Genomic DNA, 72089 nt, shown 5'->3' with positions numbered 1-72089 from the left:
CAGGTGGTCAGTATGCAGTGTATAATAAACACCTGGAAACCCTGTGGAAGTGACAACTCTTTGGCCAGGGATCAATGGACAGCCACAATACTGTTGTATAAGGATCCCTGTCAACTATACCATAACCTATTGTTTGCACTAATAAAAGCTACATTTATTGGTATAGCCCTAAGTCGCTGCTGGCATTTGCTATACTAGGCAAAATATCTTTAAAAGTGCTGCTGGGTCTCTACATTGCATTGGTCCTCTAACAGAACATGGAAATCCTTTCTGAGGAGGATTCCCGTTGGTCTGTTAAAGCAGATCCGAGATGAAAAACTAACTATAACAAGTAACTTGTTTATATATCTTATCTAAAGTTTAGATAGTTTACACAGCAAATCTAGCTACAAACAGCTTCAACAATTTATGATTATTTCTTCCTGTGATACAATGAGAGCTGCCATGTTCTGCTTGTTGTTACACACAGGCAAGCTGATCTGCTTCTCCAGCCCGCATCATGTGAAAACGTCACTCCTCTCTCCTTCTCCCTCCTCCCCTCTGCTTCTGAAATCTTTGCCTCCTCCTCCTGCCCAGCCTGAGCTCCCATAAGCAGCTACATCCAAAAAGCGAAAATGGTTTAAAAAAAATTGCAAAACTCTACTTACTAATGATACTTTGGCTTTTGTCACTACCTTAGAATTATGCAGATACTACCTTAGCAGTAATATCTTGCTGCTGAATTATGCAGAGACATATCTACATCATTTAGCCAAGGATAAGTATCTTAACTGGACAAGATCTGCATTGGTTTGCAGCCAAGCTATGCTGAAACATTTGTGTTTTTTGGCCTGTACTGCACCTGCAGAGTTTGCTGTGGGCATGATCACACCCTTAAAGCAGGATTGCCACCATAAAAATCAAATTTCAACAGCAACTGGTCTGATTGTATTAAGTGATAAAGATGCTAATCCTGCAAAAAAAACTTTCAAAACTTTTTCTGTTGGTATGATTTGGAGTTATCACTTACCTTAGGAGCACTGGCCCTTTAATTGCCATTGCCAAACAGTTGCTGCTGGGGCGTCTTTTTATCTATAATATATTCCTCCTCTTCCCGTTATTTTCCCCTCCTTCTAATGACATAAGACTCACAGGTATCATAACGTGGACAGTGCATTACATCTGTTATGTAAGTAGAACTAGTATTTATCTACCTATATACTGTATATTCTGGCGTATAAGACTACTTTTTAACCCAGCAAAATCTTCTCAAAAGTCGGGGGTTATAGGGGGGGTGCTGGAACTTTCGAGTCAGACTGGAGAATCTGCGATTACTGCATACGTTGGGGGGAGCTCAAAACTCCACCCTATGCAGCGACCGTATGAAATCAGCAGGAACGGTAGGCAGAGAAGGAGGTATGGTAATAGAATACCAGGGCGGGCCAGACGGGTGAAAGGCATGTTTGCACTACCGCTCTGATAGTTTGGAGACAGGGATAGCTGACCAATCCAAGCATGCTTTGTGTACAACAACCAGCCAATTTTCGGTAAGGTACATCACTTGCCGTGATTGGTTGGTTGTTGTATACTAGGTACCACATACAGTACAGCACAGGATCTGTACCTGTTTATACATTATAGCACCAGTACATACAGTACAGTATACAAATGTCCAAGAGTCAAGAGGGGTAGTCTTATACGGCGAGTATATCCCAAAATGTATATTTTAACTGGAAAAGTTGGGGATCGTCTTATACGCCCAGTCGTCTTATACTCTGGAATATACGGTATGTGTGTTTTATTTCTAGGTTAGCATGGGTGTCACTTGTTCTTTAAATCCAAGCCATCGCTGCAAATCATACGCTCATCTTCTTGTAGAATATATACTTGCCTCTGCTATTTATATGCTATTCAAATTTGATCAGCTGCCAATATTTTTCTTCCTGGTAACGTCTTGTGTACAGTACATTTGGTAATATAAACCCTGCAGGCATTTGCTTATGAAACGATAGAATGTCATATCCTTATAGTGTCCTCCTCACAGTGAACATGCTGTATATCATTCCTAGGCACCAACAATGCAAGAAAACTCAGTTACCAAGCTTTCTCAAACCACACTTCTCCTGTCGTTGATCTACTAAAACAACGTTTCCCCCAAAATAAATTTCACGCAGGAATGACACAGACACGGTTCCCTACCTAAAGAACCATGCGTTCTTTCCTTTCCTTTATGGCTTGGGGGTACATTATCTAGTACTGTGGATTGTGGCCCCTGGTGCTCCACTGATATTCCAGCACTGAAGGTTGATTATTCTGATGATGATGATGATAATGATTATTATTATTATGATGGTTGATAAATCTGCAAATGTTGCATAATTGAGAAACATTGTTTTACAACTGTCACTAAAGGTGCGTACACACAATTGATGGGTTTTCGCCCATTGGGGATCGGGATCTGATCCCCTTGGGTGACATTGCTGGGAAGGCCTGTACCGACACGTGTCAGCTGTGTAGCTAACAACACGTTCTGTTGCTATGCAGGAGCGGGGGGTGGAGAGATGAAGGAGTGCTGCTTACGTGAAATCACACAATGGGGGAGCCACATGAATAAAGAAGTTGGCCGCTGTTCGGTCAGGCAGATCAATTGTGGAGTGGTGGTCAGGGACCACTGTGCACACCTGACTATGCGGATTGATGCTGATTGATCTAAAACATTTACCTGGAAGGAGCTCAAACAACGTGTTCCCAGGGTCAGTGTTGTCCTTGATAATGTTTTTGGCCCTTCACATACAGAGAGTCTTATACAAGAGTAGAAATTGGCCAAAGTATTCACTAGGCGAATACTTTGCACCGAAGATGGGGTATTTGGCATTCGCCTGTTCAGGCGAATACATGATGGATTCGATCCAACCCCAATATATCATCATTGGGCTAAACGTGGTCAGCACGGTGGCGTAGTGGGCAGTACGATGGCGTAGTGGATAGCACTCTTGCCTTACAACGCTGGGTCCCTGGTTTGAATCCAAGCCAGGTCAACATCTGCAAGGAGTTTGTATGTTCTACCCGTGTCTGTGTCAGTTTCCTCTGGGTACTCCGGTTTCCTCCCATATCCCAAAAACATACAGGTAAGTTAACTGGCTTCCCCCAAAATTGGCCCTAGACTATGATGCATACAATATAGACATAGGACTATGGTAGGGATTAGATTGTGAGTCCCTCAAAGGGACAGTTAAGTGACAAGGCAATATACTCTGTACAGCGCTGTGGAAGAATTTGGTGCTGTATAAATACTAAAAAAATAATAAAATAATCCTACTAATATAATAAATGGGAAAGTTTGGATATCTTGCAAAAATGGCTGAACGGATTTGAATGAAATTTGGCACACACATCGTACATTACCTGGAATAAAGTATAGGATACTTTTTATTCCCATAACCAAAAAGGGGGCGGAGACAAATACAAATTTCACTGGAAAATGTAAACTGCAGCCATTCTTACACTGTTAATGGCAGGGTTCTCAAACTTTGCACAGTTGGTCATTGGGTGACTAGGATTAATATTCAGAAAGGTGGGTGGAGTCTATAAAAGCCGATCAAAATTAACCTATTGATTTTCAAGGGGAATATTTACATTGCTGCCATTCTTGCACTGTTAATGGCACAAGCCTCAAACCTGGTACAGTTGATCATTGGGTGACTGGGGTTCAATTTCAGAAAGGGGGTGGAACCACAAACAGCCAATTAGATTTGTTTCATTCCAATGCAAATTATTGATGCCAAACACCGCAAAGGTCACAAACTTGGTAATAGATTAATTGTGCGTTAGGGTTAGAAAAGTGGGCACAGCCAACACCAGCCAAATACATAAGTGGGCAATGCCGGGTCATAAGTGGGTGGAGACAAATGCAAATTTCACTGAGAAAATGTAAACTGCAGCCATTCTTACAGTTTGAATGGCAGGGTTCTCAAACTTTGCACAATTGGTCACTGGGTGACTGGGATTAATATTCAGAGAAGTGGGTGGAGCCTACAAAAGCCAATCAAAATTCACCTATTGATTTTCATGGGGAATATGTAATTGCTGCCATTCTTGCACTGTCAATCACCTGTACCTGGTACAGTTGGCCATTGGGTGATTGGGGTTCAAATTCAGAAAAGGGGTGGAGCCACATCCAATCAGATTAATTTTATTTAATTGCAAATTATTGATGCCAAAGACCGCAAAGCTGACATACTTGGTCATTAAGTAATTGTGTGTTAGGGTTAGGAAAAGTGGGCAGAGCCAACACCAGCCAAATACATACCCGGGCAACGCCGGGCGTCCAGCTAGTAATAAATCAACTTTGACCCTTAACATCACAGTCAGCAGACACATGGCAGCCAATCAGCTAGCACCGCCTCCTGGCCCCCCACCCCCTTTAAACATGCAGTGGCCATGTTGGATTCATTCTGTGGCTGTTTTTAGTAAAAGAAAGGTCAGAACATTGCTGCACATAGGGTAGGTGGTAGCTAGGTTTATATTCTGTGTCAGCACTGCCTTGCTAGCTATTTATACAGTGTCCAGAGTATCTCTAGCACAAAGTGTTGGGGCAAGGGTCCATCTGACCACTGATACCTGGTCTGCAAAGCACAGTCAGGGCAGGTATATTACCTATACCGTAAATTTGGTTAACCTGATGACTACTGGTAAGCATGGAATGTGTAGCTCTGCAGTGGAGATGGTGACACCACCACAAATGGCAGGCAGGCCTGCTGCCACCTCCTCTTCTCCTCCTCCTCCTCCTTTCTCTTTGCTATCATACTTGGCTGAGTCCTCCTCTGCTGCTGCTGTGCTCTCCTCTACAACTGCTCACCCCAAGCTCCCATGGGCCTTTTCCACATCCCAGTGGAGCTACAGTGCTGCAACAATAGCATTTTATTTTATAAATAACATTAACATTTTTTTTTCTAAATAACAAAAACATTTTCATCTAAAATTAAATTTGTAAGTGTAAACCTGCACATTCACCAGGTATGCACCAAACATTGTTTGTTTGTTTGTTTGTTTTTCTTGTAAAATGTATAGACCATGACATTGCCTGGCCTCTGCTACAGTGGCTGCAACAAAACTATTTTTTTTTCTCAAATTAAATTTGTATGTAAACCTGCACCATCCTGTATAGAGCAAAGTCCCTGCATCTGTAGTAAGTGACACCAGGACTGAAACAGTAAAAAACAAAGAAACAAAAAAAACCATTGTATGTAAAAATGTATATCCATGACATCCATTCCAGACCTGTTAAGGTAGCCATACACTGGTTGATTTGCCATTAGATCGACCAACTGACAGATCCCTATCTGATCGAATCTGATCAGAGAGGGATCGTATGGCTGCCTTTACTGCAAACAGATTGTGAATCGATTTCAGCCTGAAGCCGATCACAATCTGTGCAGCCGCCGCTGCCGCCTGTCCCCCCCCCCCCCTGCATACATTACCTGAAGCTGGCTCCGGGTCCTCTTCTCCGCGCTGCATCCGGCTCCGCATCCCAGCGTACACTGTGTCACTCCTTGACCAGGAAGTTCAAATAGAGTGCCCTCTATTTGAACTTCCTGGTCACTGGAGTGACACAGGAAGTTAATGTACGCTGGGATGGAGCAGGAACAGAGCGGTGCAGCGCGGAGAAGATGCCGGGAGCCAGCGTCAGGTAATGTATACCTGTATCGAAACGGCCACCGCTAGCGACGCGCTCCCTACCCGCGGACGATCGACGGTAATTTCCCACACGGTGCTATCGACGGACCGATCCGATTTCGGGAGGAAATCGGATCGGCGGGTGCGTTTAGCGCGAACAATTGGCAGCAGATTCAATCCCAGTGAGCGAATCTGCTGTCGAGCGGCGGCAAATCGGGCCAGTGTATGGCCAGCTTTAGTGCTCAATCTCGAGCGGCTGTATGGTAGCGTAACTAGTTAGCATGGAGGAGTTCACAAATAAGCTAAAACACAAAAAATAGCATGTACACTGAACCAGTCTGCTTGGTACCATTATAAAGTTCCACTAACAACTTCTTATCCTAAAACATGGCCTCTGCTACACGCCCACACTCGTCTGTTCAGTTGAGCGCACATGCAGCTGATCCACATGTACACACTTCAAACATTTTAAAGCAGCACTTTATTTCTCTAATGTAGGAATGTACTGTGATTTCTGCTGTTTAATGATTAAAACTAGGGATGGTCAGAAATGCCAATTTCCGATTCCACGGTAAATCCACATTCCGCCATTGCCAATTACTGCTACTGCTACTGATTCTGCTTTCCGCTACCAATTTCCGCATTCCGATGCGGATTTCCGCCAGAAATCGCGGAAATTTCTGCCAACTTTAACATCGATTTACTCAAAAACTATAAGGTGTTTTAGAAAACTTTTTTTGCATCTTGTTCACTAATTCACTAATTGGTTTATTCATTCCGAGTCTTCTGATTGGCTTAAAATTACCGCATATCGGCTAATGCAGATTTTCTGCATTTTACATTACAGTAAAAATCCGCCGACTTTAGTGGTTAATAGCAAAGTCCCCGTAAGTCCTAGAAACAGAAAATTTTCAGTGTTTATTAAACTGAATCTTGTGAACAAGATGAAAAAAAGTTTTCAAAAAGACCTTATAGTTTTTGAGAAAATCGATGTTAAAGTCGGTGGAAATTTCCGCGATTTCCGGCGGAAATCCGCCTACCGCACTTGTATTACTGATTTCCGCATTTCGATGCGGAAATGCAATTTCTGATCGGCATTTTCGCGGAATCCGAATGAGCATCCCTAATTAAAACACGACTCTGCATGAACTATGTTATTTTTGGTGGGACTTTTGCCATGTATCCCCCTCTTGCATGCCACAGTCCAGGTGTTAGGCCTCTTGACACAACTTTACCATTACTTTTGTAGCCAGAAATAGTCCCTGTAGGTTTAAGGGCCCATTTCCATTAGGTGCGTTGCGATGCGGTTACGTATCCGTTTTTCACCACGGGTGTCCTGATCCCATTGCACGGCAATGGAACCGTTTCCGTTCCTTGCATTGCGTGTGGAGCGATCCGAGAGCGATCTCTCGGTCTCCGAGAGCGATCTTGCACAGCTACATCCGCCCGCCTACCCCACCATACACTGTTGCATTGGGAGATGCGGAAGTAATGCAGCCAGCAGTGGAAGTGATGCCATGCGGCGAGTTAGCCACATTCCCATCACTATCCCAGTGGAAAAGGGCCCTTAGAATTTGCCTGCCCATTGAAGTCTAGGGCGGTTTGTGCAGTTCACCTGTTTGCAAATTTTTGTGGAAGTTTGAGTACGAAGTTTGTGAACCGAAAATTTGTTGTTCGGCCCATCTCTAATCCTACCATAGTTATAGTCTAATATTTTCCCTATATGATTGTTTTGGTAGAAAACTAGTTGCCTTATTAGTATGTTTTTGGGATGTAGGAGATTATGAAGTGTCTGAATAAAATCTGGGGAAGATAGAAACTCCATGCTGATATTTAAACCAAAGACTCAGCACTGTAATTGATAGTGCTATCCAGTATGCCTCTAATCTGCTCATCCATGTGTCAGGGAACGCGGAAGAGCCGCCGCCATGAGTCAGCGGCAGGTGGCTCTTCCCGCACATAGCGTTGCCGAGCACGGAGAGGCAGCCGTCTCCACTCAGTCTGAGGCGGCTGTCCCCGTGCAGGGCATGGCGGAGCGCGGAAAAACCGCCGCGTTGGACGCGGCGGTTAGCGCGCATGGCCCCATTGTGGAGGCACCGCTGAGCGGTGCTGGTATGGCTGGGACACATAGTCCCTCTAGGTTTAGAGTGACGCGCGCACTCAGGCAGGGATTATATGACAGCCAGAAGTAGTCAGCTGACCAGGCTGGTCAGCTGACACTGGCTTCATCTGTCATTGGTCCAGCACTGTGGGAGGTGCTGGGCAGTCCTTATGTGCATATATACTGCTGGCTGTTCAGTTGCTGGTTGTCTGGCGTTGCGAACACATACGTGGGAGCACTCAGACCTGTAGTCAGATCCTTAAGTGTGCCGGGACCAGCTGGAGCTGTAATCCTACACTTAGCTAGATTCTGTTGATAGCTTAAAGTACTAGTTTGATTGTGATTATCTGTTATGACCCTTTGCCTGCCTGACTATCCTCCTGTACTCTGATCTTGTACCTTGCCTTTCTGATACTCTGTTGCCGAACCCCGGCTCGTCCTTAGACTCTGCTTCTGCCTCCTGATTTTGTACCTCGATATATCTGATACCCTGTTGCCGAACTCTGCCTGTACCTTAGACTCCGCCTCTGCCTTCTGAATCTGTACTTTATCAGTCCGTGTGGTTACGACCTGGCTTGTCCGACTTCGAGAACCGACCTTACTATTGAAGGCGGTTCCTCGTCCTGTTAGTGACACTTCCTCCAGAGTGTCACTTTCAGACAATCCTTCCTACTCTCAGCCTGACTCCTCCCGTCTTGGAGAGTTCAGGTCTTCGGAAGGAATCTGTGCAATACTCCTTACTGCGCTGAGGCCTAATCCTCTAAGTGTTACTGTTGCACCTAACACTACACTCTACTCAGGTGAACAGAGGTTAGCTGGTATATCGGATTATCGGTGATACTGCAGATCACTTATAATCTGGTATATATCTGTATTCCCAGTGATACTGCAGATCACCGGTAATCAGATCCTCTCTGTGCTTCACCGATCGTTACAGAACCCCAGACCAAAAGACCGATGGACGCACGCGCTGACCCTCTGGGTGTGCTTGTCACTTCGGTGGATAACATCCATCAAGCACTGGGCCATCACAAATCTTTAATTGATGCCCTATCAGGGTCTGTACAAACCCTCCAGACGTCAGTTGATGAGGTGCGATCCCCTCTCAGTGGTGATATCCGTATGCCCGTACCTGAAAATTTTTCCGGCCACAAATCTGATTTCCGGAATTTTAAGAGTAGAGTGTTATCTTATTTCGAGTTGAGACCCCGATCCTCGGGGACTGAGACCCAATGGGTCATCTTTATTAAAACTTTGTTAACTGGTGACTCCCAGACCTGGGCGTACAATTTGCCCGCCGGTGACTTAGCCCTTACCTCGGTAGAGGAATTCTTTAAAGCCATGGCAGTAATCTACGACGACCCAGACCTTGCTGCGACCTCTGAGCGGAAGCTTAAGCTCTTACGGCAAGGCAAGGGTCCAGTCGAAGATTATGCTGCCGAATTTCATAGGTGGTCAGTTACGGCCAGGTTTGACACCTATGCCCTGTTGGATTACTTCCTGTCTGGGTTGTCGGATGAGGTCTCCGACCTAATGTTAAGTCAACCCGAGCCCAAGACAGTCGATGAGGCCATCTCATCGGCCATTCGAATCGACCGTAGGCTACGCCATCAGAGACAGACTAGGGGCAGTCATCGTGTCAGGTTGACTTCATACGCAGTGCCTCCCGCTGAACCCCTAATAACTCCATCTCCTTCTGTCTCATCGTCTCCGGTCTTGCCTCCACCTGAGCCGATGCAGATCAGTCGGTTTAAACTGACACAAGTGGAGAGAAGACGGAGAATGTCGGAACAGTTATGTTTGTACTGTGGTGGAGGGGGGCATAGGGTACGAGACTGTCCCATTAAGCCGAATAAGAATAAGCCGGGAAACGCTACCGCCTAGGAGTTGTAAGGGGTGACATCCTAGGCGCCCAACTCACACCCCTAAAAGAAAAACGTTTGCTCCTTCCTTGTACGATTACATGGGGGGACAAATCTGAAGCCACGGAGGCCTTTGTTGATTCAGGCTCCGCGGCTAATTTTATGAGTTCAGAGTTTGCAGAGAAGTTGGGTGTTCCACTCACCCCAGTAAAACCACCTATCCAGGTTACTGCCGTGGACGACTCCCCGCTACAAAGGGACCATCCGCTGTCTCAGACACCAGAGGTGGAAGTCATTATTGGGGTACTGCATAAAGAAGGTTTAAGTTTCTTTGTTTTACACATGACTACCTCCACAATTGTCCTAGGTATGCCTTGGCTGCAGCTCCATTCGCCACTGATTAATTGGGCTGCAGGACAATTAACCAATTGGTCAGACTTCTGTTCCCAACAGTGTCTAGGGAAAGTGACATTAGGTCAGACCAAGATTCATGTGGAGGGTGTTCCCGAGCAATATTCTGAATTCTCGGATGTATTCTGTCCCAAGGCTGCTGATAAGTTACCTCCTCATCGCCCTTTCGATTGCCCCATCGATCTGCGTGCCGGTTGTATGCCCCCGAGGGGTCACCTGTATAATTTGTCTGGTCCAGAAAAAGTGGCTATGCAGGAGTACATCCGTGACAATCTCGTCAAAGGGTTCATTCGCCCCTCCCGGTCGCCTGCGGGGTATGGTTTCTTTTTTGTTAAGAAAAAAGACGGAGGTCTCCGACCTTGCATCGATTACCGTGGCCTGAATAAAATCATGGTAAAGAATCGTTATCCGTTACCATTGATAGACGATTTATTCACGCAGGTCACAGACGCTAAGATCTTTTCAAAATTAGATCTAAGGGGTGCATACAACCTGATCCGCATTAGAAAGGGCGATGAATGGAAGACGGCCTTCAACACACTCGACGGGCATTACGAGTACTTAGTGATGCCCTTCGGGTTGTGTAATGCACCAGCCGTCTTCCAGGAGTTAATCAACGAGGTATTCAGAGAGGTGTTGGGTAGATTTGTGCTGGTATACCTTGACGATATACTAATCTACTCCAACAACCTCTCCGAGCACAGGGTCCACGTTAAATTTGTATTGGAAAAATTGAGACGAAATATGCTTTATGCCAAGGTGGAGAAGTGTATTTTTGAGGTGACCACTGTCACGTTCCTAGGGTATGTAATTTCCACCTCGGGCCTGTCAATGGATCCTGCCAAGGTCACAGCTGTCTTAGAATGGCCACAGCCAGTGGGGTTGAAAGCCCTGCAGAGATTTTTGGGTTTTGCGAACTACTATAGGAGGTTCATAAAGGGGTACTCCACGATAATTGCCCCCCTTACCAGTCTCACAAAAAAGGGGGCAGATACCAACCACTGGTCCCCTGAGGCTGTGGCAGCCTTTTCGCACCTGAAAAAATTGGTTTGCTCAGCGCCTATTTTGAGGCATGTAGACACGTCCTTTCCCTTTATTGTGGAGGTCGATGCCTCGGAGGTTGGGGTGGGGGCGGTGCTGTCTCAACGGTCAGGGTTGCAGGGCAGATTACATCCATGCGCCTATTTTTCCCGTAGGTTTTCACCGGCAGAAAGAAACTACGACATAGGCAACTGGGAACTTCTGGCCATTAAATTGGCATTTGAAGAATGGCGCCATTGGTTAGAAGGGGCAGAACAGACGATCACGGTTTACACTGATCATAAGAATTTGGAATACATCGAGGGGGCTAAGAGACTAAGCCCCCGTCAGGCCCGTTTGTCTTTATTTTTTACGAGGTTTAGATTTATAATCACGTACACTCCAGGTAGCAAAAACATCAAGGCAGATGCCCTGTCCAGATGTTTCGAACAAGAGACAGCGCAGCCCCCCGCTCCTGAGTCCATCATCCCGCAGAGGTTAGTGTTAGCGGCCACAGAGACCTGGGAAGATTGGGCAAAGGTTCTGGGTCCCTTTCAGCAGGATGTTCCTGAGGGAAAACCTGAGGGGGTTTTGTTTATCCCACTGCCATTTCGCCTACAGGCTCAACAAATGTTCCACGCCCATAAGAATGCTGGTCACCCTGGGGCTTCCAGAACCCAGGATCTGATTGCCAGGTGTGCTTGGTGGCCTTCTATGGCAACAGACTGCAATTAATATATCAGGGAATGTGCGGTATGTGCTAAGAGTAAACCCTCCCGGCTGGCACCTGTTGGAAGGTTACAGCCTTTGCCCACCCCGAGTGAGCCATGGACCCACCTGTCCATGGATTTTGTGGGAGAATTGCCCAGGTCTGAAGGCATGTCGGTCATTTGGGTGGTAGTCGACCGCTTTAGCAAAATGGCCCATTTTGTGCCCCTGAAAGGACTCCCCTCGGCTCAGGAACTGGCCGAATTGTTCATCGTTCACATCTTCCGGTTGCATGGCATTCCGGAAGACATTGTGTCAGATAGGGGCGTCCAATTTGTGTCTGGATTTTGGAGGGCATTTTGTCATCAAATGGGCATGAAGCTGTCATTTTCGTCGGGCTACCACCCACAGACCAATGGGCAAACGGAGAGGGTCAATCAGGCTTTGGAACAATTCTTGAGGTGTTATGTTGCTGAGGCACAGAACGATTGGGTCAAGTTCTTGCCTTTTGCGGAGTTTGCACACAATAACTTAAAAAGTTCCTCCTCGGGGTTCCCTCCGTTTCAAATAGTAAACGGGAGGTTGCCTAAATTCTCCCCATTGCCAGTGGCCTCCAATCCGTTTCCAGCACTGGAGGATTGGCAGAGGTCACTCAAGGACAATTGGGGAATGGTTAGAGAGAATTTGCAGAAAGCATTTCAAAGTCAAATGGAATGGAAGTTTCAGCCAGGGGATTTAGTCTGGGGGTCCACTCGTCACTTGACCCTGAAGCAGCCATCTGCCAAATTGGGCCCCAGGTTTGTGGGTCCATTTTCTGTGACTAAGAGAATCAACAACGTAACTTATGCCATCGATCTCCCTGCCAGCATGCGTGGGGTGAGATCATTTCACGTGTCCCTGCTCAAGCCGGCAGTTCATGTGGGCCCTACTCCTCCTCCTCCTGTGATGATAGATGACCAACCTGAGTACGAGGTAGAAAAGATATTAGATTCACGCATTGTACAAAATTCAGTACAATATTTGGTGCATTGGAAAGGGTATGGCATTGAGGAGAGACAATGGGTACCGGGGAGTTGCATGCATGCGGACAAATTGAGGAAGGAGTTTCATGCCTTACATCCGGAAAAGCCTGGAAGGAGCTGTCCAGAGTCCACTCCTCGGGAGGGGGGGGTTCTGTCAGGGAACGCGGAAGAGCCGCCGCCATGAGTCAGCGGCAGGCACATAGCGTTGCCGAGCACGGAGAGGCAGCCGCCTCCACTCAGTCTGAGGCGGCTGTCCCCGTGCAGGGCATGGCGGAGCGCGGAAAAACCCGCATGGCCCCATTGTGGAGGCACCGCTGAGCGGTGCTGGTATGGCTGGGACACATAGTCCCTCTAGGTTTAGAGTGACGCGTGCGCACTCAGGCAGGGATTATATGACAGCCAGAAGTAGTCAGCTGACCAGGCTGGTCAGCTGACACTGGCTTCATCTGTCATTGGTCCAGCACTGTGGGAGGTGCTGGGCAGTCCTTATGTGCATATATACTGCTGGCTGTTCAGTTGCTGGTTGTCTGGCGTTGCGAACACATACGTGGGAGCACTCAGACCTGTAGTCAGATCCTTAAGTGTGTTGGGACCGGCTGGAGCTGTAATCCTACACTTAGCTAGATTCTGTTGATAGCTTAAAGTACTAGTTTGATTGTGATTATCTGTTATGACCCTTTGCCTGCCTGACTATCCTCCTGTACTCTGATCTTGTACCTTGCCTTTCTGATACTCTGTTGCCGAACCCCGGCTCGTCCTTAGACTCTGCTTCTGCCTCCTGATTTTGTACCTCGATATATCTGATACCCTGTTGCCGAAATCTGCCTGTACCTTAGACTCCGCCTCTGCCTTCTGAATCTGTACTTTATCTGTCCGTGTGGTTACGACCTGGCTTGTCCGACTTCGAGAACCGACCTTACTATTGAAGGCGGTTCCTTGTCCTGTTAGTGACACTTCCTCCAGAGTGTCACTTTCAGACAATCCTTCCTACTCTCAGCCTGACTCCTCCCGTCTTGGAGAGTTCAGGTCTTCGGAAGGAATCCGTGCAGTACTCCTTACTACGCTGAGGCCTAGTCCTCTAAGTGTTACTGTTGCACCTAACACTACACTCTACTCAGGTGAACAGAGGTTAGCTGGTATATCGGATTATCGGTGATACTGCAGATCACTTATAATCTGGTATATATCTGTATTCCCAGTGATACTGCAGATCACCGGTAATCAGATCCTCTCTGTGCTTCACCGATCGTTACACCATGTCATCAATCCTGACCCTCTACTACCCCTCCACTCTCCATTCTACTATGTTGTCCCATCTCACTATGTCAGCCCTTCAGTGTCATTCCCACTCCAGTCCTATCCTAACAGGTGATAACATTTTTGCATATCCCATAATGTTTGTGAAAAAGTATTCTGAAATGAAGGCTGTCTTGCCTGATAGACTAATTTTGCAATGTGAAAGACATGATACCTTAAATTGTTCTGTGGGGGTATAATGTCAATACTTGTAGTGTGGTCAGGGCAGGGCCGAGGCAGTGGCAAGAGAGGCTCCAGCCTCAGGGCACAGTGTAGGAGGGGGGCGCACAACTCACTCATCTATCATTCCCCTATTGTGTTTGAAGCAGAGATAAATAAAAATACGTGGCAGTGACTGCAAGCCAGATAACAAAAAATTAAGAGGTTGGGGCTTGGAGGCCCTGGGGCACCTCTTAGTCTAATAGCAATCAGTGTGTGACAACTGGGGTGGGTGGGAGGGATGGAGAGTCACACTTTGGTGCCCTTAGCCTTTGGTGCTGGAGGACCTTGTTCCAGCTCTGAGTGTGGTGCTGTTTTTTGGGGGGGTGGATAGTGGCAGCAGGTGCTGTATGAGATACAGAACTGGATCATTCACAAGGCAAACCTAGGCAGTTGCCTAGGGTCTGGAGAGAGTCTAAGGGCTTGGTGTATGCAAGCCCCCACCAAATCTAACTAAATAAGCCAGGTGAGCATCAGTGGAGGAATATGGTTTTCTTGCCTGGAGTGACAATACAGAGTAAAGCTATCACTATTGGTCCCGCATACATGCAAAAAGGGTGTCAGGGAAAAAAACGGTGCCTGGTGTAAACGTGAATCTGAAATATTATTTATAAAAAGTTATATTTTAATATTGCGTTTACAATAATGTTTTATAGATTCAAACCATTAAAGCGGAATAAAACCCAGCATTTCTTCTTTGCTCTAAAAAATGATTTACAGCATAGTATATACAACCAGCATTTTTTTTCACTAGACCAGCATTCAAAGGGTTACACACAGGACTGGAAAGTTCTGTGCAGATAAATGTGGACACAACTGAACTTTAGATAATGTTATCTTGTGTTTACTTAATTGTATCAAGTGAGGAATGTGAGACATTCTCTGACTGTGCAGAAGCTTCTGGACACAGACAGACATTCAAAGCATTTCTGAATTCAATATATAATGAATAAAACCAGTTATTAAAAAAAAAAAAAAAAACAAAGTCAGCTCCCAAAGCAAAAAAAGGAACGTATAATTTCTAAATGAATAATAATACTTATGCACAAATGCAAATATGATAACCATATGGCATATAAAAAGAAGGAAAACATGTTTTTATTGAATATTATGTCAGGGTTTTATACCACTTTAAATAATGTATATGAAATATAGAGATGGCCCAAATCTACGGAATTGTTTTTTCAATCCGGCGGAATTCTGAAAATGCCTGTGAAATTCTGCAGGTATCTGTTGATGGTTTTAAGCTGAAAATTCAGTTCAATGGCATCAAGTGAGAGAGAGAGAGAGAGAGTAGAGAGTAGAGAGCTCATTTTTCTCTTGGGTATATTACAATGGTACATGCTAGGCTGGCTTCAGCATGTAGCGTTGTGTTGGTGGTATAATTGTTAGGATAGCAGCCTACCATGCGGTAGGCCTGGTTTTGATTCCAGGCCAATGTATGTGAGTTGGCTTTTTACATCCTACAAATCCCTAAGCAAGCTCATTTTTCTTTTGGATATATCATAATGGTACAAGCTAGGCTGGCTCCAGCGTGTAGTGTCGGTGGTGGTATAGTGGTGAGGAGAGCTGCCTACCAAGCACTAGACCTGGGTTCGATTCCCGGCTAATGAATGTAAGCTGGCTTTTTTTGAGATCCTACAATTCCCTGGAAGACAAGACCCATCATAATGGTACATGCTAGGCTGGCTTCAGCATGTAGCATGGTAGTGTGCTGTGTTGGTGGTATAATGGTTAGGATAGAAGCCTACCATGCGGTAGGCCTGGGTTCAATTCCTGGCCAATGTATGTGAGTTGGCTTTTGACATCCTACAAATGCCGGTATCCGTTGATGGTTTTAAGCTAAAAATTCAGTTCAATGGCATCAAGTCCTAGAGAGAGAGCTAGTTTTTCTCTTGGGTATATCACAATGGTACATATTTATGGGGATGTATGTGTGTCTTTTGGAGGAAGGACGTAAGTCTGCTCCAAGGAGTTTCAACATGTAGTGTTGGTGCGAAAGGAGAGAGAACCGAGAGCCCAATATGGTGTAGTAAGTTTTGGCAATTAGTATAATATAAAAGAGTAAAATTATACTCACAAACCAGGGTTACCTCCAGGTAACCACTGTAAAAGCAGGTGAGGAGTTTGACCTGTCCCCACTCAGGATTAAAAAGTCGCTCTCTGTAGATGAGAAAAAGGGTATCCCCCTCCACCAAGGGTGGATGTAAAGTGCAATGTAAGCTGAACAGAGGCGCCAACAGGATAAAAACAGTAATTAAAAAATTAAAAGTTCGCTGAGGAGGCTAGGGTGGCTCCGCCCCCTCCAAGCAGACACAAAAAACTGTGTAATATAAACAGAATAAATTTATTGGTACACTCCAGGGTATAGATATACAACGCGTTTCGCGGGTATGAGCCCGCTTCCTCAGGTAGTAGAAGTAGGAGTACACAGCAATCTGTCAGCAACACACTTTGGCGCCAGGTGTGTTGCTGACAGATTGCTGTGTACTCCTACTTCTACTACCTGAGGAAGCGGGCTCATACCCGCGAAACGCGTTGTATATCTATACCCTGGAGTGTACCAATAAATTTATTCTGTTTATATTACACAGTTTTTTGTGTCTGCTTGGAGGGGGCGGAGCCACCCTAGCCTCCTCAGTGAACTTTTAATTTTTTAATTACTGTTTTTATCCTGTTGGCGCCTCTGTTCAGCTTACATTGCATGTAGTGTTGGTGGTATAATGGTGTGGATAGCAGCCTACCAAGCAGTAGGCCTGGGTTCGATACCTGGCCAATGTATGTGAGTTGGTTTTTTACATCCTACAAATCCCTAAGCAAGCTCATTTTTCTCTTGGATATATCATAATGGTACATGCTGGGCTGGGTTCAGCATGTAGCATTGTAGTGTGTTGTGTTGGTGGTATAATGGTTAGGATAGCAGCCTACCAAGCGGTAGGCCTGGGTTTGATTCCTGGCCAATGTATGTGAGTTGGCTTTTGACATCCCTAAGCAAGCTCATTTTTCTCTTGGATATATCATAATGGTACATGCTAGGCTGGCTCCAGCATGTAGTGTTGGTGGTGGTATAGTGGTGAGGAGAGCTGCCTACCAAGCACTAGACCTGGGTTCGATTCCCAGCTAATGTAGGTAAGCTGGCTTTTGAAATCCTACAATTCCCTGGAAAACAAAACCCTCCTCCCCCTCCGGAGGAGGGAGTGAGGGAGTTGCAATATAAGGGATAACAATCATCCCTAACCCCTAGACCCCCCCTGGTAATGACTAACCCTAAGACCCCTCTGGTGGTGGCTATCCTTAAGACCCCCCCCCCCCCCCGGTGGTGCCTAATCCTAAATCTCACCTGGTGTTGCCTAACCATAAGACCCCCCCCTGGTGGTGCCTAACCCTAAATCCCCCCTGGTGGTGCCTAACCCTAAATCTCACCTGGTGTTGCCTAACCATAAGACCCCCCCTGGTGGTGCCTAACCCTAAATCCCCCCTGGTGGTGCCTAACCCTAAATCCAACCTTAGTGATTGCTCTATTGTGTGAATAATAATGTTTTACAAATAGTGACTGTAAAAGATATATTACAATGTACTTACTGATCGCTTTATTATGTATATAATAATGTTTTACAAAGAGTAAGTAATAACATTTTAAATAATGTTTTAGTTAAAGTGGTCTAACACCCAGCATTTCAACTTTGCTTTAAAAGATTGCTTACAGCTTATAAACTATTATGCCAGATTTTTTTTTTAGCAGAAATTCACTGAATGGATTAAACATGACATTTTAGTGCTGCATTTAGCTAGAAATGCTCCTCGTGCTTGCTTGTTTAGTTACAAATGTATCTATCTACAATGTAACAAACAAACACTGCTCTGAGAGAACAAAGAGGGCTTCCCCAGCAGGCTTTTCAAAGGTCTATTTGTATTACAAATAAAGATACATTTTGTAACTAAAGATAAGAACGGATGCGGATTCCTAGTTATATCCAACACTAAAATGTCATGTTTAACCCATTCAGTGAATTTCTGCTTAAAAAAAATCTGGCATAATAGTTTGTAAGCTGTAAGCAATCTTTTAAAGCAAAGTTGTAATGCTGGGTGTTAAACCGCTTTAACCACTTAACGACCGCCCCCAGCCGATGGGCGGCGGCAAAGTCCGGGCCCAAACGACCGCAATACGCCCATCGGCGGGGGCGGCTGCGGGAGTGGCTATGCGGCGATCGCGTCATTCGTGACGCGATCAGCCGCCGGGGACTGGCTCCGCCCCCCGTTCGCCGTAACCCGCCGGCCGTTCGGAAGCGCCGGCGGGTTACTGGCATCCGGATCGCCGCTGCAACAGTGTATAATAGGCTTTGTAATGTATACAAAGCCTATTATACTGGCTGCCTCCTGCCCTGGTGGTCCCAGTGTCCGAGGGACCACCAGGGCAGGCTGCAGCCACCCTAGTCTGCACCAAACACACTGATTTCCCCCCCCCCTGCCCCCTGATCGCCCACAGCACCCCTCAGACCCCCCCCTGCCCACCCCCCAGACCACTGTTTGCACCCAGTCACCCTCCTAATCACCCATCAATCACTCCCTGTCACTATCTGTCAACGCTATTTTTTTTTTAAGTCCCTAATCTGCCCCCTACTCCCTCCTGATCACCCCCCCACCCCTCAGATTCTCCCCAGACCCCCCCCCAGACCCCCCCCCCGTGTACTGTATGCATCTATCCCCCCTGATCACCTGTCAATCACCTGTCAATCACCTGTCAATCACCCGTCAATCACCCCCTGTCACTGCCACCCATCAATCAGCCCCTGATCTGCCCCTTGCGGGCAATCTGATCACCCCCCCACACCAATAGATCGCCCGCAGATCCGACATCAGATCACCTCCCAAATCCATTGTTTACATCTATTCTCTCCTCTAAACACCCACTAATTACCCATCAATCACCCCCTATCACCACCTGTCACTGTTACCCATCAGATTAGACCCTAATCTGCCCCTTGCGGGCACCCAATCACCTGCCCACACGCTCAGATTGCCCTCAGACCCCCCCCTTATCAATTCGCCCGTGCAATATTTACATCTGTTATTCCGGGTAATAACCCACTGATCACCTGTCAATCACCCATCAATCACCCCCTGTCACTGCCACCCATCAATCACCCCCTGTCACTGCCACCCATCAATCAGCCCCTAACCTGCCCCTTGCGGGCAATCTGATCACCCCCCCACACCAATAGATCGCCCGCAGATCCGACATCAGATCACCTCCCAAATCCATTGTTTACATCTATTCTCTCCTCTAAACACCCACTAATTACCCATCAATCACCCCCTATCACCACCTGTCACTGTTACCCATCAGATTAGACCCTAATCTGCCCCTTGCGGGCACCCAATCACCTGCCCACACGCTCAGATTGCCCTCAGACCCCCCCCTTATCAATTCGCCCGTGCAATATTTACATCTGTTATTCCGGGTAATAACCCACTGATCACCTGTCAATCACCCATCAATCACCCCCTGTCACTGCCACCCATCAATCACCCCCAGTCACTGCCACCCATCAATCAGCCCCTAACCTGCCCCTTGCGGGCAATCTGATCACCCACCCACACCAATAGATCGCCCGCAGATCCGACATCAGATCACCTCCCAAATCCATTGTTTACATCTATTCTCTCCTCTAAACACCCACTAATTACCCATCAATCACCCCCTATCACCACCTGTCACTGTTACCCATCATATTAGACCCTAATCTGCCCCTTGCGGGCACCCAATCACCCGCCCACACGCTCAGATTGCCCTCAGACCCCCCCCCCTTATCAATTTGCCCGTGCAATATTTACATCTGTTATTCCGGGTAATAACCCACTGATCACCTGTCAATCACCCATCAATCACCCCCTGTCACTGCCACCCATCAATCACCCCCTGTCACTGCCACCCATCAATCAGCCCCTAACCTGCCCCTTGCGGGCAATCTGATCACCCACCCACACCAATAGATCGCCCGCAGATCCGACATCAGATCACCTCCCAAATCCATTGTTTACATCTATTCTCTCCTCTAAACACCCACTAATTACCCATCAATCACCCCCTATCACCACCTGTCACTGTTACCCATCAGATTAGACCCTAATCTGCCCCTTGCGGGCACCCAATCACCCGCCCACACCTCAGAACGCCCTCAGACCCCAGCCCTGATCACCTCGCCAGTGCATTGCTTGCATCTATTTCCCCCCTCTAATCACACCTTGAGACACCCATCAATCACCTCCTGTCACCCCCTAGCACACCTACCCATCAGATCAGGCCCTAATTTGCCCCGTGTGGGCTCCTGATCACTCGGCCAAACCCTCAGATCCCCCTCAGACCCCCTTCCGATCACCTCCCCAGTGCATTGATTGCATCTATTTTCCCCTCTAACCGCCCCCTGAGACACCCATCAATCACCTCCTGTCACCCCCCTAGCACTCCTATCCATCAGATCAGGCCCAATACATCCTGTCATCTAAGAGGCCACCCTGCTTATGACCGATTCCACAAAATTTGCCCCCTCATAGACCACCTGTCATCAAAATTTGCAGATGCTTATACCCCTGAACAGTCATTTTGAGAAATTTGGTTTCCAGACTACTCACAGTTTTGGGCCCGTAAAATGCCAGGGCAGTATAGGAACCCCACAAGTGACCCCATTTTAGAAAGAAGACACCCCAAGGTATTCTGTTAGGTGTATGATGGGTTCATAGAATATTTTATTTTTTGTCAAAAGTTAGCGGAAATTGGATTGTTATTGTTTTTTTCACAAAGTGTCATTTTTCACTAACTTGTGAGAAAAAATAAAATCTTCTATGAACTCACCATACCCCTAACGGAATACCTTGGGGTGTCTTCTTTCTAAAATGGGGTCACTTGTGGGGTTCCTATACTGCCCTGGCATTTTAGGGGCCCTAAACCGTGAGGAGTAGTCTAGAAAACAAATGCCTCAAAATGACCTGTGAATAGGACGTTGGGCCCCTTAGCGCACCTAGGCTGCAAAAAAGTGTCACACATGTGGTATCGCCATACTCAGGAGAAGTAGTATAATGTGTTTTGTGGTGTATTTTTACACATACCCATGCTGGGTGGGAGAAATCTCTCTGTAAATGGACAATTGTGTGTAAAACAAATAAAAAAATGTGTCATTTACAGAGATATTTCTCCCACCCAGCATGGTTATATGTAAAAATACACCACAAAACACATTATACTACTTCTTCTGAGTACGGCGATACCACATGTGTGACACTTTTTTGCAGCCTAACTGTGCTAAGGGGCCCAAAGTCCAATGAGTACCTTTAGGATTTCACAGGTCATTTTGAGACATTTGGGTTCAAGACTACTCCTCACGGTTTAGGGCCCCTAAAATGCCAGGGCAGTATAGGAACCCCACAAGTGACCCCATTTTAGAAAGAAGACACCCCAAGGTATTCTTTTAGGTGTATGATGAGTTCATAGAAGATTTTATTTTTTGTCACAAGTTAGCGGAAATTGATATGTATTGTTTTTTTTTTCACAAAGTGTCATTTTCCGCTAACTTGTGACAAAAAAAAAATCTTCTATGAACTCACCATACTCCTAACAGAATACCTTGGGGTGTCTTCTTTCTAAAATGGGGTCACTTGTGGGGTTCCTATACTGCCCTGGCATTTTAGGGGCCCTAAACCGTGAGGAGTAGTCTAGAATCCAAATGCCTCAAAATGACCTGTGAATAGGACGTTAGGCCCCTTAGCGCACCTAGGTTGCAAAAAAGTGTCACACATGTGGTATCGCCGTACTCAGAAGAAGTAGTATAATGTGTTTTGGGGTGTATTTTTATACATACCCATGCTGGGTGGGAGAAATCTCTCTGTAAATGGACAATTGTGTGTAAAAAAAATCAAATAATTGTCATTTACAGAGATATTTCTCCCACCCAGCATGGGTATGTGTAAAAATACACCCCAAAACACATTATACTACTTCTCCTGAGTACGGCGGTACCACATGTGTGGCACTTTTTTGCACCCTAAGTGCGCTAAGGGGCCCAAAGTCCAATGAGTACCTTTAGGATTTCACAGGTCATTTTGCCACATTTGGTTTCAAGACTACTCCTCACGGTTTAGGGCCCCTAAAATACCAGGGCAGTATAGGAACCCCACAAATGACTCCATTTTAGAAAGAAGACACCCCAAGGTATTCCGTTAGGAGAATGGCGAGTTCATAGAAGATTTTATTTTTTGTCACAAGTTAGCGGAAAATGACACTTTGTGAAAAAAAACAATTAAAATCAATTTCCGCTAACTTGTGACAAAAAAAAAAAATCTTCTATGAACTCACCATACATCTAACGGAATACCTTGGGGTGTCTTCTTTCTAAAATGGGGTAATTTGTGGGGTTCCTATACTGTCCTGGCATTTTAGGGGCCCTAAACCGTGAGGAGTAGTCTTGAAACGAAATTTCTCAAAATGACCTGTGAAATCCTAAAGGTACTCATTGGACTTTGGGCCCCTTAGCGCAGTTAGGGTGCAAAAAAGTGCCACACATGTGGTATCGCCGTACTCAGGAGAAGTAGTATAATGTGTTTTGGGGTGTATTTTTCCACATACCCATGCTGAGTGGGAGAAATATCTCTATAAATAGACAATTGTGTGTAAAAAAAATAAAAAAATTGTCATTTACGGAGATATTTCTCCCACCCAGCATGTGTATGTGTAAAAATACACCCCAAAACACATTATACTACTTTTCCTGAGTACGGCAATACCACATGTGTGGCACTTTTTTGCGGCCTAACTGCGCTAAGGGGCCCACAGTCCAATGAGCATCTTTAGGCTTTACAGGGGTGCTTACAATTAGGCACCCCCCAAATGCCAGGACAGTAAACACACCCCACAAATGACCCCATTCTGGAAAGTAGACACTTCAAGGTATTCAGAGAGGAGCATAGTGAGTCTGTGGCAGATTTCATTTTTTTTTGTCGCAAGTTAGAAGAAATGGAAACTTTTTTTTTTTTTTTTTTTTGTCACAAACTGTCATTTTCCGCTAACTTGTGACAAAAAATAAAATCTTCTATGAACTCACCATGCCTCTCACTGAATACTTTGGGATGTCTTCTTTCCAAAATGGGGTCATTTGGGGGGTATTTGTACTATCCTGGAATTTTAGCCCCTCATGAAACATGACAGGTGCGCAGAAAAGTCAGAGATGCTTGAAAATGGGAAAATTCACTTTTGGCACCATAGTTTGTAAACGCTATAACTTTTACCCAATCCAATAAATATACACTGAATGTTTTTTTTTTTATCAAAGACATGTAGCAGAATAACTTTCGCGCTCAAATGTATAGGAAATTTTACTTTATTTGAAAAATGTCAGCACAGAAAGTTAAAAAAGTCATTTTTTTGACAAAATTCATGTCTTTTTTGATGAATATAATAAAAAGTAAAACTCGCAGCAGCAATCAAATAGCATCAAAAGAAAGCTGTATTAGTGACAAGAAAAGGAGGTAAAATTCATTTAGGTGGTAGGTTGTATGACCGAGCAATAAACCGTGAAAGCTGCAGTGGTCTGAATGGAGAAAAAGGCTCTGGTCCTTAAGGGGCGAAAAGACTGTGGTCCTGAAGTGGTTAAATACAATAGATATGTTTAGTATGTTTGTAAGCGTTATTCGTCAGATTGAGCTACTGCTCAGTTTATCAGATGGATAATAGTGTTTTATAAGTATTAAAGCGGACCTGAACTCAGAATTTGAAAACAGGGCATAGCAAACCATGTAAAAAAACTGTAGGCAAAAACAGTGCAATTACTGTACAAAAATATGTAAAAAAGACTCTATAATTACAATAAATCGATAAACCCCACCCCCTGTAACATAGCTGTCGGCAATGCTCGGCAAGCTCAGCTGCAAAGGTCTCTGGGAGACCTCCTTCTGCTGTCTGAAAATCCGCCTACCAAGACACTGCGTCATCAGGAGGCGCCTCCAGTGCCGATAAACATGACAGCCTCAGCACAGACAGCTGAGGGAGGTGAGAGCCAGCAGAACAGTGGAGAGAAGGGAACAAGGGATATCGGACAATGGAGGAAGCAAGAGAGGTACAGCCAGCTGGGGAGGAGAGATGAGTCAGCAGCAGTGAGGGGCCAGCGATGTCATCACTTCAGCGGAACAGCAGCACTACACAGTAGCCTGGGGAGGCATGTGCCCCCCCTCACAGCAAGAAGCCTCTCAGGACGCAGAACACAAAGCTATATAGTCACAGTGAGCACACAGCACCACGCTCTGCTGTGTGAATGGGTGTGCTGCCCTCCCCCCTCTCTCCCCTAGCAGAGTGCAGTCCATCTGAAAAGGGTCTCTGACACATTTCCCCAGCCAACATTCTCCACAGTTCACCGATCAGCAGCCAGCAGGAGAGGGGGAACTGCTGTAACATCTGCTGAGTGAGAAGATTAGGACCTCTGAACTAATGTGAGTCCTGCACATTCCCACTGCTCCTCAGTGCTCTCATTCTGTCACTGCATGCTTCTTGCAGCCTCATCTGTGTCCTGGACGTCTAATCGCTACATGATATGCTGATCATAATTACTGATTAGTAGTGCAAGGGCAGTCAGTTGTTGTGGAGTCTGGCATATGGATGAGAATAATAGCTTTATGCTTTACAATGACATGACTGTCCTCAAAGGAGCTCACAATCTAATCCTACCATAATCCTAGTGTAATGTCCTGCCATATTATTATGTATTTATATAGTACTGACATCTTCTGCAGCACATTACAGAGTACATAGTCATGTCACTGACTGTCCTCAGCGGAGCTCACAATCTAATCCTACCATAGTCATAGTCTAATGTCCTACCATATTATTATTATGTATTTATATAGCACTGACATCTCCTGCAGCACATTACAGAGTACATAGTCATGTCACTGACTGTCCTCAGAGGAGCTCACAATCTAATCCTACCATAGTCATAGTGTAATGTCCTACCATATTATTATTATGTATTTATATAGCACTGACATCTTCTGCAGCACATTACAGAGTACATAGTCATGTTACTGACTGTCCTCAGAGGAGCTCACACTCTAATCCTACCACATACATAGTCTAATGTCCTACCATATTATTATTATGTATTTATATAGCACTGGCATCTCCTGCAGCACATTACAGAGTACATAGTCATGTCACTGACTGTCCTCAGAGGAGCTCACAATCTAATCCTACCATAGTCATAGTCTAATGTCCTACCATATTATTATTATGTATTTATATAGCACTGGCATCTCCTGCAGCACATTACAGAGTACATAGTCATGTCACTGACTGTCCTCAGAGGAGCTCACACTCTAATCCTACCATAGTCATAGTCTAATGTCCTACCATATTATTATTATGTATTTATATAGCACTGGCATCTCCTGCAGCACATTACAGAGTACATAGTCATGTCACTGACTGTCCTCAGAGGAGCTCACAATCTAATCCTGCCATAGTCATAGTCTGAGGGAAGCTCCACTCAAGTCTTCTTGCTGGCCAGTTCTCCAAACAGCTGTGACCTCTGTAGCCGCAGCAAGTTCTCTACTTCACGAAATATAGACCATGCTGTGTCTACACAGGTCACATTGGTTTGAGAGATTGAAGAAAAGGAGCCTCTGGTAATGGGTGCAGCAGGGGTGCAGAGCTGGGAACTCAGGTACACAGAGATCTCACCACCTGAGCCCCTGAGAGATAGAATAATCCAGCAGGGGGAGGGGAGCCTCTGGTAATAGCTGCAGCAGGGGTGCAGAGCTGGGAACTCGGATGCACAGAGATCTCACCACCCGAGCCCCTGAGAGATAGAAGAATCCAGGAGGGGGAGGGGAGCCACTGGTAATGGGTGCAGAGCTGGAAACTCAGGTGCACAGAGATCTCACCATCAGAGCTTCTGAGAGATAGAGGAATCCAGCAGGGGGAGGAGCCTCTGGTAATAGGTGCAGCAGGTGAGCAGAGCTGGGAACTCAGATGCAGAGAGATCTCACCACCAGAGACCCTGAGAGATAGAAGAATCCAGCAGGGGAGGAGCCTCTGGTAATGGGTGCAGCAGGTGTGCAGAGCTGGGAACTCAGGTGCACAGAGATCTCACCACCAGAGCCCTGAGAGATAGAGGAATCCAGCAGGGGGAGGGGCCTCTGGTAATGGGTGCAGCAGGGGTGCAGAGCTGGGAACTCAGGTGCACAGAGATCCCACCACCAGAGCCCTGAGAGATAGGAATCCAGCAGGAGGAGGGGAGCCACTGGTAATGGGTGCAGCAGGGGTGCAGAGCTGGGAACTCGGGTGCACAGAGATCTCACCACCAGAGACCCTGAGAGATTGAAGAATCCAGGAGGGGGAGGGGAGCCACTGGTAATGGGTGCAGCAGGGGTGCATAGCTGGGAACTCGGGTGCACAGAGATCTCACCACTAGAGACCCTGAGAGATTAAGAGGTTTGGCACTTCACAGTGTAAAAAAGACTGAACAGGTTTTTTCTAAAAAAAAAAAATCATAAATATGTTTCACTGTTAATGCTTCACTCTTTATAAAACTGACCAAATGTCCACTAAAAAAATATGACAGGCACGCATATGCTTCACTGATATTACTTCACTCTTGCCAATTTCAGGAAAAATGTTTTTTTGCCAAAAAGCAACCATTTTAGATACACAATCGCCCCCTCTCGTTATCAGTTCACATACACACTAAGGCTCCCTGCACACTGCAAATCCGCTTTCCGATTCCATTTCAAATTCCGATTTTCCCTGAATACATTCAACAGAATAAACGGATCAAAAAACGCAGCATGCAGTACAGATTAAAAATCGGAATCGGATGTAAAAACTGATTAAAAATCGGAATCGCATGCAGTGTTCAGGGAGCCTAAGAGAGGTTTGGTGCTTCACAGTGTAAAAAGGACTGAACAAGTTTTTCCCCCAAAAAAACATGAATATATATGCTTCACTGTTAATGCTTCACTCTATATAAAACTAAACAAATGTCCACTAAAAACATGTAACAGTCCTTTTTACACTGTGAAGCGCCAAACCTCTTTTAGTGTGTATGTGAACTGATAACTAAAGGGGGCATTTGTGTATCTAAAAGGGTTGCTTTTCAGCAAAAAACGATTTTCCTGAAATTAGTAATTGAAGTAATATCAGTGAAGCATATGCGTGCCGGTCATATTTTTTTAGTGGACATTTGGTCAGTTTTATATAGAGTGAAGCATTGACAGTGAAGCATATATATTTATGATTTTTTGGGGGAAAAACCTGTTCAGTCTTTTTTATACTGTGAAGTGCCAAACCTCTCTTAGTGTGTATGAGAGCTCGGATGATCCCCAACCTGAATCACAAATGATTCAAATGAGGCTTAATTAGTCCATGCGCTATGTACTGGTAGGAGAGGGGGGGCTTGCAGGGGGTGGTGAAATAAGAGGGGATTCCATCTGTCAAGCTACCTACAGGGGACAACAAGGGCGGCTGGATGATGTAAGAGAGGATTCCCCCTGCGTGACACCTACGAGGAGGAGAAGGAGGGTTGGGGGTGTTTGACATAGGAGCGGATTCCCTCTGCAACGTGACCCCCCCCCCACCTCTGACGGACAGGATACGAAAGGGGAGAGCTGCGTGACTACAGGACATGATATGGGATCTGGCACAAAACGAATGGGAAGAGCTGCAGGACTACAGGATGACAACACAAGATCTCACACTGCAGGAGGCATAGTTAGAGAAAAAATAATACTTTATCAAGGTGTGTGCCAGTACAGTGCAGGGCAGCAGCAGAAGCCACAGCTGTCACTTTCCTGTAACAGGGCGACTGATGATGACCTCATGACATTGGGCTGTAAATCTCATTCTGTGGGCGTGAATGGGCATGTCTAACTCCAACTGTAACACCGCCCACAGAATCAGACTCTGCATCTCCCATGGAGTGAGAGCTGCAAAATGGAGGGATAGAGCTCTAAGATGGAGCCTGCCATTCTCTTTTATTCATAGTTATATTGCACAAATATATCTACTTTTATATTGCCCTTCACAAGCGTTTTGTGTCTAACCATTCATTTCAAAGGGATAAGGAGGCTCAATTTAGTGACTTTTTTTCAGTTCAGTTCCTCTTTAAGTGTGAAAAACAATATATTATGATTTTGTTGTTGCACAGTTTATTTGGTGGATAATAATGTTTCACAGAGTGTTAATAAAGAAAAAGTATGTTATGATTTATTTGTTGTATCATCCTGATTCAAAACTTCTTGCTTTTACTCATGGCTAACACGGTACAACACTCTACTGCTTCTACTATGATTTATTTGTTGACGGCTTTATATGTTGAAAGTAATGATTTATCAAAAGTGATTATTTAAATATTACATTACAATTTAACTGAAAACTATAAATAAGTATTATTTTATGTGTAAACCTTACTGGTCGCCAGCGAAGTTGGGAAATACAAATGATCACGGATGCAGTTTGAAAACATAAATTATCACGGGTGCCCTTTTTTCCTGTTCGGCACCCGTCAAACGATCCTTGGCGGTTCATTTTTTTTTTCCTTATTAAAAAAATCCTTTTTTTTTTTTTGTTTCATGTAAAGCTACCAGAGTGGTAGCTACATGAAACACCATTAGAGGGCGCATGTGGCCCTCTAGTCCGATCGTCGCCGGCATCTATAGCAAACAGGGGAACGCGTATATAACGCGTTCCCCTGTTTGACTTCTCCTGTCGCCATGGCGACGATCGGGATGACGTCATGGGCTCTGGCGGGGGCCCTCTTCAGCCGCTGCGTGCGGCCGATCGCCGCAGAGCGGCGGCGATCAAGCTGTGCGCGCGGCTAGCAAAGTGCTGGCTGCGCGCACAGCAATTTACAGCACATAAATAGCCCCACCAGGGGCTGAGATCTCCCCCTGCGCGGCATAGCCCGAGCTCAGCTCGGGCTTACCGCCAGGGAGGTTAAAGAGTAACTGCCAGGCTGCAAAAGCTAATTTAAACCTCTATTCTCCTGTGTTAAACAGTTTAGAAGGAAGCCAAAAAGGCAATACTGAAGTGAAAAATCTCTCTTACTTTGATGTTTGCTGAATAGCAAGCCTCTATACTCCCAAGCTCCTAAGGAGGCTGGCAGGCCGCATAACAGATACTGCAAAGCATTCTGGGGCTGCTTCTTCTCCCCACTGCACTCCCTTGGTCCTCCCCTTCATTTCCCTATCCAGCCCTAAGGCTGCTTTTACAGTGAGAAGTTACAGGCTCATGTTACAGCAGCTTGTATCTTGCAGTCCAGCTCACAACACTGAGTATACTGCATGAGTCCGCTATTGTTCCTAGCCACATGGCTAATTAATATTCACTGCACAGTAGTGTTGTCGGGATCATGAACCATTAGGATCTTTTATCCTGATCTTTTTTATGAGTCGAATCATCAGGAAGCAAGGTAAGGGAGGATATTACATCTAAATTGGCTTCATACAAGACAGACAAACATGGAACCTGCCATGAGCTGTCAGGAGCATCAATCTCGGCAAATACTATATAAAAATTCTGTGAAATCCAAACGTGGACAGTGAAATGCATATGTAATGTAAGTACAGCCAATATTTAGTTACTGATATATGTGTTTTTTTTCTCTGAGACCCTATACCTAACAGCTCCTCTTTAATATGAGAGTCCATGGCAGCACCCTTTTTATCCACCTGCCTCATGCACCCAAATTTCCTGTCACCATTGCTCCCTCCCTGCCTACTCTGCTCCAGCACTGCACCCCACTTGCCAATGCAGGATTTATCACATAACCTTAATCTCAGCACCTTAGAATGGGCATAACAATCATCCCTGCGACCCCTGCCATAGCAGTGGGGCCTGGAGGCTTTCGGGGCTCCTCCTCCTCCCCAACTGCAAGTTTAGCCAGTTAGCAAAAAATCTCCTCCTGCGATACATAGTAGTGGGAGGGTCTGTAGTTTTGTTCCTGCTTCCAGATGCTGCTTCACAGCAGAACACTCTTTGCTGCTATTCGCCGTCTCCCGATCATATTCCCCTCATGAGGTTCTGGGACCGAGGGGGCCCCATGCTATCCTTTTTGTAGAGGGGCCATAATAAGTCTAGTTATGCCCCTGCTCCTTGGTTGATTCTTTGAAATCCCTTAATACTCTATCATTCTTTACTTACCCTAAGACAGCACCCACTCACTTTTCTAACATAGTGATCAGATGCCCCCTTTACCTCACCAACATTCACCCCACTGCATCAACAGACAACCCTGGCTGATTAAACCCATTAAGCAACTGAAAAGACATTCCAGGGTGGCATAAAGGTGCCAGAGGAATAGTGATGGGTCAAATATCACATTTTGGGTTTGCAAATTTCGAATCCGAATCTCTGCAAACATTTGCAAATCTGGTAAATCTGAGAATCTCCATAGACTTCAATTTGCCCCGAATAGCCACCGACTTTAGCTGTTAATAGCAAAGTCCCCTCACCTGCTAGAAACACCAAATGTTCTCAGTTTTCTCCTGTTAATAGACCAAAGGTGAGCCTTGGAGCCAAAATTCAAAGATTCTTTTGCCCAGCTATACAGAGTATAGCTAGAGCTGTGCGGCTAGTGTCTGTGTGAAGCGGCGGGTGCGCAGACTTCTTCTATCAATGTAACAGAAGATCACATAAGAGAATATTGGTGTGGGAATTTTTTTTTTAAAGATACAGGTAAGTATTTCTGGTTAATTTAGAATAATGAAGGACATTTTGTGTTATTGTGTTTTTATTTCACTTAACCCTTTTTTTTTTTTGGAAATGGGTAAGTGGTACTATGTATCCCTGTACCCATTTCTCCTAGGAAGGTGGGCATCTGGAGGTCCCCTTTTTAAAGGGGACTCCCAGATGCAAACCATGAACCCCTCCAGGGAGTTGTTGCCCCCACCTCCTCTTGGGGCACTGGAGGTGGGGAAGAGCCCCTTGTCCATGAATTGGACATGGGATCTGGGGTTTGGGGGAAACTTGGCTGCTCCTCCCCCCAGAGCCCCCCCATACCATGGACTATGCGGGCTGCTCAGGTTCCGAAGCCCCAGTCATCCGGGGTTCCGCATCCTGGCTATCCCAGTCTGCATGGGGACAAGGGGTAAAGGAGACTTAGGAGGGGGAACCCCACACCATTTTTTTTATTTCACACACTGAAATTTTTTTTTATATACGTGTTAATACATTAACTGTCATTTTACCGCATTTAAATCATGCCTTTCTTCCTTTAACTTTAACATAAATTTTCTCAAAAACTAGAAGGTCTTTAAAAAAAATCCACTTGTACCTACTGTCCTCCGACACATACCCTGCAAATTTGGCATTTCTAAAATGTAAGGAGCTTTGCTATTAACCGCTAAAGTCGTGAGCCAGGGAAACATTTCCCACACACTGCACTATAATTTTAAAATCATTTTTTTTTCAAAAACTATAAGGTTTTTTTGAAAATGTTTTTTTTTCTTGTTCCCACTGTTCTTCTTAACATACCCTGCAAAGTTTGGTATTTCTAACATGTATGGGGGCTTTGCTATTAAATGTTAAAATAATCACGGATAATCACAAATTCCGACTCGTGATTATGGTTGTAAAGTGAAATTCCGACTCAAAACCGCATTCCAATTCAGAATTCCAATATTATCTGAAATCACAATCACAGCCAATTCAAAAGTGGGTGGAGCCGTGGTCAAAACCACTCAAATTCAGAATTGGGGGTATCTAAGCAACACTGGCTCTACCATTGGCACAACCGAGTTGCATGACTTTTATCAACATTAAACTTCATCTTCCATCTACCTGCCCCTATGGCGATGTTGTTGCCATCCTGGTGTAAAATGTCACTATCCTGCTTAGTGTATAAACCTATTTCAAATGATACAAAAGTATGCAGAATTATACTTATCATTTAATCTAATTCTTTAGGCCACATAAATAAGACCAGAGACACCAAATGTGTGAGGAGAGAAATTTAATGTCTAGAGAAAAAAAAAAAAATCACAGAGAGAATAAATCAGCATTTAGGCATTACAAGGGAAGCCTATGTGGAGCATTGTAAGAGATACTGATTCATTTGTGTTGATTAGAAAGAAAACATATGATTAATGTTGAGCACTACATTCTATGTACTGTAAGTCTTCAGCTCCTGTGGAAAATAAAAGCAAATAATAATGAATGATATAAATACAACACATGCAAAAAAAAAAATCTGTCCGGTGCCCTCGCCGTCTCCTCCGATCCTCCTGGCCCCGCCGGCAGCCACTTCCTGTTTCAGTGACAGGAGCTGACAGGCTGGGGACGCGAGTGATTCTTCGCGTTCCCAGACACATTAGCACCCTCTATGCTGCTATATGGGATATGATATATGCTATAGCAGCATAGATGGCGCTATTGTGGCCAGGAACGCGAAGAATCACTCAGGATCGGAGGGAGACGGCGAGGGCACCGGACAGCTGCAGGGGGCTATTGGAAGCCCCAGGTGAGTAAAACTCATTTTTTTTTTTGACTTAAGTTTCCCTTTAAGCTTAAAGTAAGCTGTGTAAGGATCTAGGCATTGTGATGGGCCAAGACACGGAAGCCATCCTATGTGACCTTATGAGGAATTAATTTTGCTTATGTCTGTATGCTGTGGGTGAAATACTAGCCTTTGTAAACTTGATGCATTGGACTGTATTTAATTTCCTTTGGATAGAGCACTGGGCATTCCGTCCCTCCTGTGCAGGGGGCATGCATTTGTAATTATTTTGAAATCTGCCTGTAGCAACATTTGAAAATAACACCTAACAGCCACCCCATTCAAATAAGCAAACTGGCCAATAGTAGTGTTGGGCGAACAGTGTTCGCCACTGTTCGGGTTCTGCAGAACATCACCCTGTTCGGGTGATGTTCGAGTTCGGCCGAACACCTGACGGTGCTCGGCCAAACCGTTCGGCCACATGGCCGAACTAAGAGCGCATGGCCGAACGTTCCCCGAACGTTCGGCTAGCGCTGTGATTGGCCGAACGGGTCACGTGGTTCGGGCCCGAACGCGCTCTGATTGGCCGAACGGTCACGTGGTTCGGGTAAATAAATACCCGAACCACGTCATATCTCCGCCATTTGTCTGTGGGTTTAGCTTTGGGTAGGCAGGCAGGGTAGTTCGCTCTCCAGCCACGCTAGCCAGGGTCCCCCCCAGTCATTGTGTGTCGCTGCTGGGAACAGTAGTACACCGCTCGCTCAGCCACACTATATATAGCATTGTTTACTGCCACTGTGTACCTCGCTCAGCCACGCTATATATATAGCATTGTGTTTTCTGACACTCTGTGTACACGGCTTAGGCTAGCCTGACTAATATAGCATTGTGTGTACTGCCACTGTGCACCTCGCTCAGCCACGCTATATATAGCATTGTGTGTACTGCCACTGTGCACCTCGCTCAGCCACGCTATATATAGCATTGTGTGTACTGCCACTGTGCACCTCGCTCAGCCACGCTATATATAGCATTGTGTGTACTGCCACTGTGCACCTCGCTCAGCCACGCTATATATAGCATTGTGTGTACTGCCACTGTGCACCTCGCTCAGCCACGCTATATATATAGCATTGTGTTTTCTGACACTCTGTGTACACGGCTTAGGCTAGCCTGACTAATATAGCATTGTGTGTACTGCCACTGTGCACCTCGCTCAGCCACGCTATATATAGCATTGTGTGTACTGCCACTGTGCACCTCGCTCAGCCACGCTATATATAGCATTGTGTGTACTGCCACTGTGCACCTCGCTCAGCCACGCTATATATATAGCATTGTGTTTTCTGACACTCTGTGTACACGGCTTAGGCTAGCCTGACTAATATAGCATTGTGTGTACTGCCACTGTGCACCTCGCTCAGCCACGCTATATATAGCATTGTGTGTACTGCCACTGTGCACCTCGCTCAGCCACGCTATATATAGCATTGTGTGTACTGCCACTGTGCACCTCGCTCAGCCACGCTATATATATAGCATTGTGTTTTCTGACACTCTGTGTACACGGCTTAGGCTAGCCTGACTAATATAGCATTGTGTGTACTGCCACTGTGCACCTCGCTCAGCCACGCTATATATAGCATTGTGTGTACTGCCACTGTGCACCTCGCTCAGCCACGCTATATATAGCATTGTGTGTACTGCCACTGTGCACCTCGCTCAGCCACGCTATATATAGCATTGTGTGTACTGCCACTGTGCACCTCGCTCAGCCACGCTATATATAGCATTGTGTGTACTGCCACTGTGCACCTCGCTCAGCCACGCTATATATAGCATTGTGTGTACTGCCACTGTGCACCTCGCTCAGCCACGCTATATATAGCATTGTGTGTACTGCCACTGTGCACCTCGCTCAGCCACGCTATATATATAGCATTGTGTTTTCTGACACTCTGTGTACACGGCTTAGGCTAGCCTGACTAATATAGCATTGTGTGTACTGCCACTGTGCACCTCGCTCAGCCACGCTATATATAGCATTGTGTGTACTGCCACTGTGCACCTCGCTCAGCCACGCTATATATAGCATTGTGTGTACTGCCACTGTGCACCTCGCTCAGCCACGCTATATATAGCATTGTGTTTACTGCCACTCTGTGTACACCGCTCAGCCAGACTATATACCGTTGTTTACTGACACTCTGTGTACACCGCTCAGCCAGACTATATACCATTGTTTACTGACACTCTGTGTACACGGCTCAGCCTGACTATAAAGCATTGTGTGTACTGCCACTGTGCACCTCGCTCAGCCACGCTATATATATAGCATTGTGTTTTTTGACACTCTGTGTACACGGCTTAGCCTGATTAATATAGCATTGTGTGTACTGCCACTGTGCACCTCGCTCAGCCACGCTATATATAGCATTGTGTGTACTGCCACTGTGCACCTCGCTCAGCCACGCTATATATAGCATTGTGTGTACTGCCACTGTGCACCTCGCTCAGCCACGCTATATATATAGCATTGTGTTTTCTGACACTCTGTGTACACGGCTTAGCCTGACTAATATAGCATTGTGTGTACTGCCACTGTGCACCTCGCTCAGCCACGCTATATATAGCATTGTGTTTTCTGACACTCTGTGTACACGGCTTAGCCTGACTAATATAGCATTGTGTGTACTGCCACTGTGCACCTCGCTCAGCCACGCTATATATAGCATTGTGTTTTCTGACACTCTGTGTACACGGCTTAGCCTGGCTCTATAGCATTGTGTGTACTGCCACTGTGCACCTCGCTCAGCCACGCTATATATAGCATTGTGTTTACTGCCACTCTGTGTACACCGCTCAGCCAGACTATATACCGTTGTTTACTGACACTCTGTGTACACCGCTCAGCCAGACTATATACCATTGTTTACTGACACTCTGTGTACACGGCTCAGCCTGACTATAAAGCATTGTGTGTACTGCCACTGTGCACCTCGCTCAGCCACGCTATATATAGCATTGTGTTTAATGACACTCTGTGTACACGGCTTAGCCAGACTATATAGCATTGTGTGTACTGCCACTCTGTGTACACCGCTCAGCCAGACTATATAGCATTGTGTTTACTTCCACTCTGTGTCTGCTGGGCCTGGGAACAGTAGTACACCGCTCACCCGCCACTGTATAGCATTGTGCTCTGTGTCGCTGCTGGGAATAGTGGTACTGTATAGCATTTCTGTACTGCCACTGTACTGCTGCCAGTCAGCGTGTACTGTAAGGATAAGTGAAATGAGGAAGAAATCCGGTGAAAGAGGAAGGGGCAAGGGAAGAGGTGTTTCCCCTGACGGTTCACGTACAGGCCACAGGGGAGCACCCAAGAAAACCCACTCAATACCGCCCATGTTGTCCAGGACAACAACCCTCACAAATCCAAAAGAACAGGACCAGATAATTACTTGGATGACCTCTCAAGCGTCCAGCAGTGGGTTAAGCAGCACCAGCACATCACGCACGAGGTCCGAGTCCTCAGCCAGTTACAAGGAGCCAGTGGGCACAAAGCTGACACAACCGGCAGCGACACCACGCACACAACTGCCAGATAACCAGTCCTATGAATTACCTCAGGACACAATGGGGTATTCGCAGGAGCTATTCCCAGCCCAACAAACTTCCACCTATGAAAGGTCAATGGAGGAACAGCCAGAAATGTTGTGCCCGGATTCACAACCATTAACTGTGGGAAATGCACCGCGCACTGAAATACAAGGCGAGTCCGAGGAGGACTCGGAAACCCAAATCCCAGAGCAAGTTGGGCAGGAGGGGTTGTAATTGCAGGAGGTCGGCCGACAAGATCTGGAAGACGACGTTGGAGTGAGCTGCGCAGAGGTTGTTCTGGGGAGCTCTACTCCACGGCGGCGGCCCCCCACAATGACATATGACGAGTTTGAGGAGATGGAAGAGGAGGGTATGGACAATGTGGACAGAGACCCAGATTTTATTTGTGAACGAGAACATCGCCGTCGTAGCAGCAGCACAGATGAGTCTGTTGAAGAACCCACTGCTGCACGAGTTCGCCTTGTGCCACAAGGTAGGCGGCGCGCAATTTCAGGCACCACAAGCGTGGAAGTTAGAGTGAGAGGCAAAAGAGGAGGAAACAGAAATCGCCAGCAAGGAGGCAGGTGCTCCAAAGTCTGGGCTTTCTTTGAAGACTGCACTGAGCATGTTACCATGGCGATTTGCAAGGTGTGCAAGACTCGCCTGAGCAGGGGGAAAAGTATTAACAACCTCTCCACCACCAGCATGAGCCGCCACATGCTATCCAAACATCCCACTCTGTGGGCAAACGCGGCAGGACAGGGTACCAGCAACACTGCCTCCCTTGGGTTCACCAGACTCACCACCAGACCCGCCTCAGCAGCAGCAGTAGCCCAGCCATTGCGTGGTTCACAACATTCACAAACATCAGACGACGCTGACACTGTCACTTTCCGGAGTAGTGCTCTTGAGGTCTCCCAGTGTTCATCAAACACAACAACCAACAGCCCTTCCGTGTGCAGCGCTACGGTTCAGTTGTCTGTGTCGGAGATGTTTGAGCGCAAGAGGAAATTGCCAGCAAATGACCCCCGGGCCGTGGCAGTAACAGCCAGCATAGCCAAGCTTCTGGCCTGCGAAATGCTGCCATATCGAGTGGTGGAGACAAACAGCTTCAAGGGCATGATGTCAGTGGCCATCCCACGTTACGTGGTTCCCAGCCGCTACCACTTTGCGCTCTCTGCAGTGCCTGAGTTGCATGAGCACGTGGTCAGCAAAATAACCCGAAGCTTGAAGAATGCCGTTGCCTGCAAGGTTCACCTCACCACTGACACTTGGACGAGTGCGTTCGGCCAGGGTCGATACATCTCCCTTACCGCGCACTGGGTGAACCTTGTGGAGCCTGGCAGCGATTCCTCACCTGCTACGGCGCGGGTGTTGCCCACGCCGCAAACAGCTGCACCGCCGTCCCTCCCACTGGATAACAACAGCAGCACCTACCTCTCTGACTCCTTCTCCTCCAACGCATCTCAAAGCTGTACCTCATCCGGAAACGCTAACCCAGCAGCAGTAGGATCGTGGAAGCAGTGCAGCACAGCTGTTGGCATGCGTCAGCAAGCGTTGCTGAAGCTGATCTGCCTTGGGGATAAGCAGCACACAGGGGAGGAAATTTGGAAGGGAATAAAGGAACAGACGGATTTGTGGCTGGCACCGCTGGACCTGAAACCGGGCATGGTTGTGTGTGATAATGGGAGTAATCTCATTCGCGCTTTAAGGTTGGCTAAGCTGACACACATCCCTTGCCTGGCGCACGTGATGAACCTAGTAGTTCAGCGGTCCCTGAGGACATACCCAGGCGTGGCCGATCTTCTGTTGAAGGTGCGTCGAGTGGCCAAACATTGTAGAAATTCCAGTACTGCTTCGGGGGCACTCGCCAAGATGCAGGAGCGCTTCAATCTCCCCACCATCGCTTGCTGTGTGATGTCCCTACGCGCTGGAATTCTACACTGCACATGCTAGCACGCTTTTGTGAGCAGAAGAGTGCAGTGGTCCAGTACATGACGGCGCAGTACCGAGGCGCATCCGGCCAGCTGCCAAGCTTCTGTGCATCCGATTGGGCCAACATGTTGGACCTCTGCCAAGTCCTCCAAAATTTTGAGCAATCCACGTTGCTTGTGAGCAGTGACAACTCTTCAGTCAGCATTACCATACCACTGCTGTGTTTACTGAAGAGGTCAATGTTGAAAATCAAGGAAACAGCTGTCATGATGCAACTGGGGGAATCTGAAGGAGAAAACGATCAGCGTGATGGTACCAACATCAGGCCATCCGCCTCAGGGAACGCTGGCCCCAGCAGCTATGACGAAGAAGAGGAGGAGGAACAGCTGGAGTTGGAGCAGGAATTTCATGCCACCACTGACGAGGGCCAGAGCGGTGCACGTTGGACTTCCACAATTCAGCGCGAATGGTCAGCAGAAGCAGACCAGGAGGAAGGTGACGACTATGATGCATCACAACAACTATCACAACGCTCACAAGAGGATGATGAGGATTCTGGTAGGACTCTTGCACACATGGCTCAATTCATGCTAGACTGCATTGAACGCGACCCACGCATTGTGCGCATTCTGGACAACACCAATTACTGGGTTTATACCCTTCTGGATCCACGGTACAAACACAATGTTCCAAAACTGCTTGAAGAAAGAGTCAGACAGGTCAAAATGGAAGAATACCAGCAGGCCCTTGTGGAGACTTTAGAGAGGAGATTGACATCCTCCCCCTCCTCTAGCCAGTTGTACGCCGACAGACTGACTTCCGCAAACCTAGGACGACCAGGAGGGCAGCAAACAACGCAAGCCGCAGCTAGTGCCCAAAAGGGAACGGTATCGGCAGTGTCCTTGGAGTGGGAAAATTTTCTGACACCCATGCAGCAGCAGCCCACTGAACAGGAAGCGTGCAGATCCACCTCCAACACCGATCGCCTGGAGAAGATGGTCAAGGACTACATGTCAGATGACGTAGCTGTGTCGAACAATCCATCTGCACCCTTCAACTATTGGGTATCGAAGCTAGACACCTGGCACGAACTGGCAATGTACGCAATAGAGGTGCTGGCTTGCCCGGCAGCCAGCGTTATGTCGGAACGCTGTTTCAGTGCTGCCGGAGGCATCGTCACAGATCGGCGTATCCGCCTCTCCACAGAAAATGCAGACCGTCTGACTCAAATTAAAATGAATCAATCCTGGATTGGAAACGACTACGCAACACTCCAGGACCCCAACCAAGTAACATGACCAATGAACATCTGGGATGGTGTAGCGTTACCGGTCCCTGTTTATTGAACCTCTCATCTGTATTACATTTATGACTGCATGGCGGCAAAAAGCATTGCTGCTATATCCGCACGCTTTTTGTCCTCATGCAAGGCCTGGGTTGTTGTGTCTCACAAGGCGTGGCCTTCTCCTCCTGCGCCTGCTCCTGTTCCATCACGTGTGCTGCTGCTGCTGCTGGGTTAGCGTTGCTGGTCCCTGTTTATTGAACCACTTATCTTTATTACATTTATGACTGCATGGCGGTACCTCATGCAAGGCCTGGGTTGTTGTGTCTCACAAAGCGTGGCCTTCTCCTCCTGCGCCTCCTCCTGTTCCATCACGTCTGCTGCTGCTGGGTTAGCGTTGCCGCGTGGTCCCTGTTTATTGAACCACTTATCTTTATTAAATTTATGACTGCATGGCGGTACAAAGCATGCTATCCGCACGCTTCTTGTCCTCATGCAAGGCCTGGGTTGTTGTGTCTCACAAAGCGTGGCCTTCTCCTCCTGCGCCACCCTCCTCCTGTTCCATCACGTGTGCTGCTGCTGGGTTAGCGTTACCGGTCCTTTTTCCTGGAACCTCTTATATGTATTACATTTATGACTGCATGCCGACAAAAAGCATGTTACCTGTGCAAAGAAAACAGACATTTCCCGCATTTAAAAGACAGTTTTCCCTTTGAAACTTTAAAATCGATTTTCTCAAAAACTATAACCTCTTTTTGCTAAAAAAATTTTTCCTCTTGTACCCACTCCCAAGGTGCACATACCCTGTAAATTTGGGGTATGTAGCATGTAAGGAGGCTTTACAAAGCACAAAAGTTCGGGTCCCCATTGACTTCCATTATGTTCGGAGTTTTGGTCGAACACCCGAACATCGCGGCCATGTTCGGCCTGTTCGGCCCGAACCCGAACATCTAGATGTTCGCCCAACACTAGCCAATAGCCAACTATTGTCATGTGCAAACTGCTAAATAGACTCATGTGTCAGAGACACAAACTGTCTGATGTCTGCCTGTAGTTATCAAGAGGTAATTCAATAACTTAAAGCATTCCCACAGAAAACTCTGAGGCAGGGAACACATTTGACTGTTTTCGTGTGCGTTTTCTGCACAGAAAAACGGAGAACTCATGGTAATCAATGGGCTAGTTCACACTTACTGTGTTGTTCGCACGCAGAAAAAAAACTGACATTCTGCATGATGACTCTGCACAGTTTGTCAGTTTTCTCTATCAATTACATCAGCTACTGTGAAACACACTTGGTGTGCAGAAAAAGTATGCAGAAAAACGCGTGCGGAAAACTGAAAGTCAAGTGTGTTCCCTGCCTCAAGTTTGCATAAATGTAAAAGTTGGGCCTGAATGTACCAAGGAAGAAATTGGATTATTTTTGGATTAGGAGATTGGGTAGCCAAAGGATACATTCTGTCATATAAGAATCAGCTTTCCAGATTGAGAAAAGTGTACTTCCCAGGAGATGGCAACATACCAGGAGTGCCTTGATCTATCGCATTCTCCCACACCAAACTTTGGACCTTATGCTGGTGAAGTTCGATCTCTATTGTATTCCCTTTTATTTTGTTAAGTGAACATCCTGCTGTGTGTCTTTGTAATTTTTACTTCAGTTTTTCTAAATTTTTTGTATAGATTTCCTTCTGCGTTTGCTCCATTTTTTGGAATATTAAATCTTTATTTAATAAGCTAGCCTTCTGCGTACCAAGCAGGGAACTGACATCTCCCAGAGAGAGACTTCAGCGTATTGTGTAACAGTCCCATGCCAGATTGTATGCTCAGATCATTTATTGCTTACGTGTGAGGTTGCATTGTGTGAATGCTACACACTAGCATTCTCGTACTTTGGCCTAAAGCTTGCGGCTGACCCAAGATACGTGTACGACAGCCTGAGTGAGTGCCGCTCGAGAGCAGTACATGAAATTGTTATAAGTGCCGTAGACAGGGACAGCTCTCCTTTGGTACAGGAGTCTGTGTATGTATGGTTTTCTAGCAGTATCGTCGCAGACAAGTGCTAGTGGTGGCTGAGTTTTGCAAAGTGGGGTTGAGGGTGACAGCCTTGTTCTTTCTTAAGTAAGGCAGCTCCTCCTCTCAATTTTGAGTGCGACCCTATCAGGACCCGTCTCTGCAGGCATGCCGCGGACCTGGTTCCTGATAGGATGGAACTCATTTTTCAAGACTTGTGCACATATTCTTAGGTACAAGAGTAGTTGTCTAACATAGACACCCATTTTTATGTATATATTTACAGATAAGTGTAACGATTGGTGTCAGCACACAGAGAGAATCTGATTATTGGTGATCTGCAGTATCACCAAGAATACAGATGTATATCTGATTATTGATGATCTGCAGAATCACCGATAATACAAGTATGACTAACCTCTGGACACCTAATAATGTGTAAGTGTTTGGATGCAACAGTAGAAGGCTATCTCCCGTGGAGCGGGAGATACAGACACCACTGCAGCCCGTAGACACCTGAGGAGCAGGTGACCTATGGCTGAGCAGGAGCTATCTCTAGAGATGAGATAGAGCAGCAGCCAGTGATTCCCTGATGGAATAGGAATCAGACTGTACTGCAGCCAATGGACTCCTAATGGGGGACCACTGACTGAACTGCAGGAAGGCCTCTCAGAGGAACAGGAGGTCCTTGCAGCTAACTGACACCTGGTGGATTAGTGCCAAGGAAGTACAGACAGACTAATCACTCAGGGAATGAGTGACAGCCAGGAAGGTCAGACAGGCCAGGTCGGCAACACACGAGCATATTAGGTACAAAGACAGAAGACTGATTCGGTAACCGGATACAAGCAGGGTCAGTAACTGGTAGACAGATGGGCAGAGGTACCGAATAGGAAAGCAAGAGAGAGGTCAGCAAAGCAGAAGGTCATAACAGATATACATAAGTACAATCCTAATCTGAGGTGTGAGGTCCTTGGTCTCAACACCCTGGAACTGGTCTAGAGTATAACAGAGTAATGACACAGCAATCCTAAGCTTGGGTGTGAGGTCCTTGGTCTCAACACTCTGGAACTGGTCTAGAGTATAACAGTAAAACAGTAATGGCACAGCAATCCTAAGCTGGGGTGTGAGGTCCTTGGTCTCAACACCCTGGAACTGGTCTAGAGTATAACAGAGTAATGACACAGCAACCCTAAGCTTGGGTGTGAGGTCCTTGGACTCAACACCCTGGAACTGGTCTAGAGTATAACAGAGTAATGACACAGCTATCCTAAGCTGGGGTGTGAGGTCCTTGGTCTCAACACCCTGGAACTGGTCTAGAGTATAACAGAGTAATGACACAGCTATCCTAAGCTGGGCTGTGAGGTCCTTGGTCTCAACACCCTGGAACTGGTCTACAGTATAACAGAGTATAAACAAAGGTAATCTGGCTAAGTGTGAATTCCCAGCTCCTGCTGGTTCTAACACACTGTAAGATCTGACTGAGGTCTGAGTGCTCACACGTAAGTATTCACAACGGCAGACAACCAGCAACTGAAAGGCAAGATCTATATATACTCCAGCGCTGCCCCCAGCTGCTCAGCCAATCAGGAGTTCCGCTGGGATCAGCTGATCGTCCGGATCAGCTGATCCCTCTCCTGTTGGCATAAAGGTCCTGACCTCCAGCGTGCGCGCGCGTAACTCTCCCTCCGTGTGCACTAGTAGGCCCAGACAAACCAGACACATGTCGCTGTGCGGAAACCGCCGGTCTGAACGCGGAGACAGCCACCCCGCCGCCAGACCGCGCGGTGGCATCTCCGCCATTCATTACAATAAGTCAATATTTTGCCAATCGCACCGCGCTATCTTTCTCACAAAAAGGCTTCGGATATAAATCTCTGTGCAGCTGCTAAGGTAACCATAATCCACTCGGTCTCAATGAAATTCCAATAAGTCCTCAGCACTCTACCAAACTCCAATATCCAAATGGAGATGGCAAATGCTACAGCCACCCAGTGCTCAAACAAAAGAGGTGACCAATCAAGCATCAGCAAGCACATCCAGTGCATATAGGAGTAAAACTGCATAAAAGAGGCCCAGTCTCCACACTAAAAGGTGCACAAAGCTACATAGCGCACTGCACCGCACACAGCACGCACAGCGTAATGCGCCGATCTTTGTGCGCGGTGTGACGATAACATTGCACCTGCTATACTATACATTATGCGACCTAAACAGCACATCGGTGCACCGTTATCGTTGCGTCCTATGCAACCTTATGGTCGCATCATATACAGTATAGCTGGTGCAACGTTATCGTCACACCGCACGCAAAGATCGGTGCATTACGCTGTGTGTGGTGTAGTGCGCATTGTAGCTTTGTGCATCTTTTAGTGTGCACAAAGCTACTTAAAGGAATACAATCGATTGAAACAACTTTTTTTTAATACTTTTTATTAGTGTACACATTACCACTAGTGCTAGGGGCACTTTATTTATTTACCCAGGTCTCTCTCTCAATATCCCTGCTTAAACATTCATTTCTCACACAGCTCATAGTAGTTTGGGTCACCCTGAGCTGCTTGGTTACTCTGTCACACAGCTCACAAATATATTTCACTGTGTCACTCACAGCATGCAGGAGACCTGAGGAGAAATAGGCTGATCTGAGGCTGGAATATTGCTGCAATATAACTAGCTATAACACTAGTCTGTGTTTACACTCAGACTGGCTGCCTGCTTGAGGTCATTCACTCCAGGCTGCATCCATTTTACAAGCTGCTGAGAGGGGCAGACCACTGTCTACAAATAGCATTATTAGTATCTTTATCAGTCAAGAGAAGCAAAGATAATAAACACACATTGCTAGAATATTTAACCCCTTACCACCATATCAACAAGATTCTTTCAGCAAAGTGATAATTAAACTATAAACTGAGGAGTTGATAGATCCCCTGTGCAGAGACATGGTCTAGCCCTCTGGGAGCCCAGTATTTAGATACATTTTGTATCCAACACTGATGCCAAAACTGACAGAGGATTTTACAGCTGAGAGGAACAGCTGTGTGAGGAATCAAACTGCTCCTAGTACTTGTCCTAATGTGTGCTACAACATACAGCATTTCAAAATAAATGCATACATCAATAGTATTCCTTTAACCACTTAACGACCGCCCACTGCACATGGGCGGCCGGAAAGTGGATCCTGCAAGGACCGCCGCATGTACGAGAGGCGGCGGTCCTTGTACGGGCATGGGCGGAGCGATCGCGTCATCCGTGACGCGATCCTCCACCGGGGATCGATGGCCGGGGATTTAGCCTCCAGCTCGCCGGCCACTTAGCAGCACCGGCGGGCGGAGGAAAGAAAAAATCTGCCGATCCATTTGTATAATAGGCTTTGTAATGTATACAAAGCCTATTATACAGGCTGCCTCCTGCCCTGGTGGTCCCAGTGTCCACCAGGGCAGGCTGCAGCCACCCTAGTCTGCACCCAAGCACACTGATTTCACCCCCCCTGCCCCCTGATCGCCCACAGCACCCCTCAGACCCCCCCCCCCCAGACCCCTGTTTGCACCCAACCACCCCCCTAATCACTCATCAATCACTCCCTGTCACTATCCGTTGACACTATTTTTTTTGTATTCCCTAAACTGCCCCCTGCTCCCTCCTGATCACCCCTCCACCCCTCAGATTCTCCCCAGACCCCCCCAGACCCCCCCCCCCCCTGTGTACTGTATGCCTCTATCCCCCCTGATCACCTGTCAATCACCTGTCAATCACCTGTCAATCACCTGTCAATCACCCATCAATCACCCCCTGTCACTGCCACCCATCAATCTGCCCCTAACCTGCCCCTTGCGGGCAATCTGATCACCCACCCACACCAATAGGTCGCCCGCAGATCCGACGCCAGATCACCTCCCAAATGCATTGTTTACATCTGTTCTCTACCCTAAACACCCACTAATTACCCATCAATCACCCCCTATCACCACCTGTCACTGTTACCCATCAGATCAGACCCTAATCTGCCCCTTGCAGGCACCCAATCACCCGCCTACACGCTCAGATTGCCCTCAGACCCCCCCTTATCAATTCGCCAGTGCAATATTTACATCTGTTCTTCCCTGTAATAACCCACTGATCACCTGTAAATCACCTGTCAATCACCCATCAATCACCCCCTGTCACTGCCACCCATCAATCCCCCCCTGTCACTGCCACCCATCAATCAGCCCCTAACCTGCCCCTTGCGGGCAATCTGATCACCCACCCACACCAATAGATCGCCTGCAGATCCGAGGTCAGATCACCTCCCAAGTGCATTGTTTACATCTGTTCTCTACCCTAAACACCCACTAATTCCCCATCAATCACCCCCTGTCACTGCTACCCATCAGGTTAGACCCCTATCTGCCCTTAGGGCTAGTGTTGGGCGAACATCTAGATGTTCGGGTTCGGGCCGAACAGGCCGAACATGGCCGCGATGTTCGGGTGTTCGACCCGAACTCCGAACATAATGGAAGTCAATGGGGACCCGAACTTTTGTGCTTTGTAAAGCCTCCTTATATGCTACATACCCCAAATTTACAGGGTATGTGCACCTTGGGAGTGGGTACAAGAGGAAAAAAAAATTTAGCAAAAAGAGCTTATAGTTTTTGAGAAAATCGATTTTAAAGTTTCAAAGGGAAAACTGTCTTTTAAATGCGGGAAATGTCTGTTTTCTTTGCACAGGTAACATGCTTTTTGTCGGCATGCAGTCATAAATGTAATACATATAAGAGGTTCCAGGAAAAGGGACCGGTAATGCTAACCCAGCAGCAGCACACGTGATGGAACAGGAGGAGGGTGGCGCAGGAGGAGAAGGCCACGCTTTGAGACACAACAACCCAGGCCTTGCATGAGGACAAGAAGCGTGCGGATAGCATGCTTTGTACCACCATGCAGTCATAAATGTAATAAAGATAAGTGGTTCAATAAACAGGGACCACGCGGCAACGCTAACCCAGCAGCAGCACACGTGATGGAACAGGAGGAGGCGCAGGAGGAGAAGGCCACGCTTTGTGAGACACAACAACCCAGGCCTTGCATGAGGACAAAAAGCGTGCGGATAGCATGCTTTGTACCGCCATGTAGTCATAAATGTAATAAAGATAAGAGGTTCAATAAACAGGGACCACGCGGCAACGCTAACCCAGCAGCAGCAGCAGCAGCAGCACACGTGATGGAACAGGAGGAGGCGCAGGAGGAGAAGGCCACGCTTTGTGAGACACAACAACCCAGGCCTTGCATGAGGACAAAAAGCGTGCGGATATAGCAGCAATGCTTTTTGCCGCCATGCAGTCATAAATGTAATACAGATGAGAGGTTCAATAAACAGGGACCGGAAACGCTAAACCATCCCAGATGTTCATCGGTCATGTTACTTGGTTGGGGTCCAGGAGTGTTGCGTAGTCGTTTCCAATCCAGGATTGATTCATTTTAATTTGAGTCAGACGGTCTGCATTTTCTGTGGAGAGGCGGATACGCCGATCTGTGATGATGCCTCCGGCAGCACTGAAACAGCGTTCCGACATAACGCTGGCTGCCGGGCAAGCCAGCACCTCTATTGCGTACATTGCCAGTTCGTGCCAGGTGTCTAGCTTCATGCCCGGTTTCAGGTCCAGCGGTGCCAGCCACAAATCCGTCTGTTCCTTTATTCCCCTCCAAATTTCCTCCCCTGTGTGCTGCTTATCCCCAAGGCAGATCAGCTTCAGCAACGCTTGCTGACGCATGCCAACAGCTGTGCTGCACTGCTTCCACGATCCTACTGCTGCTGGTGCTGGGTTAGCATTTCCGGATGAGGTACAGCTTTGAGATGCGTTGGAGGAGAAGGAGTCAGAGAGGTAGGTGCTGCTGTTGTTATCCAGCTGTTTGCGGCGTGGGCAACACCCGCGCCGTAGCAGGTGAGGAATCGCTGCCAGGCTCCACAAGGTTCACCCAGTGCGCGGTAAGGGAGATGTATCGACCCTGGCCGAACGCACTCGTCCAGGTGTCAGTGGTGAGGTGAACCTTGCAGGCAACGGCATTCTTCAAGCTTCGGGTTATTTAGCTGACCACGTGCTCATGCAACTCAGGCACTGCAGAGCGCGCAAAGTGGTAGCGGCTGGGAACCACGTAACGTGGGATGGCCACTGACATCATGCCCTTGAAGCTGTTTGTCTCCACCACTCGATATGGCAGCATTTCGCAGGCCAGAAGCTTGGCTATGCTGGCTGGCTGTTACTGCCACGGCCCGGGGGTCATTTGCTGGCAATTTCCTCTTGTGCTCAAACATCTCAGAAACAGACAACTCAACCGTAGCGCTGCACACCGAAGGGCTGTTGGTTGCTGTGTTTGATGAACACTGGGAGACCTCAAGAGCACTAGTCCGGAAAGTGACAGTGTCAGCATCGTCTGATGTTTGTGAATGTTGTGAACCACGCAATGGCTGGGCTACTGCTGCTGCTGAGGCGGGTCTGGTGGTGAGTCTGGTGAACCCAAGGGAGGCAGTGTTGCTGGTGGTACCCTGTCCTGCCGCGTTTGCCCACAGAGTGGGATGTTTGGATAGAATGTGGCGGCTCATGCTGGTGGTGGAGAGGTTGTTAATACTTTTCCCCCTGCTCAGGCGGGTCTTGCACACCTTGCAAATCGCCATGGTAACATCCTCAGTGCAGTCTTCAAAGAAAGCCCAGACTTTAACTGGCTGAGGACTCGGACCTCGTGCGTGATGTGCTGGTGCTGCTTAACCCACTGCTGGACGCTTGAGAGGTCATCCAAGTAATTATCTGGTCCTGTTCTTTTGGATCTGTGAGGGTTGTTGTCCTGGACAACATGGGCAGTATTGAGTGGGTTTTCTTGGGTGCTCCCCTGTGGCCTGTACGTGAACCGTCAGGGGAAACACCTCTTCCCTTGCCCCTCCCTCTTTCACCGGATTTCTTCCTCATTTCACTTATCCTTAAAGTACACGCTGACTGGCAGCAGTACAGTGGCAGTACAGAAATGCTATACAGTGGTGGGTGAGCGGTGTACCACTATTGTCAGCAGTGACACAGAGCACAATGCTATACAGTGGCGGGTGAGCGGTGTACTACTGTTCCCAGCAGACACAGAGTGGAAGTAAACACAATGCTATATAGTGTGGCTGAGCCGTGTACACAGAGTGGCATTAAACACAATGCTATATAGTCTGCTATATAGTCACCCCGAACAGGGTGATGTTCTGCAGAACCCGAACAGTGGCAAACACTGTTCGCCCAACACTACTGGGAGGGAACGCAGATTTTAGTACCTAAACACACGATACAACATGTTTTCCGGGGTCGGACTCTGAGGCACATACAGATGGTCCCGATCATCATCCTCATCATACAACTCTTCTCCTGAGTCTGACCCACCCACCACCTCTGCCACCCCAACATCCCCAGACACAGACCCCTCATCGTCCTCAACATTAACTTGGGATGCTGGCCTGAGCCAGACCTCCTCCTCCACATCAGGCCCCATCATCTCCTCAATGGCAGCCCTCATTAATCGCTCTGGCGACGGACTGATGGACACAACGTTCTCCTCCGGGGAGGGCTGCTGCTGACCACTGGCTGCTGGGGTGGATGTTATAGCTTGCGTGGGGCGTTGGCTGTTGCTGTTGTTGGGAGTGCTGCTCACAGCGGAGGTCTCTGGGGAACTCATGTTGAGCTCATATAGTGGTTGACGGTGAGTGGAGTATTACTGATCCCAGCAATATACACACTGACTGGCAGAGTACGCAATGCTATATAGTGTGGCTGAGCGAGGTACACAGAGTGGCAGTAAACAGAATGCTATATAGTGTGGCTGAGCGAGCGGTGTACCACTATTCCCAGCAGACACAGAACAGTGAACAGAATGCTATATAGTGTGGCTGAGCGAGCGGTGTACCACTATTCCCAGCAGACACAGAACAGTGAACAGAATGCTATATAGTGTGGATGAGCGAGCGGTGTACCACTATTCCCAGCAGACACAGAACAGTAAACAGAATGCTATATAGTGTGGCTGAGCGAGCGGTGTACCACTATTCCCAGCAGACACAGAACAGTGAACAGAATGCTATATAGTGTGGCTGAGCGAGCGGTGTACCACTATTCCCAGCAGACACAGAACAGTGAACAGAATGCTATATAGTGTGGCTGAGCGAGCGGTGTACTACTGTTCCCAGCAGACACAGAACAGTACACAGAATGCTATATAGTGTGGCTGAACGAGCGGTGTACTACTGTTCCCAGCAGACACAGAACAGTACACAGAATGCTATATAGTGTGGCTGAACGAGCGGTGTACCACTATTCCAAGCAGACACAGAACAGTGAACAGAATGCTATATAGTGTGGCTGAGCGAGCGGTGTACCACTATTCCCAGCAGACACAGAGTGGCAGTAAACAGAATGCTATATAGTGTGGCTGAGCGAGGTACACAGAGTGGCAGTAAACAGAATGCTATATAGTGTGGCTGTGCAAGCGGTGTACTACTATTCCCAGCAGACACAGAGTGGCAGTAAACAGAATGCTATATAGTGTGGCTGAGCGAGGTACACAGAGTGGCAGTAAACAGAATGCTGAGCGAGCGGTGTACTACTATTCCCAGCAGCGACACACAATGACTGGGGGGGACCCTGGCTAGCGTGGCTGGAGCGCGAACTACCCTGCCTGCCTACCCAAAGCTAAACCCACAGACAAATGGCGGAGATATGACGTGGTTCGGGTATTTATTTACCCGAACCACGTGACAGTTCGGCCAATCAGAGCGCGTTCGGGTCCGAACCACGTGACCCGTTCGGCCAATCACAGCGCTAGCCGAACGTTCGGGGAACGTTCGGCCATGCGCTCTTAGTTCGGCCATATGGCCGAACGGTTTGGCCGAGCACCGTCAGGTGTTCGGCCGAACTCGAACATCACCCGAACAGGGTGATGTTCTGCAGAACCCGAACAGTGGCGAACACTGTTCGCCCAACACTACTTAGGGCACTCAATCACCCGCCCACACCCTCAGAACACCCTCAGACCCCAGCCCTGATCACCTCGCCAGTGCATTGCTTGCATCTATTCCTCCCTCTAATCACACTTTGAGACACCCATCAATCACCTCCTGTCACCCCCTAGCACACCTACCCATCAGATCAGGCCCTAATTTGCCCCGTGTGGGCTCCTGATCACTCGGCCAAACCCTCAGATCCCCCTCAGACCTCCCCAGTGCATTGATTGCATCTATTTTCCCCTCTAACCACCCCCTGAGACACCTATCAATCACCTCCTGTCGTCCCCCTAGCACTCCTATCCATCAGATCAGGCCCAATACAACCTGTCATCTAAAAGGCCATCCTGCTTATGACCAGTTCCACAAAATTCGCGCCCTCATAGACCACCTGTCATCAAAATTTGCAGATGCTTATACCCCTGAACAGTCATTTTGACACATTTGGTTTCCAGACTACTCACGGTTTTGGGCCCGTAAAATGCCAGGGCGGTATAGGAACCCCACAAGTGACCCCATTTTAGAAAAAAGACACCCCAAGGTATTCTGTTAGGTGTATGATGAGTTCATAGAAGATTTTATTTTTTGTCAAAAGTTAGCGGAAATTGATTTTTATTGTTTTTTTTCACAAAGTGTCATTTTTCACTAACTTGTGACAAAAAATAAAATCTTCTATGAACTCACCATACACCTAACGGAATACCTTGGGGTGTCTTCTTTCTAAAATGGGGTTACTTGTGGGGTTCCTATACTGCCCTGGCATATTAGGGGCCCTAAACCGTGAGGAGTAGTCTAGAAAACAAATGCCTCAAAATGACCTGTGAATAGGATGTTGGGCCCCTTAGCGCACCTAGGCTGCAAAAAAGTGTCACACATGTGGTACCGCCGTACTCAGGAGAAGTAGTATAATGTGTTTTGGGGTGTATTTTTACACATACCCATGCTGGGTGGGAGAAATCTCTTTGTAAATGGACAATTGTGTGTAAACAAAATCAAACAATTGTCATTTACAGAGATATTTCTCCCACCAGCCCAAAGTCTAATGAGTACCTTTAGGATTTCACAGGTCATTTTGCGACATTTGGTTTCAAGACTACTCCTCATGGTTTAGGGCCCCTAAAATGCCAGGGCAGTATTGGAACCCCACAAATGACCCCATTCTAGAAAGAAGACACCCAAAGGTATTCCGTTAGGAGTATGGTGACACTTTGTGAAAAAAAACAATTAAAATCAATTTCCGCTAACTTGTGACCAAAAATAAAATCTTCTATGAACTCACCATACTCCTAACGGAATACCTTGGGGTATCTTCTTTCTAAAATGGGGTCATTAGTGGGGTTCCTATACTGCCCTGGCATTTTAGGGGCCCTAAGCGCAGTTAGGCTGCAAAAAAGTGCCACACATGTGGTATCGCCGTACTCAGGAGAAGTAGTACAATGTGTTTTGGGGTGTATTTTTACACATACCCATGCTGAGTGGGAGAAATCTCTCTGTAAATAGACAATTGTGTGTAAAAAAAATCAAACAATTGTCATTTACAGAGATATTTCTCCCACCCAGCATGGGTAGGTGTAAAAATACACCCCAAAGCACATTATACTACTTCTCCTGAGTACGGCAATACCACATGTGTGGCACTTTTTTGCAGCCTAACTGCGCTAAGGGGCCCAAAGTCCAATGAGCACCTTTAGGCTTTACAGGGGTGCTTACAATTAGGCACCCCCCAAAATGCCAGGACAGTGAACACACCCCACAAATTACCCCATTTTGGAAAGTAGACACTTCAAGGTATTCAGAGAGGAGCATAGTGAGTCCGTGGCAGATTTCATTTTTTTTTGTTGCAAGTTAGCAGAAATGGAAACTTTTTTTTTCTTTTTTGTCACAAAGTGTCATTTTCCGCTAACTTGTGACAAAAAATAAAATCTTCTATGAACTCACCATGCCTCTCAGTGAATACTTTGGGATGTCTTCTTTCCAAAATGGGGTCATTTGTGGGTATTTATACTATCCTGGAATTCTAGCCCCTCATGAAACATGACAGGTGGTCAGAAAAGTCATAGATGCTTCAAAATGGGAAAAATCACTTTTTGCACCATAGTTTGTAAACGCTATAACTTTTACCCAAACCAATCAATAGGCTGAATGGGTTTTTTTTTTAATTAAAAACATGTTTGTCCACATTTTTCGTGCTGCATGTATACAGAAATTTTACTTTATTTGAAAAATGTCAGCACAGAAAGTAAAAAAAAAAATCATTTTTGTGACAAAAGTCATGTCTTTTTTGATGAATATAATAAAAAGTAAAAATCACAGCAGCAATCAAATAGCACCAAAAGAAAGCTTTATTAGTGACAAGAAAAGGAGCCAAAATTAATTTAGGTGGTAGGTTGTGTGAGCGAGCAATAAACCGTGAAAGCTGCAGTGGTCTGAATGGAAAAAAATGGGTCTGGTCCTTAAGGGGGGTAAAGCCCACGGTCCTCAAGTGGTTAAGGGGCACTAAGTTCAGATAAGGTACACTAACCTCAGATAAGGCACACTAACCTTAGATAAGGCACACTAGCCTCAGATAAGGCACACTAACTCAGATAAGGCACACTAACCGGCTTAGCGCCGGTTAGTGAATCAAGCCCATGATATCCTGTTCATGAGTGCAGGCTATGCTGCAGCCATATAAATTTCTATAGCTGCACTCATGTGGAGACTGGGCCTCTTTTATGCAGTTTTACTCTTATATGCACTGGATGTGCTTATTGACATTAATTATCACATTCATTATCACAAAGGGTCTCACAATGTGAGTACTTGATGTACGGTTTTATATTCTGATTTTTATTGTGAATAAATACCAGATTTTTTATGACAAATCTGCTAATGGATTGTTGATGTTTATCCTGGTGACGGTCACCTCTTTTGTTTGAGCACTGGGTGGCTGCAGCATTTGTCATCTCCATTTGGATATTGGAGTTTGGTAGAGCGCTGAGGACTTATTGGAATGACAGATAAATCAATAACTACCTGACTGACCTTCCAGTAATTACAGCAAAGTGCTAAGCAGAAGGAAATGGTGAAGGTACACTCCCTCCTCCCTGCCTGCTCCGACGTAGTGATGCATCACCATGGCAATGTCTGACACATCGCACATAGATAGCAGTGATGAGCGAAAATGTCAAATTCTTTTCGCATTAATTTTTGCAAAAATGTTAAATTCACTTTTCAAGCAAAAATCATTTTCGTAAATTGTATTTTTTTTTTTTGCATTTTCATGCTTTTTCACAGTAAAATAATGATTTTTCATGTTTTCACGAAAGTGCAAGCTATTTTCGCGAACATTTTCTGGAAATCAAAAATAGTATTTTTGAGTTGTAAAAATTACTTTTACAAAATTTGCATGCAGAATTGCTAACTGGACCCAAACTGCCTGGCTCTCCACTGGCCCACACATGCTGACATCAGTGTGTAGCCCAACTCGAAAAGCCTCCCCACCCTAACAAGAAAGAGGATTTAACTTTGTTAAATTAACTAATGTTTTTGAATGAGGGAAATCTATGGATCTGGGCCTGGATTGCCCAATTAAGCAAGCCACTTTTTATTACTTATTTGGGGATTAAGGTTCCTAAACAAATCAGTCAACTCTATAATTAAAATTTTTCTCCGGCCATCACTAAGATATTGAAGAAATTACAAAATTGGGATCAATTTCTTTAATAGGTCAGGCTCATTTAATTAAAATGATGAGTTTTACAAGACTATTGTACCCTATTCAGATACTAGCTATTTTACTCAAACATAGAGACAATGGGCTTGATTCACAAAAGCGTGCACGCTGGTGAAAAGCCCCTTATCACGCCTAAACTCAGTTTAGGTGTGATAAGTTTAGGCGTGATAAGTTTAGGCGTGATAACTATAGCACCAACTGGGTTAGCTCCGCAGTGCACAGCTGATCAAAACTTATCACGCCTAAACTGAGTTTAGGCGTGATAAGGGGCTTTTCACCAGCGTGGTGCAATGGTTATCACGCCTAAAGTCTTTTAGGCGTGATAACTGGGTTATCACCGCTTTGTAAATCAAGCCCAATAAGTGACTTGTCTCTGCTTTTACAAGATTTCTTTGGAAGTCCAGGACACCTCGTATTGCTTTAGCAAAACTCAAAAGGCCGATAGCACACCTGGGTTTGAATCTTCCCGGTATTTGGCTATACAATCTGGCTGTCATTTTTAGACATGTCAGAGACTGGATGGGAGATACATCTTATGTCATGAATATTGAGTTGGAATGATCCCTGATAACTCATTCTTTTCTCTGGATACTTCATACTAAAATAAGCACACTTCCACGTCATATTAAACAAAATATAATCATTAGAGATACTGCAGTTTGCTGGCAGGAGGTAAGAAAGAAACTGGGTTTGTTCGGCCACCTTTCCCCTATTATGCCATTTTTGACAATCCCTGGGTTTCCTCCTGGACTTCTTCACTCAGTATACTCTATATGGGTGGAGTTAGGTCTGACACAGTTACAGGGGGTCCTAAACAATAATTCTATGTTGATATCATTTAATGTGATGAGACTTAAATACAATATTGCAGAATCACATGTCTTTTTATTATAATCAGGTTAATAGTTATATGGCTCATATCGTGGGTAAGTTGGCTTGATTACCTTCAAACAAACTGTTTGAAGCTCTACTACATAGTCCTTAAACTGGACCCAAACCAAACATTTTTTTAATTCAAAATATTTAGTTGCACCACTCTGACACATACAAAGATAAATAAACACTCCTTCAAGCCTATGAGCATTTCAGTGCCTGCTTTTCACCCTTCTCTTTGCATAACTAGGGTTATACTGGGGCAGCCATTAGCAATTCCTCCTTTGCTGGACACCACCTTCTCCAGTATTTTGCCAGATTCTGTCCCGGCAATATGAAAGGAAGGGAGGGGTTTCTCCAATAAATGTAAAATATTTTATATTTGTCATCATGCAGCTGAAAAAAGACTTTTATTTATTATTATAATTTAGAAAATAGATTTTATTCCTGAAATCTTGTTTTTTTAATTTGGGTCCACTTTAAGAGCAATGTTCTCTATCCTGGTTATACTCGGTTATTCATAACTTGGTGAAAGTTCAAAGGAGACATACACTCCTTTTAAAAAAAATGGGCAACTATGCTGGTAAGAAAAGCATTCTGGAGTGAGGACTGGAGAGAAATGTTCTATAAAATCATACATAGGACTTATATTCCTATAGTAGGCCCTTAAACCATGAAGGTGTGGAGAACAGGGAAAAAATGTGAACCAGTTAGCTGAAAGCCCTGGCTTTCCTTTGTACCAGGTCCCGAGTGTAACGATCGGTGAGCACAGAGAGTATCTGATTACCGGTGATCTGCAGTATCACTGGGAATACAGATATATACCAGATTATAAGTGATCTGCAGTCTCACCGATAATCCGATATACTAGCTAACCTCTGTTCACCTGAGTAGAGTGTAGTGTTAGGTGTAACAGTAACACTTTGAGGATTAGGCCTCAGTGCAGCAAGGAGTACTGCACAGATTCCTTCCGCAGACCTTAACTCTCCAAGACTGGAGGAGTCAGACTGACAGTAGGAAGGATGTCTGGAAGTGACCCTCAGGAGGAAGGGTCGCTAACAGAGCGAGGAACCGCCTCTAACGGTAAGGTCGGTTCTCGAGGTCGGACAAGCCAGGTCGTACACACACAGACAGATAAAGTAAAAGATCAGGAGACAAAGGCGGAGTCTAAGTACAAGCAGGGTTCGGCAACGGGGTATCAGAAATATCGAGGTACAGAATCAGGAGTCTGAGGCGGAGTCTAGAAACGAGCCGGGGGTCGGCAACAGAGTGTCAGAAATATCGAGGTACAAGATCAGAGTTCAGAAGGATAGTCAAGGCAGGCAAAGGTCATAACAGATAATCACAATCAAACTAGTACTTTAAGCTATCAACAGAATCTAGCTTAGTGTAGGATTACAGCTCCAGCTGGTCCCGGCACACTAACAGATCTGACTACGGATCTGGGTGCTCCCACGTATGTGATTGCACGCTAGACAAAGAGCAAGTGAACAACCAGCAGTATATATACTCTAGGACCTTTCCAGGACCTCCCTAATTGCTGGTCCAATGGGAGCAGTGGAATTTGTCAGCTGACCCAGCTGGTCAGCCGACTCCCTTCTAACTGTTATTTAAACTCTGCCTCTGTGCTCGCGCGTGTGTAAGTCTGAATCTTGGTGGACTATCAGTCCCAGCCACACCAGTACTGTCATGCAATGTATCAAGTGCGGGGGCCGCCTCTGATGCGGATTCCGCCGTTACCAATGCGGATTCCGCCGCACTGCCTATGCGGCATGCGGCGTTTTTTCCGCGTTGTGACGCCATGCTGGACGCGGAAACAGCCGCCTCACTTCGAGAGACGGCGGCCTTTCCGCGTTTCCTTACACCGAGTCTGTGTGTAATGCTTCATTCCAAAGTTAAAGGGTTTTGAAGGAGGGGTGTCCCCTGCACTTGGCTGCAAAAATGGTGATTGTATAAGTACCAGGCGAACCCAACATTAATGATCAGCAGTTCACCCGGGACGTCGTCTTCTTTTTTTCGCAGCATGAATCTGTGTATTTAAATCTTGTGTCAAGTGCCCTGGGGGTCTCTTTACAGAAGAAGAAGAATCAGCCCTGCTATGCACCCTCATCTCCTCTCTCAGAGTGTGATACTGCCCGAGGCTGGAAACTCCATTCCACTATGCTCTCTGCAGCCAAAAGCAGGGGACACACCTCTTTCAAAACCCCCTAACTTGGGAACAAAGCATTACCCCGACTCGGGACCTGGTGCAAAGGAAAGCCAGGGCTTTCAGCTTTCAAAAAATGGTTAGATTGTGGTAGGACAGCAAATAGAACTTTTCCATGAAGCTGCCAAACTCTGCAGATGTGACAATACATAAGTACCCATTACTGTAATAATGAAATATGGTCAACAATACTGTACAAGGATCTTTAAAATGGCATTTTATAAACAGAACAAAGTTATTATAATTATTATAACCTTTCATAAGAAGTCATTGTTGTCTTCAGAATAAACCTACCATATGGATGTTGTTGTGTGTCTTTTCTGATTATTTGTGACCAGCACCAACTAAAAGACCTGCGGCTTCTTCTATCACTGCATTAGCAAGATAAGTCTGTAATACAGAAATTTTAAATGATTTTCAGCCCAGATAGGTTTTGTTTAGTCCCTGTTCCCAATGTGATTATTATCAAGGTGTTCACTTACTTGACTACATAAGGAGCGCAAAAGGTTAGCTTTCTGCAAAACAGTAATAAAGCAATTACTAAGCTTTCAGTTGCATAGCATTATATATAAAATTACATATGCAAATAATTGAAATGCTCTCTCTGTTAGTCATTTACCAGATAAATAACACCATTCTCCAAATTAATATACAGTATATGGACAAAAACATCAAAAAAAGTGTATCATAAACATATAAAACAGACACTTTCACTTCTAGCTGTGCGTCAAAGGGGGCTGAGACAGTAAGGAAAAGAACTTAGAAAGGGTTAGAATCTTTATCAGCTTTGTACTGCTGTACCTCACTTCCTATTTCAGGGCCCTCTACACGAAGCAGGTTATTTTGCACTGAAGCTGGGCACCGTTACAGCACTAGTGCTATGATGATGGCACTGCGCAATAGTAATTTGGGGATCTGGTGATTTCCAGACCCCAAATTACACCTCCCTTTGAGTTGCTAATACTCGGATGGGGGAATAATATTTAACACCGCCGAGCATTTGAGCAGCAGCAGGGGGAGCCATCATTTGGCTCTCCCTGTGCCCAGCTCACTGGCAGCAGGACAATACGTACGCCTTCTACATTAACTATAGAACCCAGATCGGCATTGGAACAGGAAGTCAGGGAAATGCTGCACAGATAACAGTAACAACCATTCACAACCATTAACATCAGAAGTGTTGACAAGCAAAAATCACTTGGCACCACCGCCCCTATACTGCCGCCTGCCAGGGTTTTACTAACTTTGTTCATACCACAGTCCATCAGACAGGACTTTGATGTGCTGGATGCACTGACCTATTGGGTTATATGGAATCACTCGTATCCAGTGATAGTGTGCATCAGCGGAAAGAAGTATAAATTGCTCAGCAGTGCCTCTAGTGTCAGTGGTCTTGAGAGCGCGTCTCACCACTCCCTACTACACTTTACAAGACGAGACAAGAGCTCCAAATAAAAATGTAGATCAAAACAAATAAGTGCAAATAAATTGTTTAGCATGTAACATGAGTACAACTTCAAACAGGAGAACAGGCATCCAAACATTATTATTATTATTATTATTAGTATTATTAATAATAATTGTATTTATAAAGTGCACAGAATTTTATAAAGGTTAGCTCCGTCCACATCCTGACAACTCCTTTTCCCCCAAAATCACCCAACGTTTGCAGCAACGCGCTTGACGCCCCAACCCGTCAACCCTCCCATCAAAAAAAAAATAATAATTTTTAGGGGGTGTCTGTAAATATTCAGCACCGAGTGTCAAATTCCCTGGGTGCGCCATGCCACTGGTCCCTTCTATATTTGGTCATGAAGTACCGTCTAGGGCTTAGCTAAACTGAGAATCTAAGGCAAAGGAATCAGATATTGACCAGTGCCAAATTACACCACACCAACTCAAAAGCAAGATAGATCTAACCATACCAATGAATCAGGTGCCCAATCAGGTGGAGTCATTTATTTACCCACTACTACAGTGTGATTGGATTAGTAAATCAACCCTATATTGTGGTGAGCATCATTGAATTTTGAGAGGGACTGTAGACAATACAGCTGTTCAGATGCAGAATTACTGTCCAAAGTCATTTTTCATAAAGGTCACTAGATTCAAGGTTTTTCTGTTCTGCTGTACAATACAGGGCTGGACTTGTCGGTGACAAAGATAATATATTTCAGTATTATTGGGAGTGAGTCATAAAAAAAGAAACTCTCAACAAAAGATAAACATTAGAAATATCCACACTTGAGCACGCCACCACGCTCAAAGTAACATCCAGTTTATGTATAGGAGGATCTGTTTGATGAAACCACAATGCAATTCAAGAGTTCAAAAAGTTCAAAATCACCCTTTATTGTATCAAAAGAATTATCAAAGGGTAAAAACTTTTGTGTTTGTCAATGAACATTCTTCATAACATGAGTGTAGAAGATTATTCAGTTTTGACAGATAGGAGACACAATATGCTTTGTTTGATGAAACAATACAATTCAGGCAACGACACTAGTCCGGGTTGGTAACCCTTCATCAGGCCTTTACAAAGCAACAAAGTATATCTTTAGAAAGAATACAACATACATAGTCAAGAAAAGTATTGGGGCATCCGTTCCCATCAGACACAACCCGGCACCTTACTGATGGCTGACACACTGTGTTTGCAGCTGGTGATCCCCTTGCCAGCCATCACTATCTATGAAAATCACTAGACTAATGTTAGCTTGTGTCTTTAAGAACAATGTATGGAATTGCAATATATATACTAAAAACCTACCTCAAGACTGATGAAGAGTTCTATCGCTAAGACCTGCAAAAACAAATCAGGTTCCAAATTATTAAACAGAATAGAAAATGGGATGACCAGAATACAGTGAAGCAGATACAGTGGGATGCGAAAGTTTGGCAACCTTTATAATTGTCATTATTTTCCTGTATAAATCGTTGGTTGTTACAATAAAAAAATGTCAGTTAAATATATCATATAGGAGACACACACAGTGGTATTTGAGAAGTGAAATGAAGTTTATTGGATTTACAGAAAGTGTGCAATAATTGATTAAACAAAATTAGGCAGGTGCATACATTTGGGAACCACAAAAAAGAAATGAAATCAATATTTGGTAGATCCTCCTTTTGCAGAAATTACAGCCTCTAAACTCTTCCCGTAGGTTCCAATGAGAGTCTGGATTCTGGTTGAAGGTATTTTGGACCATTACTCTTTATAAAACATCTCTAGTTCATTCTGGTTTGATGGCTTCCGAGCATGGACAGCTCTCTTTAACTCACACCACAGATTTTCAACTATATTCTGGTCTGGGGACTGAGATGGCCATTCCAGAATGTTGTACTTGTTCCTCTGCATGATTGCCTTGGTGGATTTTGAGCAGTGTTTTGGGTCGCTGTCTTGTTAAAAATCCAGCCTCGGCGCAGCTTCAACTTTGTCACTGATTCCTGGACATTGGTCTCCAGAATCTGCTGATACAGAGTGGAATCCATGCATCCCTCAACTTTGACAAGATTCCCAGTCCCTGCACTGGCCACACAGTCCCACAGCATGATGGAACCACCACCATATTTTACTGTAAGTAGCAGGTGTTTTTCTTGAAATGCTGTGTTGTTTTTTCTCCAAGCATAACGCCCCTTGTTATGCTCAAATAACTCAATTTTAGTTTCAGCAGTCCACAGCACCTTATTCCAAAATGAAGCTGGCTTTTCCAAACGTGCTTTGGCACCTCAAGTGGCTCTGTTTGTGCTGTGGGCGGAGAAAAGGCTTCCTCTGCAAATAGCATCTTCTTGTGTAAAGTGTGCCTAATGGTTGTATGATGCACAGTGACGCCATCTGCAGAAAGATGATGTTGTAGGTCTTTGGTGCTGGTCTGTGGGTTGACTCTGACCTCACCATTTGTCGCTTCTGTTTATCAAAGATTTTTTTGGTCTGCCACTTCGAGCCTTAACTTGAACTGAGCCTGTGGTCTTCCATTTCCTCAATATGTTCCTAACTTTGGAAACAGACAGCTGAAATCTCTGAGACAGCTTTCTGTATCCTTCCCCTAAACTATGATGGGGAAAAATCTTTGTCTTCAGATCATTTGAGAGTTGTTTTGAGACCCCAATGTTTCTACTGTTCAGAGAAAATAAAAGAAGAGGGAAACTTATAATTGACTCCCTTAAATACTCTTTCTTATAATTGGATTCACCTGTGTATGTAGGTCAGGGGTCACTGAGCTTACCAAGCCATTTTGAGTTTTAACAACTAGTTTTAAAGGTTTTGGAATCAATAAAATGACAGTGCCCACATTTATGCGCCTGCCTACTTTTATTTCAAAAATTATTGCACACTTTCTGTAAATGCAATAAACTTAATTTCACTTCTCAAATATCACTGTGTGTGTCTCCTATATGATATATTTAAGTGACATATTTTATTGTAACGACCAACGATTTATGCAGGAAAATCATGACAATTAACAACGTTGCCCAAACTTCCGGATCCCACTGTATATGAACATCACCCAATGAGAGCAGACATGCAGATTCCAACACAGCTGAATGGTCATCCCTCAATCCTGCGTTAATCTGATTGAAGACTGCAGGCCTAAGCGTAAATGCAATCAAAACTATGCAACTGAATGCATGCAGAGAAATCAGAACTGAACAGGACATGCTACAGGAGAGATCCTGACAGTAAGCAAGCCAAACATATGGATCCTTGAGCTGCTTAATGATAAAACCTATGGTAGTAAAAGGGCTTCCTCAGAGACAAAAAAAAAGTTTAATAGTGCAAAAGGTGCATGCAGCATATAGCCCAGGAGCCAAGCCCTACATGCACCTTTTGCACTATAGTTGAGAGATGAGGTCCAGGTATGTATGGAAAAGTCCACCCAGATGCTAAGAGCCCCTGAGGTCACACATTATTTGGTGAGCATAACATTATGATTTGGCTTTGTTCACATCATAAATTGCCAGCACTACCACAAGCGCTGAGCAATTTTATTGAAAGTTTTTTTATCAGCACCTTTCCCTGTGCTTTGCGCTTAGAAAAGCGCTTTTCTAAGCGCTTTTACAGAATGATTTCTTTTTTCACTTCCTGATGTCAGTCAGAAAGTGAACTCTTTCACCCAGAAATGAATAAATACAATGTATTTATTCATGAAAGCAGTGAGGAAATCAGTATACAAAGCGCTTTTTCGAGCGCTTTGTGATTTCCCTATACCTTCCATTGAGCAAAAAACGCTCAGAAAATGGTTCAGGCAGTGCTTTGGTGAGCGGATCAGAATCAAACCTCTCATATGTTAACACTTGCATAGGGAATCATTGCACAAGCACTTTTAGGGCGATTTTGAAAATCACCGGCACTTTAAACAAAAAAATACGAAAACGCCCTAGGTGTGAACAAGCCCTTCCAGAGGATTTGTGTGCTGAAATTGGCTCAATGGTTTATAATTGATTGCCTGATACTCTTTGGTATGATATTTTGTACATTTAAATCTGTATGCTAAACAGAACTGTTTGTATAGTTTAGTTAAAGGACTTACGAGGCCTGTTTTCTAAAAAAAAATACCTGTGTCAGTTTGTAAGGCACGGATGATGCCGTCCGCGTCCTCCGTGCCGTTCCGCTGGGTTCCCGCCGCTCAATATACTCCCGAACGTCCCCCGACCGCACGGCCCGGGTCAGGCTCTCCAGCCTTCACAAAGATGGCCACCGGAGCTGGTCGCGGCTGCGCAGTCCGCATAGCCGCGAGTGCGGCTGCACAGCTCTAAGGCCAACCCCCCGATCCACGCTACAGGAAACAGCCTGTTACGTAGATCGGGGGGTTGGCCCTAGAGCTGCGCAGCCACACTCACGGCTATGCGGACTGCGCAGCCGTGACCAGCTCCGGCGGCCATCTTTGTGAAGGCTGGAGAGCCCGACCCGGGCCGTGCAGTCGGGGGACGTTCGGGGGGATATTGAGCGTCCTCCGTGCCTTACAAACTGACACAGGTATCTAACTTTTTTTTTTTTTTTTAGAAAACAGGCCTCGTAAGTCCTTTAAGACTTACCGGAATTTTTTCAGGATCACACGGCAAGCACTTGAGCTTTCTCTATAAAAAGAGAGAAAAAGTCACTTTCACAGTCCTGTTCAACTCTAGCACAGGCTGACAAATAAATGTTTGCTATCCAGGGGAAATATTCCTAAAGTTGCACCTTTAGCTCAATTTCACTGCTATACAATAACTTCAAGGCATTTATGCCACCTCAAAGTGACTTGTTTTCTTACATGGGCCTCGATTCATAAAGCATTCCCACATGCGGAAATGCTGAAAACAGATGACTTTACCGACAACGAAGCAAAATGTGTATTCATGAAGCCTGTTTCCGCATGAAAAGCCGACATTCGCGAGCAGAGCGATAAATCACCGCCTTGTGCGGTGATTATGTTAATAAAAGTAACAAAATGCAAGCGGTATGCGGCCAGGGATTACCGCTACCTCGGGATGTAGCGATAACCATGCGGAATACGTGCAAGTGAATGGGACAGCCCTCCCAAGCAGCAGCACAGAGAGCAGCGCACGGAGGGACTCCGGCAGCTTCCTACGTTTCCACATGCCTTCCGCCAGCCTACCGCCAGCCTAGAGCTGGAGATCTCCGCTCTGTTATCGCAACTGACAAAATTTTATGAGTGGCTACCCAGAAGTGTGAAATACCGTGCGCGGAGATTTCCCGTATGTATTTCATTAACCGCACACACTTTTATGAATCGAGGCCAAAGTGTGTAATAATCTAGTAGTGATTGCAATATGCTAACTGCGATTATGAAAAATTTTATGCAATTGAACATAAAATTTGGCATATGTGTCCAAAAGTAATTATGATTTGGAAATGAAATGGATTTTGCATAATCCATTCACGACTTTGTGTAATTACGCGTAATTTCGGGCTGACTTTAGCAGTTAATAGCAAAGTTCCCATACAAGCTATCATCACCAAAATTTCTATGTATGTTTAAGGGAATAGTGGGAACAAGTTAGAAACAAATTCAAAAAGACCTTGTAGTTTTTGTAAACTTGATTTTAAAAATGCAAAGGAAAATGGATTTTAATCTCAGTAAAGTAATTGAGCAATAATGGTTCCTGATTATGACTACAGACAAAATTAATTACAAATGAATTCTCTCCTGACTCTTCACATTACAATTGTGCATCATAATAGCAAATTACAATGCAAAATTATTCGACATTCTTGCTCATCACTACTGGTGCTTGTGCGCCAATGCTGTAAAGTCATATAGAAGTAAATACGCATTTTTTTTGTTTCTAAAGGGGCAAAATTATATTTGCCACTAACTTCAGCATGGCTTCAAGGTGATCAATGCGATTAATTTTACAGTGGCATTACTTTGTTGCTGTAAACTAATACATAGGTATAGGATACAGCCATTATTAGTTACATAACCGGGGCGTTGCTCGAATCCTAAGAGATCTGTGGCACCTTTGGGCACTCCAGATGGAAAATGGGTGTGGCCATGCACCAAAATGTGGGTGTGGTCATGGTTAATGCCAAATTTTCCTGAACTTAACAGCAGTCTAAGTATGCCTGCCCAGCATAATGTTGGATGAAGCCCCCTCTTCTTTAATACAGAAAAAATGTAGCATATCACATAAATAACTAGGCTGTTATGATCCCATGCAATGCAACAAGTGCAGAGCATAAGAATTGCATGGAGTGTGGTTGTCACTGATATGGAAATACTGAGAACAAACCAGGATAATGTTTAAAGGTTTATTTGTGAGAATTGCAATATATAAATACACACACACACACACATGTGGATAATGCAATACTGGCAACACCAGTGAACTGTACAAGAATTTGTATGCAAAGGATACAGGAGGAGATTATCCCAACTCAATTTGTATATACAAGTGCTCCCTGCATATACTGGGATATGCAGAGCAACCAGTGTATATACACAAGATCTGTGTGCACACAATCCCTAAACCCGCTTAGTAAGTATGTACAACCTATTTACAAATATATACACGGAGCATATGACCAGGCAGTATAAACAGACAAACAGCAGGCAGTATGGATAGTCAGACAGGCAAGGGTCAATATCAGAGAACAAACGCAGTACAAATAATCGCAAGGCAAAGGATCGTCAGGAAAAGCAAAAGTCGTACAAGGTAAGCAGATAAAGATACACAGGACCGAGGTAACAAGAACAGGATGGGCTAGCACTCAGGCTAAATAGCAACGATGAACTAGCAAAGCTTGATTCTCAGATGCTGGCTTATATCCTGTGCAGAGGAATCAGGTGATGCGGATTTCCTCTCCTTAGCAATGTCCAGGTAATGCAGTTCTTGAGGAGGTTTGCCCCCTGCTGGTAAAATAGGAGGAACCACATGAGTATTACCAAAGTCTTATGAAGACAGTGGAGACCTCTGCTGATGACTAGAGGAAGTCCATGTAACAAGTCACCAGCAGATATGGATCGTAACATAGGCAGAGTTACCTGGTTTCTGTGCTGGCTGGTCTGGCTTTCTGCTCCATGGGCTGACCTGCCACCAGGTTATTTGGCAGTTCCCCCCATAGCATTCCCTGACCCTGACCTTCTAGTGGACCCCCTCCCATGCTCCAACAGGCTTCCGATGGAGGTACCACAACTCCCAGCATGCCCTCATAGAAGAACCACAGTTCCCTGCTTGCCCCATAATGGCATCACAACACCCAACATGGCTCCACAGCACACAGATTGCTCACATACAGGTATCACAGCACCCAGCACCCCCTTGATTGATGCACCTCGGCTCCCAGAATGTCCCCATTGAGTCACCATAGCTGAATCTGCTTGGGGGATATTCAGGGCACCCCAGAATAGATCTGGGGCACATGCCACTGCTCTTTGGGGCTAGCAACATCTTTGTATATAACAGAACACTGTAAAATGATAAAAATTCTGGTGGTTTGTTTTCGTCTCTGGAGAACAGCTAGGGCAGACAAATGTATTAACAGAATGGCAGGGGAAGACCACAGGTGGAGCAAGTATAATGGTAAAAAGGAGGGACCATTTTAGTCAGACATAATTTTTTTTTTAATTCACAACTCCAGGGGGTTTCTTGATGTTCAAGTGACTGTGACAACAACCCTATTGCTAAATACCTGAATGGTACTTGCATTTTGCATGATCACTTACTCTGTAAAAGAACCAGCCTTTAAAGTGTTGCTTTCATAAACATAGTGAACTTTAACAGTAATTACAGAAGTCTGTTAACCTTGAAAGAAATCCAACACACTCAGTATTTTCTTATTTTACAGCATACACTCACCTAAAGGATTATTAGGAACACCTGTTCAATTTCTCATTAATGCAGTTATCTAATCAACCAATCACATGGCAGTTGCTTCAATGCACACCCTAAAGGATGTGGTCCTGGTCAAGACAATCTCCTGAACTCCAAACTGAATGTCAGAATGGGAAAGAAAGGTGATTTAAAGAGACACTGAAGCGAAAAAAAAATATGATATAGTGAATTGGTTGTGTACTATGAATGGCTGCAGTTTACATTTGCGCAATGAAATTTGTATTTATCTCCACCCACTTATTTCCTAACATTGTTCAGGTATTTATTTGGCTGGTGTTGGCTCCGCCTACTATTTCTAACCCTAAAACATAATTACTCAATAACCAAGTTTGTGAGCTTTGCAGTCTTTGGCATTAATAATTTGCATTGAGATTAAACAAATCTGATTTGCTGTTTGTGTCTCCACCCCTTTGTCTGAATTTGAACCCCAGTCACCCAATGACCAACTGTACCAGGTTTAAAGAGACACTGAAGCGAAAAAAAAATATGATATAGTGAATTGGTTGTGTACTATGAATAATTACTAGAAGATTAGCAGCAAAGAAAATATTCTCATACTTTTATTTTCAGGTATATAGTGTTTTTTCTAACATTGCATCATTCTATAATATGTGCAGATTACACAACACTCAGCATTCAAAATGAGTCTTTCAGAGCAGTCTGTGAAGTAATGACCTCTCCTCTAGCAGAGGAAAAGTAAATAGTCCAGGAACAGTTGAGATAATAAAAGTCAGATAACAGCCCTCTCCACGACTAACTTAGTCGGAGAGCTTAATGGCTTGTTTGCATAGAGATAACAACTGGAGTTTCTCAACTCTTCCTGTACTGGAAACAATTACACTGATGTATCTGATCTATTTCTTAGCTGTGCTACACATACAAATCATAATATCATCATTTTTTTCCCGCTTCAGTGTCTCTTTAAGCAATTTTGAGTGTGGCATGGTTGTTGGTAGTGTTGGGCGAACAGTGTTCGCCACTGTTCGGGTTCTGCAGAACATCACCCTGTTCGGGTGATGTTCGAGTTCGGCCGAACACCTGGTGGTGTTCGGCCAAACTGTTCGGGTTCGCCCGAACGGCTCAATGCCTGGCCGAACAGGGCCCCTGTTCGGCCGAACAGGGCCCCTGTTCGGCCGAATACGGCCCCCCTATGGGGTCGCAGGCATAAGGGGGGAGCATGCCCCGATCGCGGGGGGGGGTCGGAAATTCCCCCCACCCCCTCCGCTAGCGCTCCCCCCTCTGCCCGCTTCCCCATACAAAAGTTTAAGGAAAGTAAAATAATACCGGTGGTAGTGGCTGGCAGTGGCACTGTGAAGTGAGTCAGGAGGAGGAGTCCGGAGAGTGACACGTTGAGGGAGGCCGGGCAGCGGGCGGTTCAGCGGTAGTACCCTTGTGGTACTTCCGCCCTTTCTCTGACCTCACGTCCTCTGCGTGATGATGCATACGAGGGTACGCGTGATGCGTACCCTCGTATGCAGAGGACGTGAGGTCAGAGAAAGGGCGGAAGTACCACAAGGGTACTACCGCTGAACCGCCCGCTGCCCGGCCTCCCTCAACGCGTCACTCTCCGGACTCCTCCTCCTGACTCACTTCACAGTGCCACTGCCAGCCACTACCACCGGTATTATTTTACTTTCCTTAAACTTTTGTATGGGGAAGCGGGCAGAGGGGGGAGCGCTAGCGGAGGGGGTGGGGGGGATTTCCGACCCCCCCCCCCCCCCCCCCCGCGATCGGGGCATGCTCCCCCCTTATGCCTGCAACCCCATAGGGCCCCCGAAAGCGGGATGTTCGGGGAGTTCGGGGTTCGACCCGAACATGCCGAACATCGCTGCCATGTTCGGCGAACGTTCCCGAACCCGAACATCCAGGTGTTCGCCCAACACTAGTTGTTGGTGCCAGACGGGCCGGTCTGAGTATTTCACAATCTGCTTAGTTACTGGGATTTTCACACACAACCATTTCTAGGGTTTACAAAGAATGGTGTGAAAAGGAAAAAACATCCAGTATGTGGCAGTCCTGTGGGTGAAAATGCTAGAGGTCATAGGCGAATGGGCCAACTGACTCAAGCTGATAGAAGAGCAACGTTGACTGAAATAACCACTCATTACAACAGAGGTATGCAGCAAAGCATTTGTGAAGCCACAACACACACAACTTTGTGGCAAATGGGCTACAACAGCAGAAGACCCCACCGGGTACCACTCTTCTCCACTACAAATAGGAAAAAATGGGCTACAATTTGCACGAGCTCACCAAAATTGGACTTATGAAGGCTGGGAAAAAATTTGCCAGATCTGATGAGCCTTGATAGTCAGAATTTGGCATAAACAGAATGAGAACATGAATCCATCATGCCTTATTACCACTGAGCAGGCTGGTGGTGGTGGTGTAATGGTGTGGGGGATGTTTTCTTGGCACACTTTAGGTCCCTTAGTGCCAATTGGGCATCGTTTAAATGCCATGGGCTGCCTGAGCATTGTTTCTGACCATGTCTATCCCTTCATGAGCACCATGTACCCATCCTCTGATGGCTACTTCCAGCAGGATAATACACCATGTTACAAAACTCGAATCATTTCAAATTGGTTTCTTGAACATGACAATGAGTTCACTGTACTAAAATGGCCCCCACAGTCACCAGATCTCAACCCAATAGAGCATCTTTGGGATGTGATGAAATCTCCGTCAACTGCCAGATGCTATCCTATCAATATGGGCCAACATTTCTAAAGAATGCCTTCAGCACTTTGTTGAATCAATGCCACGTAGAATTAAGGCAGTTCTGATGGCGAAAGGGGGTCAAACACCATATTAGTATGGTGTTCCTAATAATCCTTTAGGTGAGTGTATATACAAAATATTATCAAATACAAACTCTCAAGATGTCTCCAAAAGTTCCAAGTAACATTCACAGTTAACAATGTTTCATTTAATTAGGAATTTATAGCTATGGTTAAAGATGGGTCGAATATCAAATTTTTCGTCTCGCAAACTTCAAATCTGAATCTCCACAAAAATTTGTGAATCTGTTGAATCTGCAAATCTCCACAGAATTCAATGGGCAGGTGGATTCTAAAACCTACAGGGACTGTTTTTGGCCACAAAAGTGATGGAAAAGTTGTTTCAAGGGACCTAACACCTGGACCGTGGCATGCTGGAGGAGGTTCCATGCCAAAAGTCCCACCAAAAATTACAGAGTTTGCACAGAGTCGTGTTTTAATTGCTAAAGGGCAGAAATCACATTACATTCCTACATTTGAGAAATAAAGTGTTTTTAAATGTCTGGCGTGTGTACACGTCCATCAAGTAGTGTAAGGGTTATGCCCGCTTCACACTGACAGACCAAATGCTGACTTGCCTGTAAGCCGAGAGTCACACCGGGCATGCACTCCTGAACAAACAGGTGGATCAGGGCCTGACACCGCACCAACTGGAGATCGGCAAACATTTTTTATGGTCACCTCTGGTGATCAACAATAAAGCATACTGGGCAAACATTGGGCCAACATTGTAGAACCAGTGTTTTGCTCACTGTACAGCCATAGGGGCTGAAAACCGCCATCGCCTGCACTCTTTCCAATGTGCGCAAAGGCCACAGTGACCACTACACAAAGATTGCCACCAATAGGACTAACATTTAAGTCCTGAGAGTGTCAACTATTAACAAATGTTTGTGGTTGTTTGCAGTGCGTTAAACTGAGAGTTTGGTCTATCAGAGTTTGGTCTATCAGTGTGAAGCGGACATAACCCTTACACGACATGTGTACACACTCCGACCATTTAAAAGCAGCACTTTTTTCCTTAAATGTAGGAATGTAATGGGATTTCTGCTCTGCATAAACTACGTATTTTTTGGTGGGACTTTTGGCATGGATCCCCCTCCGGCATGCCACAGTCTAGGTTTTAGGCCCCTTGAAACAACTTTTCCATCACTTTTGTGGCCAGAAAGAGTTCAGAAAGAGTCCTTGTAGATTTTAAAATTTGCCTGCCCATTGAAGCCTATGACGGTTCGCCCGTTCGTGAATGCTTGCGGAAATTCACGTACTATGTTCGAGAACAGAAAGTTTGATGTTCATAACATCTCTAATTGTGACATGGTGACATTTACTTATCATGGTGATTGACATTATTCAATTAAAAATGTGCATAGTTAATTATCCATTTCCCGTCAGTAGCTATCTTGTCTATGATATGTCCTAAAACACAACACATACGCTAAATAACGTGATGTCTACAGACTCTCTGACTTCTTATATTTTAAATTTTTCTAGTACTAGTAGATAGCACTCCTCTCAATTCACCGTTGATGTGCCCAGGTCGCAGAAGCAGGCAGCACTCCTGGCTCCAGTGGAATTCCAAAGCGTAAGGACCAGCACCATCAATTTATAAATGCTCTTTTATTATTTATAAAGACACATTGACAAGGAACAGCAACGTTTCGGAGGGGACCCCCTCCTTTCTCAAGCCAGTGTCAGTGTCTAATAATACATGTATCTCATAGCCTTTATATATCCAACACATCATGGAGTCTAACCTATCACATTGCAGCAGCGCCTATGGCGACCAATCCCCTCAGTGCAGTTCAGGCGGACCTGATGGGGGACTACATAGCTAATATGCTAATGTGTGCTTAGCCCAGCTAGCCAGTAATACGCAGGCGCCGGGGGGAAGCGGCCGCGTCCGCGCGCGCATCCATCCGCGGCGCCGACCAATCAGCCGCGAGGAGGTGTTGTCCTCATCATGGTCACGTCTCCTTCTGGAGGCGGACCTGATGGGGAACCTCGCTGGCTCGAGAGCGCGGCATATCGCCGCGCCCCCAGGTCCAGACGTCACTAGAACACAGGGCGAAATGTAAACAAGCCGCCCACGTGTCCCTGGTGGATCGCAGGCGGACGCCAGCCGCCTCCCCCGCCCGCATAACACGAGACAGATGACCCCAAACGTCACACAACCTGTACAAAGCTATAGATCATAAAATCGGAAATACAAATACATCTGTAGTTACTAGTATAAATAATATATAGGGGTCAGAGGGGAATATCTCAACAAAGATTAAAGTAAATACATAAAGATGAATAAGAGGTTCCTTTTGATTAAACAAGAAAAATATTTCAACCATAATGGAACTAACCTAATCAATAACAAAATAAACAAAGTAGTAAAAATAAATATAATATAAAATAAAATAAAAAAATAAAGTAAAAAATAAATAAAAATAGAAAAATACAAATATAAAAAGATATAAAAATAAAGAATGAATAGGATAATTAAAGGATTAATCAAACTAATGGTTGCATGTCATATTCCCTATTCATACCCCTGGGTTCTAAGGTATCTAATCTCCTTATCCATACT

The 72089-nt window shown here is 45.7% G+C and overlaps 1 long non-coding RNA gene across 1 annotated transcript; it reads right to left on the bottom strand.

Annotated features, from left to right (window-relative positions):
- Window positions 1-32354: 32354 nt before the first annotated feature.
- Window positions 32355-60199, bottom strand: LOC137528034 (uncharacterized). The gene is made up of 4 exons (XR_011023260.1): window positions 60166-60199; window positions 57878-57910; window positions 57690-57785; window positions 32355-32458 (listed from the first exon to the last, which is right to left on the bottom strand). It is a non-coding gene; the product is annotated as an uncharacterized lncRNA (long non-coding RNA).
- Between the last annotated feature and the right edge of the window lie 11890 nt (window positions 60200-72089).

The sequence above is a fragment of the Hyperolius riggenbachi genome, chromosome 8, assembly GCF_040937935.1.
Source record: "Hyperolius riggenbachi isolate aHypRig1 chromosome 8, aHypRig1.pri, whole genome shotgun sequence".
NCBI lineage: Eukaryota > Metazoa > Chordata > Amphibia > Anura > Hyperoliidae > Hyperolius > Hyperolius riggenbachi.
This window is presented reverse-complemented; position numbering and strand designations above follow the sequence as displayed.